This window comes from Capricornis sumatraensis, chromosome 19 (genome assembly GCF_032405125.1).
Source record: "Capricornis sumatraensis isolate serow.1 chromosome 19, serow.2, whole genome shotgun sequence".
Classification (NCBI taxonomy): Eukaryota; Metazoa; Chordata; class Mammalia; order Artiodactyla; family Bovidae; genus Capricornis; species Capricornis sumatraensis.
Genome location: NC_091087.1, coordinates 29,022,160 through 29,094,248, shown reverse-complemented (window position 1 = coordinate 29,094,248; position 72,089 = coordinate 29,022,160). Strand labels below are relative to the sequence as shown.

The following is a 72,089-nucleotide window of genomic DNA, read 5'->3' as shown; positions in this document are numbered from 1 at the left end:
TTTATTTTTCTGCAAATAGTTATTAACAGATTACCAGCCAGAATTTTAAAATATAATTTCTTTTATTTATCCCCTTTTCCTACTCGATTTTTGTATTTTACTGTGTTTATGCTTTGAGCCTTCATAAAGTACCTCAAATCCTTTGTGAATGTAGGTAGGGAATAAATTAAATATAATTAATAAACTTTCCCCTGGAATTAGTTGTATTACTTTATTGTGAATCAATCTAAAATCTTATATTGTGTCCACATTTTTGTTTGCTTTAGCAAGATTAACCCTTAACCAAGGTCACATCTATGGAAGAAAGAATCAAATTAAAGAGGATTAAAACTGGATGACATTTTTCTCTTGGAATAAGGGCTTTGTCTTCCATCTAGCCATAGAGAAGATTACCAGTAATAAAATTATCTCACCTCCACTTTTCTCAACCATGGCCAATTTTCTCGATATCTGATTCTTTGAAATCCAAACAAGAGGGTATAAGAGAGCAGGGTAAAAATAACTTCCCCTGCATCAGGCTCACTTACTGTCCTAAGCGTGCTCCAGGAACTTCAAGTGCTAGCTGTCTGACTCTTGAATCTTGAACATCTTAAACCCCCCAAACCAATCAAGCTTTACAAAATCATTTATGTTTAATTAACAGAAAACAGCTAAGAAGGAACTTATATGCAGAATACATCATGAGAAATGCCAGGCTGGATAAAGCACAGGTTGCAATCAAGATATTCAGGAGAAGGCAGATGACACCACCCTTATGGCAGAAAGTGAAGAACAACTAAAGAGCCTCTTGATAAAACTGAAAGAGCAGAGTGAAAAAGTTGGCTTAAAACTTAACAATCAGAAAACTAAGATCATGGCATCCGGTCCCATCACTTCATGGCAAATAGATGGGGAAACAATGCAAACAGTGACAGACTTTAATTTAGGGGACTCCAAAATCACTGAAGATGGTGACTGTGGCCATGAAATTAAAAGACGTTTGCTCCTTGGAAGAAAAGCTATGACCAACCTAGACAACATATTAAAAAGCAGAGACATCACTTTGCCAACAAAGGTACATCTAGTCAAAGCCATGGTTTTTCCAGTGGTCATGTATGTATGTGACAGTTGGACCATTAAGAAGGCTGAGTGCTGAAGAATTGATGCTTTTGAGCTGTGGTGCTGGAGAAGACTCTTGGGAGTCCCTTGGGCTGCAAAGAGATCCAACCAGTCAATCCTAAAGGAAATCAGTCCTAAATATTCATTGGAAGGACTGATGCTGAAGCTGAAACTCCAATACTTTGGCCACCTGATGCAAAGAACTGACTCATTGGAAAAGATCCTGATGCTGGGAAAGATTGAAGGTGGGAGGAGAAGGGGACGACAGAGGATGAGACGGTTGGATGGCATCACTGACTCAATGGACATGAGTTTGAGCAAGCTCTGGGAGTTGCTGATAGACAGTTGCCTGGTGTGCTGCAGTCCATGGGGTCGCAGAGAGTTGGACACGACTGAGAGACCAAACTGAACTGATGAAAAAAATAAGTGAAAACTAATAATGTGCCAAGAAGTATAAAGGAGGAAAATTTATTATTAAAAAATCCCATCATCAAGACCTTTACCTTTAATATTTTAGCATTTCCTCTTCCAGTGTTTCTGCCATGATTTATTTACAGATTTATTCATAGCCCATTCAGCTTTGTATTCAGTTTAATCTAAAATTATAACCACATTGCCATTTTATTAATAATTCCTTGGGAAAAAATTGCTTAATGACTTCATAATAATCCATTATAAATATATAATATCTGTCTTAGACTTTTGAATTTTCTTAAACTGTGGTAAAATACATATTATATAAAATTTACCATCCTAACCAATTTTAAGTATACAATGCAAGACTGTAAGTATGTTCACATTGTTGTACAAATACTGGGGTTCCCTGGTGGCTCAGATGGTAAAGAATCTGCCTGCAATGCAGAAGACCCAGGTTTGACCCCTGGGTGGGGAAGATCCCCTGGAGTAGGAAATGGCAACCCACGCTGGTATTTTTGCCTGGAGAATCCCATGGACAGAGGAGCCTGGCAGGCTACAGTCCATGGGATTGCAAAGAGTCAGGCTCGACTGAGCAACTAATACACACACACATACACAGACATTACCTTTTGTGGGCACCTGTGCTGTCTCTTCATTTTCTCTACTTTTAAAATTTACGTACAGTAAAAATTTTTGGGGGGTGCTCAATTCCATGAGATTTAATTAACAAGCCCATACAGTTGTGTAAGCACTACCACAATCAACATGTGGAACGGATCCATCATCCCATAAATGCCCTTCGGTTGTCCCTTGTATCCAACTTCTCTCCACCCTCAGCCCTTGGCAACCACTGACTTGTTTTCTGCGCCCGTTAATTTTGCCTTATCCTGTAAATGGAATCATACAGTACATAGTCTTTTGAGACTGACTCCTGTCACTCTAAATAATACATGTGAAATCCATTTATGTTGATGCATGTACCCGCAGTTCATTCCTTAATTGCTGACCAGTATTCCACTGTGTGTATCACACAGTTTATTTACCTATTCACCAGCTGGATGTTTGGGTTGTTTCCAGCTTTTAGCAATTATAAACAAAATGCCATAAACATTCACATATGGGTTTTGTGTGAACACAACTTTTCATTTCTCTTGGGTAAATACTCAGAAGAGGGATTTCTGAGTCTCCTTATTTTACATAATAATTTTTTGCTACACATCTTTCATTTTTGTTCAAATTTAGGATACATATCTAGAAATGGATAACAAATACCAGTCTTTTTATCTTACGACTTTTTCATGCGTGCATTTTTAACTCTTGGTTAGCTAAGCATTATTTGATTGGTTGTTTCTTCAAGAAGGGTAAATGTCTCCCACATTACTGACCTTTGTACTTCACAGAGGAAAGGCAAAACTGCAAGACACTTTACTTTTTTTCACGATCCTTTCCCCTCAAAACTGTAGACATGCATCACTGACCTTTCTGGAAATTTAAATTCACAGAAGAGAAGTCTGAGTTTTATACTTTTTAACATGTATTTTATATTTCTGCATGCAAACACATAGGGTTTTGCTTTGTTAGCACTTGAAGTAAAAACTGCAGTCAAGGTGTACCTGTTAATGGTTGTTTATTTTCATCTATTTTGACTAAAATGGTTGGCCTTTTTGACTGGATACTCAAGGTCTTTATTTTCAGCACTGTATATTATTCTCAGATTATAATTTTGATCACTGCTCTTGTTCCAAGAATATCTCTAATTCTTAAATTAGAGTTCCTTTTCTCTGCTACTATTATTTATTGATCTATAATCTTTTTCTAATTTATATCTCATTCATTTGACCTTCTCTCATACTTCCAAGAAATTTCCTACAGATATCCCTCCACATGACTGCTTTTCTTCATGGCAGTCCACTTCAATATTCTTGCCTGGACAATCCATGGACATAAGAGCCTGGTGGGCTACAGTCCATAGGGTCGCAAAGAGTCGGACACGACTGAAGCAACTTAGCAGCAGCAGTAGTGGTTATCTTGTATTTTATTATCTGATACTTTTTTTGGGGGGGGGGGGGCACACTGTGCAGCTTGAGGGATCTCAGTTCCCTGACCAGGAATTGAACCTGGGTCACAGGAGTGAACTTGAAAGCCTGGAATCCTAACCGCAAGGTCACCAGGGAACAACTTTGATACACTTTTTCTTTCTTTGTACTCCTTTATGAACTCACCCTTCTCCGTCTCCATCTCAAACTATCCTTACCTTACTTTTTGTTCCAATTGCAATTTATATCCTAGTCTCTTCATAACTATTTTCTGGGAGGTACAATCCCTAATGGGAGTTAGAAAATATAAGGAAGGAAAGACTTTTTAGAGTGAAATGAACAGCATTACGGCTGCCTCCAAAAGCATGACCTAAATGATAGTCACATCTCTTGACTGAAATACAGACTAGGTATCCAATTAGTTTCCTCTTTTTATTTTAAAAAAATTTCATTTAATTTATTATACTTGAATATATGTATAAGTATTTATATAAATAAAAATGTAAATATAAAATATATAAAACACATATACATATACAATATGAATATATAATATATAGTATATAAAATATAAATATATACAAATATTTATATCAAAAATTTATACATGCATTCATTCCCTTATACATTATGAAGATGAATGTTATAAAACTAAATCCATAACATTAGAGTTACAGACCTCATACTGGTTGAGAATCACCAATTTAAGGTCCAAATAGCAGAATTCAACAATGATAAGATTTAGTTGTCCTTGAGGTATATGGAGGCAACAAATTGAACTAGTTCAAATTAAACTAGCAACAAATTAAACTAGTGGGGCACTCCTGAGTATTAATGTCTGTTCCAATTTTTAAACAGTGAATTAGGGTATATTTTATTTTGAGTTATGCAATCATTCATTTAATCAAAACCATTTGAGTACAATATACGTATTAGGCACAGGGCTGAGTGCTAGTGATACAGAAATGAATGCAAATTAGTTTTAAGATACAAAGATAGAGCTCCAAATTGATGTGGCAAGTTTAATGATAAGCCTACATGAGAGCTATAGAAACAAGTATCCAGGTATACAGTTCTCTTGACTGTTCACTGAGAACATCTTTCTGTATTATCACAATAGGCTGACCCAGGCTTAGTATTTTCTAACACTGTATAGTTCCATCTTTGTGACTCATCAAAGGTATAAATTAAAATTTATTAAACTCCCAGCCAGGCTACATTAAATTTTAAACATTCCAGAAGCACCAAACTGGGAGTCTGGCAGGGGAAATTTATGAGGGTGGAGAACTCGCTCTCTTGGTCAAAACGATACGGCTCCATTCTCCTGGGAAACAACAGCCTTGCCAGTGGACAAGGTCATCTATTTACATGACTTATTTCACTGTGCTTATTATGTGTGGATAAAAGAAGAAAATAAATTACAGAAAAAGTGAAAGGGTAATTTGAAGTACTCTGTTTTTTTTTGGAAAGGCCCCAACTGACGAAAGCAACTAACAGATTAGGGAAGTGATGACCAAAATCTTCTTGTATCATGCTGACTTATAACCCTAAAATAAGCTTTTGATTCTAATTTCAAAAGGCAGGCAAATTACAAAAACATGGTTTAAGACTGTATTTGAGTTAATCTAAATACAGGAACACAAAAACTGTGGAAACTTAAAAAGAATGATATTTTTTTTAAGTGTGTTGAAAGTGAAAGTGAAGTCGCTCAGTCGTGTCCGACTCTTTGCGACCCCATGGATGGTAGCCTACCAGGCTCCGCGGGATTTTCCATGGAAGAATACTGGAGTGGGCTGCCATTTCCTTCTCCAGGGGATCTTCCCAAACCAGGGATCGAAACCAGGTCTCCTGCAGTGCAGACAGACGCTTTACCGTCTAAGCCACCAGGGAAGCCCCCCAAAAAAGTGTGCTAGAACTTCAGAAAAAATTTTTCAGATGCATTTTAAATAATCGTTTCATTTTAATGATTTAAATGAAAAACAAAACTAACATTGAAAAACTTAACACTAAAAAGAAAACATTGCTGACGGGCAGCTATGGTTATGTCTCATAACCACTGGTGGGGTCTATACCCCAATGCCATCTGCTATATCCTAACTGTGAGGCACTAACTTGCATCTTGAGTGTTGGGCCTGAAAATCTAAACCTAAAATGTAAATATATCTCTATTAAAAGTTCCACTACAACTGCAGCAAAGTGATATGAAAAAGAAGAGCATTTTATTTCATGAATTTTCAAAATATAAAGTACCATTTTGGACACATTCCTTCTCCAATGACTTTTTATGGTGAACCTATCATGTTCCCTGGTGGCTCAAATGGTAAAGCATCTGCCTGCAATGCAGGAGACCCGGTTCGATTCCTGGGTCGGGAAGATCCCCTGGAAAAGGAAATGGCATTCCACTCCAGCACTCTTGCCTGGAAAATCCCATGGACGAGGAGCCTGATGGGTTACAGTCCATGAGGTCGCAGAGTCAGACATGACTGAGCAACTTCACTTTCACTTTCACTTATCATGTACTACGATGTGGATATAAGGATACTCAGTTCCCTTAATAAGTCAGTAGTAAAGGTTTTTTAACCCAAGCACCTGGCAGACATTTTTCACGTCCTACTTCACTTTGTCCAACCTAACACACATTGAATCCACTGACTAGCCTCTACTGATGTGGCATGCTTTGTTTACTATTTAGCACAAAAATGAATGGCCACTTTACGAAGCATGCATGAAATGAAACACAAGTTATTTTAAAGCTAAGGACACTGAAGTCAATTCTCCAAGCAGGAACCTGCCAGCTGATTGTGGAAATAATTATTTTGGCTCAAAGCAGCTGAGCTGCAGAAATATGACTTACAAGTTTTTAATTTCATTCTAATTATTATTTGCAAGAGCTAATGATTATCAGTAGTATATGAAAATTCAAGAACATCATTTCATAATTATATATTTTCTATCTATTACAACATTCACAATACCCTGAAATTGAAGATTTTTGAAGCCATAAATTTTATAAATATATAAAAAACATATTGATTCCACATGAGAATACATTAGTAATTTTTCCCTAGAGTTTATAATTTATTGCATTCACTTGCTGATATATTGACTCAAATACTAGCGTCTTAAAAACAGAGAAGCATATATTTTGAAGAAAAGAAATATATTAATCTTTTAAAATAGTAGTTAACTTAAACCTGTCTCATGGCTGGCACTTGACTAGAATATCAAATTGCAAATTTCTGCAAGCGAAAGAGACTTTCTGGCTGGTGTATGGTCCACGGTGCAAAAGAACTGAGTGTGGATTTACATGCAATCAAATTCTGAAATAACTTTATCCACAAAGAAATACATGAGCAAAATAGCCATGCTCATGCCCTCTCCTAAATCATGAGTTTAAAGGCGCATACCGATAGAAAGAGAAGGCACTGAAAAGGTTTCTCAAGCTTTGGAATAGCTTTCGCCTTGGCTTTTATGTAACCCCCCTCCGCATACCTCTCCCAAGAAAAGCTGACCACAAAAGCTCAATACTTATGAAGATATAATAGGACTTCCCTGGTGGCTCAGACAGTGAAGCGTCTGCTTACAACAAGGGAGACCTGGGTTCGATCCCTGGGGGAGGAAGATCCTCTGGAGAAGGAAAGGGCAACCCACTCCAGTACTCTTGCCTGGAAAATCCCATGGATGGAGGAGCGTGGTAGGCTACAATCCATGGGGTTGCAAAGAGTCAGACACGACTAAGTGACTTCACTTTCTATAAGTCTCTAAGGCTGTTCAATTCGGGAGACCTGGGTTTGATTCCTGGGTTGGGCCTGCAGAATTGGATACAACTGAGCAACTTTCACTTTCAAGGCTGTTCAAGGATAAGGAGACCTGATAAACTTTCCAGGGAAAGTAGATTTCCTTCATAATAATCTCAGAGTACTTCCCAAGTTACAGTGAAACATCTCAATATGGGAGTGGGTAAGTAAAGCCTGGGCCTGCCTAAAAGATAGGGAGCAAGGATGAGAGAATTATTAATGATCTTGATGCCTTTCCTCTGAAGTAATCTAATTTTTGTTCAGAGAAAAAATGTTACTGCCCCCGTTTCTTATCAGAATCATGGAAAGAGAGGGTGTATCACAGGCCTGACCTTGTATCAGGAGCTAAGCTGAGAACATAGATCGTCTCCACCACACACTTGTTTTCCTGTAAATACCTCAGAACACACTACACTCTCATTTAATTTTTTTTCTTATATTTAGTATAGAATCTTCCCTACCTTCAAATATGCATTTGAATTAGACAAGCTCAGGGAGCAATAAAAAATTTGGAGATTCTTGGGCCCAAAAGTAAATTTTAAAATATAGGTTAAGATATGGACAAAACAGACTAAATAATACTGCATAAATACTTAAAAAAAAAAAAAAAGGTACTACTCCAGGAATGGTGACTCTAAATACAGTAGCAATATTTAGGACAGACCTGTTTTGGGGTCCCTACAATTACTTTACTGTGAAATATTTTAGATCCAAAAAAGGTCAGGAGGACAATGCAAACTCTTGTACACACCAGTAAACTTCATCATTTCTTAAACGTTTTCTTTGGATTTAAGAAATGTGTCATTACAAATATGGTGGAAGCTCCCTGCCAAACCTCCTCGATCCTATTCCCCTGCCTCCCTGCCCTTGATGAGAAGTAACAAGTAAACGGTATCACAGTTTGCCTAACCTTTCACAGCTTGATTTTTTTGTCTCAACACTATGTTTCTGAAAATATCCATGTTGATAGACGCAATTCTAACCCAATCACTCTTATGATTCCAGAGTAATCCAATTTATAAATATAGCCTGATTCATCAATTCTTTTTACTTTTTTATTGATCAATTTTTCTTAAAAGCCTATGAAGATTTATGTTGGTTCTGCAATGAGCAATCTTATACTGTCACCTACGGTACTACAATTCCAGGCTTCCTTGGAGGCTCAGTGTTAAAGAATCCATTTGTAATGCAGGAGACATGGTTCAATCTCTGGGTCAGGAAGATCCCCAAAGGAAATGGCAACCCACTCCAGCATTCTAGACTGGGAAATCCATGGACAGAGAAGCCTGGTAGGCCACAGTCCGTGGAGTTGCAAAGAGTCGGACTCAACTGAGTGACTGAACTATAACAAAGGGTACATTTGCACTCATTTTCTGGGATACGTACTCTAGTGAGACTGCTCTGTTGTGGACATCGAGAGCTTCACTAGTACCAGATAATGACAAACTGTCATTTTTAGGTGGAATACCAATTTTCATTCCCTTTAGTAGTGCAGAAAAATTCTTGTTTTTACACACCAAGGCCAATATTTGGCATTTTTAAACTAAAAAATGTCCCACTCTGAAGAATATGAAATATCTGTATTTTCTGCGTTTTTGTTAGTGAGGTTAATATTTTTATGTTTTAGACTATGCAGGTTCCCCTTCTGTGAATTTCCTGTTCATATCCTCCTCCCATTCTTCTATTAGCTCACTCTGCTTTTGTTCTATTGTATTTCAATATGTCACACACTGATTCCTTATTGGCTATATTTATTATTAAGATTTTCTCCCACGCTATGCTTTTCTTTCTTTCTTTCTTTCTTTCTTTTTTTTTTTTTTGCTGACACCACAGGGCATGCATACAGGATCCTAGTTCCCCCATGAGGGATCAAACTCCAACCCCTGCAGTGAAGCACAGTGCCTTAATCACTGGACTACCAGAGTACGTCCCCATAGTATACATTTGCGTGATAAGAAGGTATTTGCTTAACCTGCTTGAATTTACAAATATTTTCCTTTGTAACTTATGCCCTTTGTATCTTAAAGACACAAACATCACCCAGAGATCATACAGATATTCTATATATTCTTTTTCTAAATGCTTTAAGATTTACTTTTCATAAGTAGATTTTAATCCACCTGGAATTTATTCTTTAATGGATTGACATTTTCTAATATTTTCCCTTTGGATATTAATAATCATATTTGAACCCCATGTATTGAACGTTCATCCTTTCTCCACCAATTTTTAAATTGCGGTATGGCTGACATTCAATCAATACACAACACTTCTATCACAAAGATCCCTCGAGTTGCCTTTTACAGTCGTATCTCCTTTCCACCCACCTCACCTCTTCTTTACTATCAAGCAATTATGGATGGCTTCTACATGTCTATAATCTTTGCATTTCAAGAATATTACATACAGTTCCGGCAGGGAGCGCGGTGAGAAGCAGATGGCGGCCTTCACCCCGGCGCCCTCCAGGTCCTCTGGCCTCCGGTGGGCAGGTGTATTAGGGGCCCCCAGGCCGGGACCTCCTGTGGGTGGGTGAGCTGGGGGCCCCTGTGCCGGAACCCCCGGTGGGTAGGTGAACTTGAGGCGCACTCAGTCGGACAGGTTAGGCTGTGTCTTGCGGGGCCCCAGAGCTCTCACCACCGCCACCCACTGGAAGCCGCAGAAAACCTGACCCTCACCCTCACCTCTGCAGCCTAATGGCGGCGGCCGCCCAGAGCCCGGATCTCGCTGACCAACCACCCGGTTTCTTGGCCCAAGGCTGCAGGACTTAGGCCAAGCCTCCACCAGGCCCTCGCGAGTGGGTGTGGACGCCTTGGACCCGCGCAGATCCAGTACCTGAGGCTCACGCGTGGAGACTGATGAAGACCATAACGGCTCGGAAGGTGAGCGGAGCTGAGGTGGGCAACGGGTAGAAATTAACAGTTCGGCAGTTGGTGGTGGTTCTACCAAGACCTTGACGTCGAAAGACATTAATACAAATGGTGGAATAACTTAACTGCATGCAGCCAATAGGAACTGCCCGTCGCCCTTTGGGAAGACGTACTGTCCACTTATAGAAGGCCTATGTCTATAATATGAAAACGCTGCTCTGGACTTTGCACTCAATCTTGCAAAAGGAAACTCGTGCTATATCTAGGCCTTCTAGATACGAAGAGGTTGCTGAAGTATGATAAAGTCAAGTTAGAAAATCATATATCTTGTAAATGCCCATTTGGTTTTTTTTAGACCATGGAAAAGACATATCTTCTGGAAATAATTTTTCTAAATGGAGTTGTTTGACCACTGTAAAATAGTAAAAAAAAAAGTTATAGATTAAAAGTCACACAGACTTGATGCAACAAAGATTGTCCTAGATACATCAACCAAGGCAGAAATCCCAAAGGAAAAGAATGACAGATTTAATTACATTAAAATAGAAACACACATAGCATTTTCTATCTCACCTAGAGATACAGTGATAAGTGTGTGAATATCCAGGCTTCCCAGGTGGCGCTAGTGGTAAAGAACCTGCCTGCCAAGGCAGGAGACATAAGAGAGGCGGGTTCCATCCCTGGCTCAGGAACATCCCTTAATGGCTGCTCTCTCCAATAGTCTTGCCTGGGAAATCCCATGGACAGAGCCTGGCAGGCTATAGTCCATGCAGTTGCAAAGAGTCAGACATGACTTAGTGACTAAACAACACCAACAAATGTGAATATCCACACGAAAATGCAGTAGTAAAAGCACAAGCTTATGGGCTGGAAGAAAACCCACCAAAGTGCCTCTAAGGATGGAGGGAGCAGGACAAGGAGTGAAGGCTGTTAGGGAAACACGCAGAAGGAATACCAACGGAACATTTTATTCTCCTCCCACCCCTCCCATAAAAAAATCTGACACAGACATGATAAAACATTCAATTTGATGAAGTTAGGTGGTGATGAAGTCAGAATGGATGTTAGTTTTCTCCGAATTTCTATGGATTTTGAAATTTCTTTTTAAAAATTTGGGGATAAAAGGCAATAATTAGAGAAGAGTGTAAGTCTTACCACATTTAATACAGGTAAGTGTGTCCGTGCCTAGGAAGGTGCCGGGAGCCAGCAAGGGGAACCCCGCCCGTGGCAAAGGTCATGAGGGAGGGGCCTGACATGCAAAGGCGGGATCAGGCCTCGTGGGCCGCCCCCCCCCCCCCACCCGGCGGGAACTTCTCAAGCATCTACCCCAAAACCAGAATCTTGTCTGTCTTATCATTTTGTGCCTTTCACCAACTCTCCTGACATTAATAGAGGGCTATCCCCAACCAACTTTCTCTGGGAAGGGTTAACTTAGAGCTCCAGTTAATAGTCTCCTGCATATAAAAGGAGTGTCTCAGCTCAAACCCCTCTGATGGCTCTCTGACTGGCCTGACAGGTTTCCCCGGACTTTTGCAACTACGCAAGTGATTGTTTAGAGCCCCCCAACTGTGAGAGGCATGGGAAACCTAAAACATAGAGCCTTTCAAAGAGTTAAAAGCTATTAGAATAGTGCTGGTGTAAGATTTCACTGTTGAGCCAATGCTTGCTGCGAAGTTCCCATATCCCTTATCCACTGTGCACCTGGGAGTGCATTAGTTAACATAGTTGCAGTGTTAGAAAAACAAGTGTAGCCTTGAAACTAACCACATCAGACCTTTGAGCTAATTGGTTCTTTCTTTGTGACTTGCTGCACCTTTGCTTCATGAAAATGTAATTCTGTTTGATACTTTCTGAGGCTAACATAGATTAGAAATATAGAGAAAAAAACACTTCAAGGGAAAATAAGTTTTCTGGTTGAGCAGCCTTTATCGAAAGAGGGTCATAAAATGTTCTCAGGCTTCCAAGGCCAGAAGATAGTGTACACAACATCGTTTATGGAAAAGGTATACAGAAGAAAATCCTGGTTTCAATAAGGGCAAAACTGCTGGAATGTTTGGGCTGACTCTGTATGACCTTTACAAATTAAGGTCTAAAAGTCCCTTTCAAAAATAAAATAACGGACCTCGCTCACAGAAGAAGCTTGGTCACCCTGTGCTTTGTTTTGTTTTTTTCTCTCACTTACTCTTTTTTTCAGGCTGATCCCTTTGGGCATGAAGGCTCTCTGTGTTCACTTATCTGCCTGGGTTTCTAAGACCTGAATGGGAAGACGTTCTGTGTCTTCACTCCCTCGGGAGACCGGGAGGGCACCTGTGGCCTCCATGAACAGACCTCTCTCTCTCCTCTATTTTCTTCTCTACAACATTCTTTCCTTATCTCTCTAAATCAATCGCTGACTCTGTCCGCGCTTCGAATTACCCTGGATCCACCGGGGCTGGACTCTGGCAGGAGGGGAATCAGAGGTTAATTAAAATGTTAGCAGGCACTACCTCTAGGTGGAAGGATAGTGAGCAATTTTACTTCTTTTTTATTTGTGTCTCTGCATTTTGTAAAGTTCTTTTGTAAAGCTAACACTTTAATATTTGAATTGAAAGCAAGCAAGCAAACAAACAAAACCACATCCTGTTGACATACAGAAAAGCTGAAGTCAGACAGGATTTCATAGGTGAGTTCTACATTAGAGGCCAGGAGAGTTTATGCAGGAAATCCTGACATCTAATAAACTGAAGCAAGGGACTCCACTAGATATTACGCAGATTTCCTTAAGCCTTTAGGCCAAGTTACCTGATCCAACCAAAAAAATAAATAAAAAATTAAGAGCAGGATCTGCACAAAGGACCTTCAAATGTGAAATGAAGAAATAATGACTCCTAGCAAGGAGGAGGTTTTCCAATAATTTTTACCCACGTCTCACTGGTCAGTCGGTTTCCTGGCTTCTTACCAAGTCACCTATTTATAGCACAGTAAGCAGCCCTACTAGAGGCAATATTTCAGCAAAAGTCAAGTGAAAGGAAAGAATAAATATCTGGCAACTGACCAAGTCTGTCATCAGGGATAAGGGCTAATTAAACCCATATTATTTACTGTTCTAATTAGACCACTGTTCAGTTCGATTTTCTACATCAAATGTCACCAAACAGAACTGTGTCCTATCTACAACATAATATAAAATACAGTTTTAATTCATAAAAAATACAATAAGCAGTTTAATACATTCATCTAGGCTTTTAGGTTGGTGAGTTCAAATCATTTTAGGTAAACGTATAAAATATACACAGCTGAAACTGATTTTTCATTTTGTCGAGATATACTGATATGTTGAATGTGAAAAGTTGAAAACATCATCATATATTTTTTAAAATGAAAGTTGAGACCACATTGCAATATTGTTTTAATTTGTTTTTATTTCACTCTTCCGTCTATTCAGTTTATAGTTAGCGTCAGGTTCCTTTCCATAACTTCTCCACTGTTACTTAACTAAGAAAAGTATTTTGATTCTAAAATAACTAAAATAGGTAAATTGTATAGGCAGGTTTTTGATTTCTCTGATTGAATCAGTAAGATATTTTTTTCCCCCCTAAGAAAACAGAGAGAAGATGACATCTCAAGAGGGGTCCTCAAGTTTTTCTCCTCTCCTTGGCCGTGAAGATGGTTAGGTTTTGCTTTGAAATGGCACTCTACCAGCCGATCTTCCTGCCATCTCATCAATCTTCTTTTTCCAAAAAGTAGCAATGATATTCCTAATTTCCACCTGCTTTTCATCTCTTCCATGTGATGCCAACAGCATGATGATAATAACACAAACATTTAGGGAAAAAAAAAAAAAAACAAAAACCTCTCTTGGACCTGAACTGTCACAGAGTCTTTTCTGAACATTTATATTTGTGTGTTTTCTTCCTCATAGTGACAGAGAACCTGCTTCCCTGAAACTTTCAGCCTTCTAGAGCAGTGAACGGTGTCTCCATCCTCTGCTACAGAAGAACTCTTCTTGAGATTTCTCAAACCAGCTGGTACCTTCAAGAATGCAGACAAAGTCAAATGCTGAGAAGTATTAGGCTAAAGTGTTGCGAGTCAGCTATGCCTGGCACTGAGGAAGTCACTGGTATATTTGTGAGCCGTTTCATTGTCATGATGAAACAAACAAAAGTGAGAGCAGGCAGTCGGGGGGCCAAGAGGCAACTAAAGGAGAAGGGAGTGTAGTGCAGCCTGGACAGCGGGGTTTTCTTTTCGTTTTTGTAATCCAAGTGACTGACTTAAGCTTCGCTTGCTAAGGCATGCACTTCGAAGGTGGCCATCTTCAATAAACACACCGCCAGCCACACAACTAGATAAAAAAAGCCAGGCTCCACCTCCCCCTGCTCCGTCCCGGAATGAGACACCTTACTGCAAGCAAGTAATTTCTTGTGTTGACTATTTTTTTTAAAAAATGGAAGTTTATGTGGTGAAATTATTGAAAAGTCCTAGACTTGGGGATGAATTAAAAAGTCAAAGTGAAAGAAACAAATCTAATATGGAGTTAGATTTTATTGTTGTTGTACAGTTGCTCAGTCATGTCTGACTCTTGGCGACCCCATGGACTGCAGCATGCCAGGCTTCCCTGTCCATCACCATCTCCTGGAGCTTACTTAAACTCATGTCCATCGAGTCGGTGATGCCATCCAACCATCTCCTCCTCTGTCATCCCCTTCTCCTCCTGCCCTCAATCTTTCCCAGCATCAGGGTCTTTTCTAATGAATCAGCTCTTCACATCAGGTGGCCGTTATTGGCGATTCAGCTTCAGCATTAGCCCTTGCAATGAACACTCACGATTGATTTCTGTGACGGTTTCACACTGAGTAATTCTCACAAACACACAGGATAATGAGAGACAGTGCAGGGAGAGTCGCAGAAGAGCAACTCCCCGAGAAAACGTTGTATGTATGTGTGTTACTCAGTCGTGTTGAACTCTGTGACCCCACGGACTGTAGCCCGCCAGGCTCCTCTGTCTATGGGATTCTCCAGGCAAGAATACTGGAGTGGGTTGCCATTCCCTTCTTTGTGACCCCACGAACTGTAGCCCACCAGGCTCCTCTGTCCATGGGATTCTCCAGGCAAGAATACTGGAGTGGGTTGCCATTCCCTTCTCCAGGGGATCTTCTCAACCCAGGGATCGAACCTGAGTCTCCCTCATTGCAGGCAGATTCTTTACCATCTGAGCCAGCAAGGAAGCCCAAAATCCATGAAAGTGAAAGTTGCTCAGTTGTATCTGACTCTTTGCAACCCCATGGACTGTACAGTCCATGAAATTCTCCAGGCCAGAAAACTGGGGTGGGTAGCCTTTCCCTTCGTCAGGGGATCTTCCCAGCCCAGGGATCAAACCCAGGTCTCCCGCATTGCAGGTGGATTCTTTACCTGCTGAGCCACAAGTGCTGAGCACATATTTATTGGCAACTTATAATCTTGAAGAGTAGGAAAGCAAGACAGAGATCAGAACTCTGGGATTAAGAATCCTCCTGGAAGTCTGGAGGTAATCACATGAGAGTTGTGAAGAAAGGTCTTTGAGGATAAGAGAGTTTGTTCTGCATGCAGAACAGTATCTAGCTAATGCTGACATGTCAGAACTTCTAACTTACGGGCAGGGGAAAGAGCAAGCAAGGAGGAGACAATGAGTAAGATTAAATTCCAGGAGACATTCCTGAGAACGCAGCAAAACATGGTTCCCCTAGATTTCCTTTAAGATTGACTGGTTTGCTCTCCTTGCAGTCCAAGGGACTCTGGAGAGTCTTCTCCAACACCACAGTTCAAAAGCATCAATTCTTTGGCACTCAGTCTTCTTTATGGTCCAACTCTCACATCTGCGGGAAAAACCATAGCTTTGACTACACTGACCTTTGTTGGCAAACCAATGTCTCTGCTTTTTAATATGCTGTCTAGGTTTGTCATAGCTTTTTTTGCCAAGGAGTTAGATTTATTCTTCCCTATTACGTGAACATGGACAAGTTTCTTACCCTCTCCAAGTTACTTTCTTTATGTGTGTGTGTGCTAAGTCACTTCAGTCATGTCCGGCTCTGTGTGACTCTCTGGACTGTAGCCCACAAGGCCCCTCTGTCCATGAGATTCTTCAGACAAGAAAACTGGAGTGGGTTGCTATTTCCTTCTCCAGGGGAACTTTCTGACCTGGATCAAACTTGGATCTCTTAGGTCTCCTGCATTGGCAGGCAGGTTCTCTACCACTAGCACCACCTGGGAAGCCCACTTTCCTAATAGTTTGGTTTTTTTGGGGGGGCTGCACCTCATGGCATGTGGGATCTAGTTCCCTGACCAGGGATCAAACCTGCATCCCCTACACTGAAAGCACAGAGTCTTAACCACTGGACCACTAGAGAAGTTCCTTCTAGATGGAGGGGGGGGGGGGTGAGGGGGATTGTATAGATAAAAATCAAGCAAATGTGACAAAATGTTAGCAATTGGTGGAGATCTAGGTTATAAGCGTACAGTACTTAACTTCCATGCTTTGTATCGTTCTATCAATATTTCTGTAGGTTTGACTCTTTTCAAAACAGAAAAATAAAACTGGGAATAGTGGTAGTGGTAAAGAATGGTGAATAGTGGTAAAATAAAGCTAGTGGTAAAGGATCCGCCTGCCAGTGCAGGGGACTTGAGACACAGGTTCAATCCCTGGGTCAGGAAGATCCCCTGGAGGCGGGCATGGAAACCCACTCCAGTGTTCTTGCCTGGAGAATCCCATGGACAGAGGGGCCTTGTGGGCTACAGTCCATAGGGTCGCAAAGAGTCGCAGGCAACTGAAGTGACTTAGCACACACACGAGGGAGGGGCATGGTTGATTGTTGCAATGTCTTGGTGTAGGAGTCCTTTGTTCCCACAGCTGTCCAGGTAGATCATGTCACAGTATTCCTATAGATCTCCAACAGGACAGATGTTATTCTCTGCTCTGCAACTTTTTATCTCTATACAAAAGGAAAAGTGTTATACCCTTAAAGGTCAGAGCCTTTGGGCTCTGAGAATGGGCTATCCTGTGTATTTCAGGCTATGGCAACATTCTTAATGCATACAATAGAACACAAAGGCGAAACAAAAGGAAACAGATCTAGTATGGAGTGAGATTTATTCTTCCCAATTACATGGACACAGATAAGATTCTTACTGTCTCTAAGTTTCTTTCTTGATAGTTAAAAGTAACAAAGAAGAAGAAGCTATGGCTTCAGTTCAGTTCAGTTCAGTTCAGTCGCTCAGTCGTGTCCAACTCTTTGTGACCCCATGAATCGCAGCACACCAGACCTCCCTGTCCATCACCAACTCCCGGAGTTCACTCAGACTCACGTCCATCGAGTCAGTGATGCCATCCAGCCATCTCATCCTCTGTCGTCTCCTTCTCCTCCTGCCCCCAATCCCTCCCAGCATCAGAGACTTTTCCAATGAGTCAACTCTTCGCATGAGGTGGCCAAAGTACTGGAGTTTCAGCTTTAGCATCCGTCCTTCCAAAGAAATCCCAGGGCTGATCTCCTTTAGAATGGACTGGTTGGATCTCCTTGCAGTCCAAGGGACTCTCAAGAGTCTTCTCCAATACCACAGTTCAAAAGCATCAATTCTTTGGCGCTCAGCCTTCTTCACAGTCCAACTCTCACATCCATACATGACTACTGGAAAAACCATAGCCTTGACTAGACGGACCTTAGTCGGCAAAGTAATGTCTCTGCTTTTGAATATGCTATCTAGGTTGATCATAGCTTTCTTTCCAAGGAGTAAGCGTCTTTTAATTTCATGACTGCAGTCACCATCTGCAGTGATTTTGGAGCCCCCAAAAAATAAAGTCTGACACTGTTTCCACTGTTTCCCCATCTATTTCCCATGAAATGATGGGACCAGATGCCATGATCTTCGTCTTCTGAATGTTGAGCTTTAAGCCAACTTTTTCACTCTCCTCTTTCACTTTCATCAAGAGGCTTTTTAGTTCCTCTTCGCTTTCTGCCATAAGGGTGGTGTCACCTGCATATCTGAGGTTATTGATATTTCTCCCGGCAATCTTGATTCCAGCTTGTGTTTCTTCCAGTCCAGCGTTTCTCAGGATGTACTCTGCATGTAAGTTAAATAAGCTATGCCTTACATCCTCCCTAAATATTTTCTGAACACCAGTTATGGTAACAGATATAAAGTGCTTTGCAAACAGCAGAGCCCTTCCTGGCACAAGGGGTCACCCACGTGGTTATTTGGGCAGCACCAAGTGGTCCTAGATCACCTGGCCAAGCCTCTTGCCTTCGGCTGTCTCAACTCCAGCCAGTCTCTGCTGCCACAGCCACCTTAACGTGCATATGCATGAGTGGCTTCCTGGCTTCTCCGCTGCTCAGAGCATCACTGCAGACGCACAGACCTGCTCCTGAGAACTGGAGGGCAGAGCAACTCGCACAGCAGACTCCTGCGTGCCTGCTTCTCAGTGCCCGGCTCGCCCCTCCTCATCCCTGGCAGCCAGCCGGCTCCCATGAAACCACCGAAGGCATCCCAGCGTTTTAGAAGCATCCGGAGAAACGCCAACCAGCACAACTTCTTTCAGGAGACCCTGCTGCTCAGGTGAGCCATACTGCCCATCCACTGGGCAGTGAAGGCAGGTGTGTGAGGAGGGAAAGCCTGGGTCCCCCTTGTTTGCATCTCTCCAGAGGACCAAGTGCCCATCTTGCTGGGTTCTCCTTCAGAATAAGCTCAGAAACTCCTTTTTCCAGGTCCTTATCCATCAAGAGAGTCAACCTCAGCCATGTGCAAAGAGGGTGGTATCTCTACCTGCTTCTGATTGGCATCCAAAATCTTACACCCCAACCTGCCTGTATTGCTCAAGAGAGAGCAGACAATACATCTGTCATAAATATGAGGTTTCTGTTGGAATATAGAGTGGTTAGAACTGGGGGAGTGTTACTCGAATTTATTAAACATTTACAAAGGTATATTAAAACCTCTGTAAATTTAGAGAAAATGGAGAAAGTTCTCCTTGGAGTAAGTAAAACAATCTGAATTAGAAAAAACAAAGGAATTATTTCCCCTTACCTTTAAGTGCTTCCTTGAACAAAATAGCCATAGCACAATACTCTTTATCCACTCCTGAAAAGTTGTATTAGGGTGCATGTGTCCTTTTGAATTAAGCACTGGAATCTCAGCTCAGGTGCTCCATGTTGATCTAGATGGGTGGATGGGAGGTGGGGAGAGAGGAAGGTCCAAGGGGGAAGGGATATAGGTATCAATTCAGTTCAGTTCAGTTGCTCAGTCGTGTCCGACTCTTTGCCACCCCATGAATTGCAGCATGCCAGGCCTCCCTGTCCATCACCAACTCCCGGAGTTCACCCAAACTCTTGTCCATCGAGTCAGTGATGCCATCCAGCCATCTCATCCTCTGTCATCCCCTTCTCCTCCTGCCCCCAATCCCTCCCAGCATCAGTCTTTTCCAATGAGTCAACTCTTCACATGAGGTGGCCAAAGTACTGGAGTTTCAGCTTTAGCATCATTCCTTCCAAAGAAATCCCAGGGTTGATCTCCTTCAGAACGGACTGGTTGGATCTCCTTGCAGTCCAAGGGACTCTCAAGAGTCTTCTCCAACACCACACTTCAAAAGCATCAATTCTTCAGTGCTAAGCTTTCTTTATAGTCCACCTCTCACATCCATACATGACCACTGGAAAAACCATAGCCTTGACTAGATGGACTTTTGTTGGCAAAGTAATGTCTCTGCTTTTGAATATGCTATCTAGGTTGGTCATAACTTTCCTTCCAAGAAGTAAGCGTCTTTTAATTTCATGACTGCAATCACCATCTGCAGTGATTTTGGAGCCCCCAAAAATAAAGTCTGACACTGTTTCCACTGTTTCCCCATCTATTTCCCATGAAGTGATGGAACCAGATGCCATGATCTTAGCTTTCTGAATGTTGAGCTTTAAGCCAACTTTTTCACTCTCCTTTGGAGAATGATTATTTTGAACTTTGGTAAATAACAGAAGAGACTGAACCAATTCAGCCTCCATTTCCCACCACCAGTCTGCTGAAGCATAGAGGACAGGGGACAATATTCTCCTCCGCTGTAGGGACAGTCCTCAAAATCTCAGTCAAGGGAAATTCTCTCCGACAAATGGTTCAGTGTCTTCAGCAGTAAATTGCAAGGTAAATAAAGAAGTAGAAGCCGATGAATTGAATGTGATGTACTCAATGTTGACGGCTGGGTGCTCAGTGGAAAATGATTAAGGAGAGGTGAGGCCGTGATCACCACACAATCCAGATGGTCAGGGCGCACATGGCAGGGTCTTGGTCTCTGAAAAGCACTGGGGAGGCCTCAAGGGAGGTCAGCTCAGTCTATCTTCTTACCTGGCTGGGGTTGCCAGGGTGTTTAATATTTGTGTATCAGGGCTTCCCAGGTGGTGCTAGTGGTAAAGAACCTGCCTGCCAGTGCAGGATACTTGAGACATGAGTTCAGTCGCTGGGTTGGGAATATCCTCTGGGGAAGGGCATGGCAACTCACTCCATCCCATGAACAGAGGAGCGTGGTGGTCTATGATTCATGGGGTTGCAAGAGAGTCAGACACGACTGAAGTGACATGGCATATTTGGCTAAATTATTTGCCTTATGCTGTTGTTGTTTTGCTTGAGGGTTATTTTGACAATTAAAAAAAAATTTAAAGAAGTTTAGAAAGTTTTGAGGGTGAGCAGCCAGCCTGGTCCTAGGGGTGTAAATTTCTCCCCTTCCTGCGACAGTAGTCACTGTCTCTCATATTTTCTTAGAACTTTCATTGTAAATGTACTCATAAATATACTTGTGTATTTGGTTCTGGGCTTTCTAAAGGGTATATTGGAATTTGGGAGGGGGTGTGATTTTTATTCTGTTTTCTTTCCTGTAAGGAACTGTGTTAGGTCAGGTCCTCTGAGAAGCAGATCTAAGGCAGGATTAAATATGTGTGGACCTTGTTGAGGGAGCAGCCTGCAAGGAAACTGGGGAGGGAGAGTGTCAGATGGGAGGCAGGGGGTGGGAGGGGGCATCAGGTGCAGCCCAAGGCAGGCAGAGGTTGAGATGGTTGGATGGCATCACCGACTCAATGAACACGAGTCTGAGCAAAGTCTGGGAGATAGAGAAGGACAGGGGAGCCTGGCATGCTGCTGTCCATAGGGTTGCAAAGAGTTGGACACAACAGAGCAACTGAACAATAACAATAAGGAAGGCAGAGCTACCTGGAGGTGCCCACGCAGGGCCTGTAGGCATATAGCAATATGGACGGACCTAGAGATTATCATACTAAGTGAAGTAAATCAGACAGAATTTGACAAATACCATATGATATCACTTATATGTGAAATCTTTAATGTGATACAAATGAACCTATCTACAGTACAGAAATGGACCCAACAGACACGGAGAACACAGTTGTGGTTGCCAAGGAGGGTGGGGGGGAAGGACTGGGAGTTTGGGCTTAGCAGATGTAAACTATGATATTTAGGATGGATAAACAACAAGGTCCTACAGAATAGCCCAGGGAACTATAGTCAATATCCTGTGATAAACAGTAATGGAAAAGAATATGAAAAAATATGTGTAGACCTTAAATCACTTTACTGTGCAGCAGAAAGTAATACAATATTGTAAATCAAGTATATTTCAATATATATATAAGCAGAGGCCTTCAACATGTTTGCCTACAGCCCCCAACATAGGGGCGGTGAACACTCTCCTGGCCCCACACCTCCGGGCCTTTTCTGAGGACCTGGACATTGGATTGAAAAAAAAGTTTTAAAGCGTCCTGGGTAAAGACCTAGAGGGTGAAGAAAGGCCCAGAGCATATCCTCAGGGAAATACCAAGACTCTATTTGTTACACAAAAATAAGACGCAGTTCATGTATATAATAGGGGAAGAGTCAGATAACATTTATTGGGACAGGAAATATTACGTAGCCATTCAGTTCAGTTCAGTCACTCAGTCGTGTCCGACTCTTTGTGACCCCATGAATCGCAGCACGCCAGGTCTCCCTGTCCAGCACCAACTCCCGGAGTTCACTCAGATTCATGTCCATCGAGTCAGTGATGCCATCCAGCCATCTCATCCTCTGTCAACCCCTTCTCCTCCTGCCCCCAATCCCTCCCAGCATCAGGGTCTTTTCCAATGAGTCAGCTCTTCGCATGAGGTGGCCAAAGTACTGGAGTTTCAGCTTTAGCATCATTCCTTACAAAGAAATCCCAGAGTTGATCTCCTTCAGAATGGACTGGTTGGATCTCCTTGCAGTCCAAGGGACTCTCAAGAGTCTTCTCCAACACCACACTTCAAAAACATCAATTCTTCAGCATTCAGCCTTCTTCACAGTCCAACTCTCACATCCATACATGACCACTGGAAGAACCATAGCCTTGACTAGACGGACCTTTGTTGGCAAAGTAATGTCTCTGCTTTTGAATATGCTATCTAGGTTGGTCATAAATTTTCTTCCAAGGAGTAAGCGTCTTTTAATTTCATGGCTGCAATCACCATCTGCAGTGATTTTGGAGCCCCCAAAAATAAAGTCTGACACTGTTTCCACTGTTTCCCCATCTATTTCCCATGAAGTGATAGGACCAGATGCCACGATCTTAGTTTTCTGAATGTTGAGCTTTAAGCCAACTTTTTCATTCTCCTCCTTCACTTTCATCAAGAGGCTTTTTAGCTCCTCTTCACTTTCTGCCATCAGGGTGGTATCATCTGCATATCTGAGGTTATTGATATTTCTCCCAGCAATCTTGATTCCAGCTTGTGTTTCTTCCAGCCCAGCGTTTCTCATGATATACTCAGCATATAAGTTAAATAAGCAGGGTGACAATATACAGCCTTGACGTACTCCTTTTCCTATTTGGAACCAGTCTGTTGTTCCATGTCCAGTTCTAACTGTTGCTTCCTGACCTGCATATAGGTTTCTCAAGAGACAGGTCAGATGGTCTGGTATTCCCATCTCTTTCAGAATTTTCCACAGTTTCTTGTGATCCACACAGTCAAAGGCTTTGGCATAGTCAATAAAGCAGAAATAGATGTTTTTCTGGAACTCTCTTGCTTTTTCGATGATCCAGCAGATGTTGGCAATTTGATCTCTGGTTCCTCTGCCTTTTCTAAAACCAGCTTGAAGTTTGCGGTTCACGTATTGCAGAGGCCTGGCTTGGAGAATTTTGAGCATTACTTTAGGCAATACCTTTGTACATATGGGCTTCCCTGGTGGCTCAGCTGGTAAAGCATCCGTCTGCAATGTGGGAGACCTGGGTTTGATCCCTGGGTTGGGAAGATCCCCTGGAGAATGGAACACCTAACCACTCCAGTATTCTGGCCTGGAGAATTCCATGGGATCGCAAAGAGTCGGACATTACAGCGTGACTTTCACTTTCAGTTTGTACATATACACCATTGTTTATCTAGTGTATATTCCTGCTGCTGCTGCTAAGTCGCTTCAGTCATGTCCAACTCTGTGCGACCCCATAGATGGCAGCCCACCAGGCTCCCCCGTCCCTGGGATTCTCCAGGCGAGAATACTGGAGTGGGTGGCCATTTCCTTCTCCAGTGCATGAAAGTGAAAAGTGAAAGTGAAGTTGCTCAGTCGTGTCTGACTCTTAGTGACCCCATGGATTGCAGCCTACCAGGCTCCTCCATCCATAGGATTCTCCAGGCAAGAATACTGGAGTGGGGTGCCATTGCCTTCTCACTTATTATCAGGGATATGCAAGTCAGAACTACAGTGGGGTACCGTCTAACATTAGCCAGAGAGGCCATTGTTAGACAGTCTACAAATAATAAATTCTGGGGAGGGTGTGGTAAAAAGGGAACCCTCCTACACTGATGCTGGGAATGTCAATTGGTGCCGCCGCTAAGGAGAGCAGTATGGAGGTTCTTTAAAATACTACAACTAGAGCTACCATATGATCCAGGAACCCAAGGATACATGCACCCCGATGTTCAGTGCAGCATTATATACAATAGCCAAAACATAAAAACAACCTCATTGTCTATCCACAGATGAATGAATAAAGATGATGTGGTACATATATACTATGGAATATTACTCAGCCACAAAAATGAAAGAATGCCATTGGCAGCAAGGGATGTACCTAGAGATGAGCATATTAAGTGAAGTAAATAAATCAAAAACAAATATCATATAGTATCATCATATCTAAAAAAGATATAAATGAACTTATTTACAAAACAGAAACAGATTCACAGGCATAGAAAATCAACCATGGTTACCAAAGAGAAAGGCTGGGGAGAGGAATAAATAGGGACTTTGGTATTAACAAATACACACTACTATATATAAATTAGACAGTCAACAACGACCTGCGGTACAGCACAGGGAGCTATATTCAAAAAGGATCTGAAAAAGAATATGTATATGTATATATACACACACACATATATATATATGGGCTTCCCTGGTAGCTCAGATGGTAAAGCGTCTGCCCACAATTCAGGAGACCTGGGTTCGATCCCTGGGTCAGGAAGATCTCCTGGAGAAGGAAAGGGCAACCCACTCTGGTATTCATGCCTGGAAAATCCCATGGACCGAGGAGCCTGGTGGGCTAGAGTCCATGGGGTCGCAAAGAGTCGGACACGACTGAGCGACTTCACTTCACTTCATACATACATGTACACACATAGATGTATATAACTGAAGCACTTTGCTGTACACCAGAAACTAACACAGCATTGTACGTTAATTATATGCTAATCAAATCAAAGAGAGAACTCATGAATGAGCAGGGAGTTGGGGGGAAGTAGCAGGTGTCCTGTGAAGTCCCCAGGGTCCCCCTTTGCTCCTCCAGCTCTGGCGCCCTCCTGTCTCTTTGGCAGGGCGCGTGCTGGCCCTGACACCAGAGGCAGCTGAGGAGGGGTGTCCTGTCATTTGAATAGACACGAGCTACTTCTCCTGGATGTGCTCCTTGGGTTGGCTGTTTGGGGCAGGTTTTGACTCTCCTGACCCCCTTCCTAACTGCAGTGGCTGCCTCCTGGTGACGACGGCAGCGTGAGCCCTGCCATGGCCCACCTGAAGCATCAGAGTCCTGTGATCAGCCTACTGGGCCACAGGGCAAGAGAGGGCCTGGATCCCGAGAGTGAGGACCCGGAACTGCCCTGGAGCAGTACATGCCCACCAGCCCTGAGCTGGAAGCCCTGTGGCCCGAGTGTCTGTGTCTGCTGAGCAGGGTAGCCCCGACCAGAGCCCCACCAGGGACTCCAGCTCTGACTACGTGAACAACACCTCAGAGCGGAAGAACTATGACTCGGGGCTGCCCGAAGAGGAGGAGGGCATCACCTACTACATCCGCTACTGCCCCGAGGACGACAGCTACCTGCCGGGTACAGACTGCGAGGGGCAGGGCTGCCTGGCCCATGACACGCACCACCTGGAGATGGACGAGTGCCAGGAGGCGGTGGAGGAGTGGACGGAGCTGGGGCCCGACGACTCCCCAAGGCCTGCCCACCCGCCGAGGCCAGCCACGGCCCCAGCAGACACGAGTGCAGGCCCAAACACAAGGGCAGGCCCAAGTCTCTGAACCTCCCTCCAGAGGCCAAGCACCCTGCCAATGCCCAGAGGAGCTTCAAGACCAAGACCAGAACCTCAGAGGAGAGGCCCAAGTGGATTCTGGCTGGCCCTGGGGAAGCGGAGTGAGGGGCCGAGAGCAAAGGCATCTGTGCAGCCCCCAAGTCAGAATGCGAGTCAGTTCTCCATGTGTTCAGTCATGCATGGAAGTCCCAGCCACTCCTGTTCACCCATCAGATGCCATAGTAAATGCTGAGGAAATCTTGTTGAGGCTCACTGGCAGCCAGAGCTCCCAGCAGACCCCCAGCCCCTCAGCAGAGCTTGGGTCCTTCCCCTGCTTGCTCTGGATCTGCTGGTGTGGGGGGTGGGGGTGGTCCCTGAGACTGTCGCGCCTCCCCGGGGGGTTTCGGTCAGTTATAGGGATCTGGTACTGCTGGCAAGTGCAGACAGCTGCAGCCAGTGGTTGGGACAGCCCAGCAGCGAGGAGCAGTGACCCGAGTGCATTTCACAGGGGCGGTGGAATCTGGTGACACTTCTCTGAAAGACCCAGGGCCTTGGTATGATTGGCAAGTCACTGTAAATAACCATTTTGCAAATAATTATTTGAAAGTTTGGCAATCTTGGAGAAGAAATGCATGCTAATGAGGCTAGTAGATTTAAGCATAACTGTATTTTCTTTTACTTATAGCAAAGTAAGTGTGCATTCTAATAAACACTTTTGAAAAGTTGCCTTTCAAAAAGAAAAACTTACGTGTATATAGAAGGCAGATGCATGTGAAGGAACTTCTATTTGACTAATTCTATGGAAAGTGAGAATGAACTGCTTTCATATATTTTTTTGATTGGAGTATAGTTGCTTTAGAGTGTTGTGTTAGTTTCTGCATTTCCCTCTTCCTATGTTACTGTAAAGCCATTTCTAGACCTTATGTAATTTAATCCATAAATTGTTCAGTAGTATGTGTGTGTTTATTGCATTTTTTACATATTTATACAAAATCAGAATGGCTTCTAAGACAAAATTAATGGTAATCCTTTAATATCATGAAATATCTAGTAGATATTCAAATTTGTTCCTCTGTAGTTTTTATAGGGTCTTTCTTTGAATGAAAATCCCAATAATAGGCACATATTGCCTTTGCTTGTTATATCTCCTTTGAGCCTTTTTGTTGTCATTTAGTTGTGTGTGGGGAGCGGATGGTGTAAGCAGGGGTCTTTTTTTTCATGATATTATTTATCTGGGAAAGTCAAAATATCTCACAGATTATACTCATGGATTCCATATGACCTCAAGAAAATTAATCTCTGTGCATCAGACTCTACATCTTTAAAATAAGAGTAATTAGACATCAATCCAATCAGTAATCATTTATTGTATCCCCATAAGATTAATGACATTATTTAAATATTTTTTAAAATAAAGTTTTAAAGGCATTTTACTGTTATACAGAGCATACAAGTAAGCATACTGAAGATGGTCTTGAGATCAGGTACACATATGAACAACATGAAGTGATACACAAAGATTTGGCTGGGCCAGCTCAAGCTATCCAGTAGTCATGTACAGATGTGAGAACTGGACCATAAGGAAGGCTGAGCACTGAAGATTGACCACTATGCTTTCAAAGTGCAGTGCTGGAGAAGACTCTTGAGAGTTCCTTGGACAGCAGGGAGATCAAACCTATCAATCCTAAAAGAAATCAACCATGAATATTCATTGGAAGGACTGAGACTGAAGCTCCAATACTTTGTCCACCTGATGCAAAGAGCTGACTCATTGGAAAAGACCCCGATGCTAGGAAAGATTGAAAGCAGGAAGAGAAAGAGGAGACAGAGGATGAGATGGTTGGATGGCATCACTGACTCAATGGACATGAGTTTGAGCAAACTCCAGGAGATAGTGAAGTACAGGGAAGCCTGGCATGCTGCAGTCCATGGTGTTGAAAAGAGTTGGACACAAATGAGCGACTGAACAACAAGCTCACGTTATATTTTGTCATCAGCATTTGGGGAAATGTTTGCAGCCAAAGATGGAGAAGCTCTATACAGTCAACAAAAACAAGACCAGGAGCTGACTGTGGCTCAGATCATGAACTCCTTATTACCAAACTCAGACTCAAATTGAAGAAAGTAGGGAAAACCACTAGACCATTCAGATATGATCTAAATCAAATCCCTTATGATTATATAGTAGAAGTGAGAAATAGATTTAAGGGCCTAGATCTGTTAGACAAAATGCCTGATGAACTATGGAATGAGGTTCGTGACATTGTACAGGAGACAGGGATCAAGACCATCACCATGGGGAAAAAAAATGCAAAAAAGCAAAGTGGCTGTCTCAGGAGGCCTTACAAATAGCTGTGAAAAGAAGAGAAGTGAAAAGCAAAGGAGAAAAGGAAAGATATAAGCATCTGAATGCAGAATTCCAAAGAATAGCAAGAAGAGATAAGAAAGCCTTCTTCAGCGATCAATGCAAAGAAATAGAGGAAAACAACAGAATGGGAAAAAATAGAGATCTCTTCAAGAAAATTAGAGATACCAAGGGAACATTTCATGCAAAGATGGGCTTGATAAAGGACAGAAATGGTATGGACCTAACAGAAGCAGAAGATGTTAAGAAGAGGTGGCAAGAATACACAGAAGAACTGTACAAAAAAGATCTTCACGACCCAGATAATCACGATGGTGTGATCACTCATCTAGAGCTAGACATCCTGGAATGTGAAGTCAAGTGGGCCTTAGAAAGCATCACTACGAACAAAGCTAGTGGAGGTGATGGCATTCCAGTTGAGCTATTTCAAATCCTGAAAGATGATGCTGTGGAAGTGCTGCACTCAATATGCCAGCAAATTTGGAGAACTCAGCAGTAGCCACAGGACTGGAAAAGGTCAGTTTTCATTCCAGTCCCAAAGAAAGTGAAGTGAAGTGAAATCAAGTAAAGTCACTCAGTCATGTCTGACTCTTTGCGACCCCATGGGCTGTAGCCTTCCAGGCTCCTCTATCCATGGGATTTTCCAGGCAATATACTGGAGTGGATTGCCATTTCCTTCTCCAGGGGATCTTCCCAACCCAGGGATTGAACCCGGGTCTCTCACACTGTAGATAGACACTTCACATTCTGAGCAACCAGGGAAGTCCCAAAGAAAGGCAATGCCAAAGAATGCTCAAACTACTGCACAATTGCACTCATCTCACATGCTAGTAAAGTAATGCTCAAAATTCTCCAAGCCAGGCTTCAGCAATATGTCAACCGTGAAATTCCTGATGTTCAAGCTGGTTTTAGAAAAGGCAGAGGAACCAGAGATCAAATTGCCAACATCCGCTGGATCATGGAAAAAGCAAGAGAGTTCCAGAAAAACATCTATTTCTGCTTTATTGACTATGCCAAAGACTTTGACTGTGTGGATCACAAGAAACTGGAAAATTCTGAGAGAGATGGGAATACCAGACCACCTGACCTGCCTCTTGAGAAATCTGTATGCAGGTCAGGAAGCAACAGTTAGAACTGGACATGGAACAACAGACTGGTTCCAAATAGGAAAAGGAGTACGTCAAGGCTGTATATTGTCACCCTGCTTATTTAACTTCTATACAGAGTATATCATGAGAAACGCTGGACCGGAAGAAACACAAGCTGGAATCAAGATTGCCAGGAGAAATATCAATAACCTCAGATATGCAGATGACACCACCCTTATGGCAGAAAGTGAAGAGGAACTAAAAAGCCTCTTGATGAAAGTGAAGGAGGAGAGTGAAAAAGTCGGCTTAAAGCTCAACATTCACAAAACGAAGATCATGGCATCCGGTCCCATCACTTTATGGGAAATAGATGGGGAAACAGTGGAAACAGTGTCAGACTTTATTTTGGGGGGCTCCAAAATCACTGCAGGTGGTGACTGCAGCCATGAAATTAAAAGACGCTTACTCCTTGGAAGGAAAGTTATGACCAACCTAGATAGCATATTCAAAAGCAGAGACATTACTTTGCCAACAAAGGTCTGTCTAGTCAAGGCTATGGTTTTTCCAGTAGTCATGTGTGGATGTGAGAGTTGGACTGTGAAGAAGGCTGAACGCCGAAGAATTGATGCTTTTGAACTGTGGTGTTGGAGAAGACTCTTGAGCGTCCCTTGGACTGCAAGGAGATCCAACCAGTCCATTCTGAAGGAGATCAGCCCTGGGATTTCTTTGGAAGGAATGATGCTAAAGCTGAAACTCCAGTACTTTGGCCACCTCATGCAAAGAGTTGACTCATTGGAAAAGAGTCTGATGCTGGGAGGGATTGGGGGCAGCAGGAGAAGGGGACGACAGAGGATAAGATGGCTGGATGGCATCACTGACTCGATGGACATGAATCTGAGTGAACTCCGGGAGTTGGTGATGGACAGGGAGGCCTGGCGTGCTGCGATTCATGGGGTCACAAAGAGTCAACATGGCTGAGCGACTGAACTGAACTTGCTTTAAATATAGTTTTTTTTTTCTTATTTTAATTGGAATGTAATTGCTTCACAATGCTGTGTTAATCTCTGCTGTACAACAGTGTGAATCAGCTGTATGCATATGTATATCCCCTCCCTCTTGAGCCTCCCTCTCACCCTCCACACCCATCCCATCCCTCTAGATCATCACAGAGCACCGAGCTGAGTTCCTTGTGTTATACAGCAGCCTCGCACTGGCTATTTATTTTACACACGGTAGTGTATATATGTCAATGCTACTCTCCCAGTTCATCCCACCCTCCCCTCCCCCAACTGTGTCCACAAGCCCATTCTCTACATCTATGCCTCTGTTCCTGCCTTGTAAAGCTCTTAAAATATTCTTTGTATCATTGATGTTGCTAGGTTTCTCTATTACGTGTATTGGTATTGGTTTATCTTTATTCTGCTTCATTCTCAAGTGCACTTTTATTTATTTTTTTTTAAGTGCACTTTTAATTTGAGAACTCATCTCTCTCTTCAATTATGTAGAATTATCAGATATCTCTTCAAATATTTCTACTCTTACTCCAGCTGGTCTCTTTTTCTTTAGCTCAGGTTTGTTAGAATATATGAAGCTGTCTTCCATATCTCTTAGCTTCACTCTAGAATATTTACATCTGTCTCCACCTGTCCCTGCTATGTGCACGTGGCTTCAGATGCCAGGGGAGTGGTGTCCACAAACATGCACCAAACTCTTTTGTTCAACAGGCAACACTAGGGACGCATAATTTATCACCAAAGCATTGAGAAGAACCCACTTCCCATCTTATAGTCCAAATGTTTATTACTATGGGAAGGATTAGATCACCTTTAGTATTTCTATGAAATAATTATTTAGGATGCTATGTAATAGGTTAAAAATTGTTGACCTATATGTACTGACATGGAAAAATTGCTGCTGCTGCTGCTGCTGCTAAGTCACTTCAGTCATGTCCGACTCTGTGTGACCCCATAGATGGCAGCCCACCAGGCTCCCCTGTCCCTGGCATTCTCCAGGCAATAACACTGGAGTGGGTTGCCATTTCCTTCTCCAGTGCATGAAAGTGAAAAGTGAAAGTGAAGTTGCTCAGCAGTGTCCAACTCTTCCTGACCCCATGGACTGCAGCCTACAGGCTCCTCTGCCCATGGGATTTTCCAGGCAGAGTACTGGAGTGGGTTGCCATTGCCTTCTCTGGGAAAAACTGCCAAGACATTTTAAATAAAAAAGCAAATACAAGTAATGCATACAGTTGACATCATATGCACCTATACACACACACAAGGTATGTGTATATATACATATGTGGAGGAGGACATGGTAACCCACTCTAGTACTCTTGCCTGGAGAATCCCATGGACTGAGGAGCCTGGCAGGCTACAGCCCATAGGGTCATAAAGAGTTGGACACGAGTGAAGTGACTTAGCATGCATATGTGTGTGTGTGTGTGTGTGTGTATAAACTTTAATTGATATGCCTATTAGTCAGACTGCACAATTTAGAGCCAGCCATTGCTGGAGAATTGATGTTTTCAAATTGCGGTGTTGGAGAAGATTCTTGAGAGTCCATTGGACTGAAAGGAGATCAAACCAGTCAATCTTAAAGGAAATCAACCCTGAATATTCATTGAAAGGACTGATACTGAAACTGAAGTTCCAATATTTTAACCACTTGATGTCAAGAGCTGACTCGCTGAAAAAGACCCTGATGCTGGGAAAGATTAAAGGCAGGAGAAGAAGGGACAACAAAGGATTAAATGGTTAGATGGCATCATTGACTCAATGGACATGAGTTTGAGCAAACCCTGGGAGACAGTGAAGGACAGGGAAGTCTGGCATGTTGCAGTCCATAGGGTCACAAAGAGTTGGACACGACTGAGTGACTAAGCACAGAACAGCACAAACCCACCCTCATGCTAAGTAACTCCCTGGAAATGCTCACAGTTCCCTGATTGGGGAACTAAGATCCCACATGCCACACTGCATGGCCAAAATAAAAGTAATAACCAGACAGTTTGGCAGATGGGAGGTTTGGAAATCAGGGAAGCACTCGTATTTGTTGAGTATCTTCTATAAACTGTGCTAAGAGCTGCTTATCTGTTATCTCATTTTGATCTCTTGGCCATTTATATGGCAGGCCTCATCTCCCTCTTATAAATGAGGAACCCAAAGCTCTCAGGAGAAATAATTTGTGAGGAATCATCAATAGTGTTGCCACAAGAACATACTATGAAGTGGAGAAGACATCATTTAGGTCCTAAGGAGAAATGTTTACTAATGGAGAAAATTCTTAAGCATGTGGTTCTCACCTAGGAAAATTTAGCAACCTCCTTTTTGGTCTCTAGAAGTATTAAGCTTATTTTTGTGATGGTTAAAGAATGGTTCTGTCCGAAGGCAGAGGAGTTAGACACATGAGTTCGCAAAGTTTCTTCTAAGTCTTATGATACTATAATTTGGTGTTTTTATGATTTCAGATGTGTTCTCGTTTATTTCCTTTTCTTAGGGTGGATAATATAAATGCAGCTGTGATGGATTTGAAAGAAAAGATTTGTATTCTAAGTGAAGGGGCCAAAATAGGAGCACATAGAAAACCAGTGATCTTTCTCCATCCTATTGACTGTGGTGGAGTCCTTGCGGAATTGGAGCAAGCCTGATGAATAATTCACAAGAAACTGATCGCCCTGAAAAAGTCTTATCACAGTGTGCTTTGACACTGAGTCCTTCCCTGCTTCCGTCACTGAGAAGTCAGAACTAAATTATGGAAAGGGATATATATACTTTTTAATTATATGTGTATATATACATATATATACACCCAAAATATTTGCTGATTACTCTGGATTTTTTCCTGATTGGGAGAAAACTTTGATTACTGAATACTTATGGAATATTATTAAAATGGTATTCATAGAAACAAATCATTCCTGTTCTGAGATGGGGTGATGGAGTACAGTGTGTCTGCTGTGTGGCAGGGGGTGCACGATGGAGCCGCAGAGGACACCTGGCAGCTGCATGGCCACGCATCTGGGACAAGGGCTCCCTAAGGACGCCATGGAGAGTTTGCTCAGAGCAAACTATTTAAGGATAAGGAGTCTTTACCTCAGAGCTTTGGTTCTTCTGCAGCAGCGCATGTTCACAATTTCCTTATTTTGGGGGCTAGTGCTGGATTATGAACAGGAAGTTTTGTGGCAAACCTGGTGCCTAATCTAGTGGGTGCATAGATAGGTAGTTTTTTTAAGTCGGTAGCCATAGAAAATTGGAAATATCAAAGGAACATTTCATTTAGAGATGGGCATAATAAAGGACAGACAGAACTGGTAATGACCTAATAGAAGCAGAAGAGATCAAGAAGAGATGGAAAGAATACACTCAAGAACTGTACAAAAAAGATCTTAATGATCTGGATAACCACAATGGTGTAGTCTCTCATTCAGAGTCAGGCATCCTGGAGTGTGAAGTCAAGTGGGCCTTAGGAAACAATGCAGCCAATAAAGCTAGTGGAGGGAATGGAATTCCAGCAGAGTTATTTAAAATCCTAAAAGATGATGCTATTAAAGTGCTGCACTCAATATGTCAGCAAATGTCAGCAAATTTGGAAAACCTAGCAGAGGCCACAGGACTGGCAAAGGTCAATCCTCATCCCAATCCCCAAAAAGGGCAATACTAAGGAATTTTCAAACCACTGGACAATTGCACTCATCTCCCATGCTAGTAAGGTAATGCTCAAAATCCTCCAAGCTAGGCTTCAGCAGGACATGAACCAAGAACTTCCAGATATTCAAGCTGGGTTTAGAAAAGGCAGGGGAACCAGAACTCAAATTGCCAACATTTGCTGGATCATAGAGAAAGCAAGGGAATTCCAGAAAAACATCTACTTCTGTTTAATTGACTATGCTAGAGCTTTTGACTGTGTGGATCATAACAAACTGTGGAAAATTCTTAAAGAGATGAGAATACCAGACCACCTTACCTGTCTCCTGAGAAACCTGTATGCGGGTCAAGAAGCAACAGTTAGAACACTATATGGAACAACAGATTGGTTCAGGATTGAGAATGAGGTACCACACAGCTGTCTGCTGTCACCCTGTTTATTTAAACTATATGCTGAGCACATTGTGAAAAATGCCAGGCTGGATGAGTTAAAAGCTGGAATCAAGATTGCTGGGAGAAATATAAACAACCTCAGATATACAGATGATACCACTCTAATGGCAGAAAGCAAAGAGGAACTAAAGAGCCTCTTGATGAGAGTGAAGGAAGAAAGTAAAAAAGCCAGCTTAAAACTCAACATTAAAAAAAAAAACCCTAAGATCACAGTGATTGTAGCCATGAAATGAAAAGATGCTTGCTCCTTGAAAGAAAAGCTATGACAAACTTAGACAGCATATTAGAAAGCAGAGACATTACTTTGCCAACAAAGGTTCATATAGTCAAAGCTATGGTTTTTCCAGTAGTCATGTATGGATATGATAGTTGGATCATAATGAAGGCTGAGCGCCGAGGAATTGATGCTTTCAAACTGCGGTGCTGGAGAAGACTCTTGAGAGTCCCTTGGACTGCAAAGAGAACAAGCCAGTCAATCCTAAGAAAATCAACACTGAATATTCCTTGGAAGAACCGAAACTGAAGCTGAACCTCCAATACTTTGGTCATCTGATGCAGAGACCCAAGTCACTGGAAAAGACCCTGATGATGGGAAAAATAGAAGACAGGAGGAGAAGAGGATGACAGAGGATGAGATGGTTGGATGGCATCACTGACTCAATGGACATGAGTTTGAGCAAGCTCTGGGAGATGGTGAAGGACATGGAAGCCTGGTGTGCTATAGTCCATGGGGTCACAAAGTCGGACACGACTGAGCGACTGAACAACAAAGATCATGGCATCCAGTCCCATTACTTCATGGCAAATAGAAGGGGAAAGGTGAAAGCAGTGACAGATTTCCTCTTCTTGGGCTCTAAAATCACTCTGGATGGCGACTGCAGCCATAAAATTAGAAGACAATTGCTTCTTGGCAGGAAAGCTATTAAAAAACCTAGACAGTGTATTAAAAAGCAAAGATATCACTTTGCTGACGAAGGTCCATATAGTCAAGGCTATGATCTTTTCCATTCCAGGATGTTGATTCCAGACATCCTGGAATGTAAAGTCAAGTAAGCCTTAGGAAGCATCACTACAAACAAAGCTAGTGGAGGTGATGGCATTCCAGTTGAGCTATTTCAAATCCTAAAGATGATGCTGTGAAAGTGCTGCACTCAATACGCCAGCAAATTTGGAAAACTCAGCAGTGGCCACAGGACTGGAAAAGGTCAGTTTTCATTCCAATCCCAAAGAAAGGCAATGCCAAAGAATGCTCAAACTACTGCACAATTGCACTCATCTCACACGCTAGTAAAGTAATGCTTAAAATTCTCCAAGCCAGGCTTCAACAGTACTTGAACCGTGAACTTCCAGATGTTCAAGCTGGTTTTAGAAAAGGCAGAGGAACCAGAGATCAAATTGCCAACATCTGCTGGATCATGGAAAAAGCAAGAGAGTTCCAGAAAAACATCTATTTCTGCTTTATTGACTATGCCAAAGCCTTTGACTGTGTGGATCACAAGAAACTGTGGAAAATTCTGAAAGAGATGGGAATACCAGACCACCTGACCTGCCTCTTGAGAAATCTGTATGCAGGTCAGGAAGCAACAGTTAGAACTGGACATGGAACAACAGACTGTTTCCAAATAAGAAAAGGAGTACGTCAAGGCTGTATATTGTCACCTTGCTTATTTAACTTCTACGCAGAGTACATCATGAGAAACGCTGGGCTGGAAGAAGCACAGCTGGAATCAAGATTGCCGGGAGATATATCAATAACCTCAGATATGCAGATGACACCACCCTTATGGCAGAAAGTGAAGAGGAACTAAAAAGCCTCTTGATGAAAGGAGAGTGAAAAAGTTGGCTTAAAGCTCAACATTCAGAAAGCTAAGATCATAGCATCTGGTCCCAGCACTTCATGGGAAATAGATGGGGAAACAGTGGAAACAGTGTCAGACTTTATTTGGTGGGGGGGGGGGGGCTCCAAAATCACTGCAGATGGTGATTGCAGCCATGAAATTAGAAGACGCTTACTCCTTGAAAGGAAAGTTATGATCAACCTAGATAGCATATTCAAAAGCAGAGACATTACTTTGCCAACAAAGGTCCATCTAGTCAAGGCTGTGGTTTTTCCAGTGGTCATGTATGGATGTGAGAGTTGGACTGTGAAGAAAGCTGAGCACTGAAGAATTGATGCTTTTGAAGTGTGGTGTTGGAGAAGACTCTTGAGCGTCCCTTGGACTGCAAGGAGATCCAACCAGTCCATCCTAAAGGAGATCAGTCCTGGGTGTTCATTGGAAGGACTGATGTTGAAGCCGAAGCTCCAATACTTCGGCCACCTGATGCGAAGAGCTGACTCATTTGAAAAGACCCTGATGCTGGGAAAGATTGAGGACAGGAGGAGAAGGGGATGACAGAGGATAAGATGGTTAGATGGCATCACCGACTCGATGGACGTGGGTTTGGGTGGACTCCGGGAGTTGGTGATGGACAGGGAGGCCTGGCGTGCTGTGGTTCATGGGGTTGCAAAGAGTCAGACCTGACTGAGCGACTGAACTGAACTAATGATCTTTTCAGTAGTCATGTACAGATGTGAGAGCTGGATGGTAAAGAAGACAGAGCACCGAAGAATTAATATTTTCAAATTGTGGTGCTGGAGAAGACTCTTGAGAGTCCGTCGGACAGCAAGGATATCAAACCAGTTAATCCTAAAGGAAATCAACCCTGAATATTCACTGGAAGGACTGTTGCTGAAGCTGAAGCTCCATTACTTTGGCCACCTGATGTGAAGAGCTGACTCATAAAAAAGACCCTGATGCTGGGAAAAACTGAAGGGAAAAGGAGAAGGAGGCAGCAGTGGAAGAGATGGTTAGATAGCAGCACCGACTCAGTGGACACAAATCTGAGCAAACTCTGGGAGATAATGAAGGATAGAGATGCCTGGCGTGCTACAGTTCATGGGGTTGCAAAGAGTTGAACACATCTTAGCGACTGAACAACATCTTTGCTTATGGTACTCATAAGCAAAACTTTTAAGGTAACTGTTGCTGGGAATGGCCACAAGGCTGCTAGATTTTCTAATGCCCAACTATGGTTACTCTGGAAACAAAAGCTTTATGAGAGTTGTCATTCAGGGCTGTAATTTAATGTGGAATGTACCTGAACAAATATCCAGAAGCTTGTGTGTTCTTCCCTAGCTTTCTTTTTTAAATTAATCTTTATTCTATATTGTAGTAACAGTGATATACAATGTGTTGTGGGTGACAGGTGAACTGAATGTGTTTTCAGTTTTACATATATATATATATATGTATTCATATTTGCATTTTTCCCCATGGAATTCATTACAGTGTATTCACAGAAATCCTTTGTTATACCTAGGTCTTTGATGATTACTTTTTTATATGCAATGATTATATTTGCTTACTCTAACCTTCTATTTTATCCCTTTCCACCTGCTTTCTCCTTAACAATCAGAAGATTGTTTTCTAGGTCTCTGAGTCTTCATGTTTCTCAGTGAATAAATTGGTGGGTGTTTATCAATTCCAGCTGTAAATGATATCTAAAGATATATATCTTTTTCTGATTTTGAGTTTCTTCACATTGTTTGATCATCCCTAGTTTTATCAATGTTCCTGAAAATCACATTATGTCATTTTCTTCTGGCAGAGTTGTGTTCCATTGTGTACATAGGTCTCTTTTTCTTTATCCATTTATCTCCCCATAAACAATATGTTTATTTCCATTTTTTGGCTGTTGTAAAGTGCAGTCCAGTGCATGCTTGGTTGCACATGGATTTCAAAATGTTTTCTTCTCAAATATTCCTTGGAGTGGTTCTGCAAGATCTTCTAGTAGCTTTATTTTTATTTAGGTGTGTTAGATGCTCAGTCGTGTCTGACTCTTAGTGACCCCATTGTTTGTAGCCCGCCAGACTCCTCTGTCCATGGGATATTCCTGACCCAAGGGTCGAACCCACTTCTCCTGTCTCTCCTGCACTGGCAGGCGGATTCTTTATCACTAGCGCCATTAGGGAAGCTCTTTTTGTTTATGGACATAATGCAACTCAACTTAAACATCCACAGTGGAAACAAGTGCTGCCATCTGCTGCTTCACCAGTTTTTTGCAGTCTTGGGCTTTTCTCCACTGTTCTCAGCAGGTGAGAGAAAGAACTATTCTTGTTATTTCCTCTGATAGAGGGTAAGGTACGACACGCTATTATTTCCTGTTAAAAGAGCCGCCTGAGTGACTCCTTTGCACCAGGATCTGCACTGAGCACTTGACACACATTCTCCATTTTTTCTTTTTAATATAAATTTATTTAATTGGAGGCTAATTACTTTACAATATTGTACTGGTTTTGCCATACATTGATATGAATCCGCCACAGGTGTACATGTGTTCCCCATCCTGAACCCCTCTCCCACCTCCCTCCCAATACCCTCCCTCTGGGTCATCCCAATGCACCAGCCCCGAGCATCCTGTATCATGCATCAAGCCTGGACTGGCAATCTATTTCACATATGATAATATACATGTTTCAATGCCATTCTCCCAAATCATCCCACCCTCGCCCTCTCCCACAGAGTCCAAAAGACTGTTCTATACATCTGTATCTCTTTTGCTGTCTCACATACAGGGTTATTGTTACCATCTTAAATTCCATGTATATGTGTTATTATACTGTATTGGTGTTTTTCTTTCTGGCTTACTTCACTCTGTATAATAGGCTCCAGTTTCATCCACCTCATTAGAACTGATTCAAATGTATTCTTTTTAATGGCTCAGTAATACTCCATTGTGTATATGTACCACAGTTTTCTTATCCATTCATCTGCTGATGGATCTAGGTTGCTTCCATGTCCTGGCTATTATAAACAGTGCTATAATGAACATTGGGGTACACATGTCTCTTTCAATTCTGGTTTCCTCAGTGTATATGCCCAGCAGTGGGATTGCTGGGTCGGACAGCAGTTCTATTTGCAGTTTTTAAAGGAATCTCCACACTGTTCTCCATAGTGGCTGTACTAGTTTGCATTCCCACCAACAGTTGACACACATTCTCACTTGCTTCTCACAACATCATACGAGAAGAGTACTATTATAAGACCCATTTCACAGGCCAAGAAATTCATGTCTTAAAAGGTCAGTAAGTGGTGGGAAGTCGAATTTAAACCCAGGTCTATCTCCCAAGGCATAAAATTGGGAAAATATTTTGCTGGGTCCCAAAAGAACATGTCACCATTTTCAAACTTTACAATAAGACCCTGAAAGATACTTGGCCAGTCTGTATTTACTGCAAAAATGAGCATTTTCTATTTTTTTAAAAAGTGTAATTACTCCAGTATCTATCCAACAAATTGTGATAATTTATTTGAGTTATCATATGGTCCTTCTTTTAGGGCCACATAAGTAGTACTTTAATTTGCAAGAAAAAAACTTTACCTGGAAATAGACAACCTTCAGTTCAGTTCAGTTACTCAGTCGTGTCCGACTCTTTGCGACCCCATGAATCGCAGCATGCCAGGCCTCCCTGTCTATTACCAACTCCTGGAGTTCACTCAGACTCACATCCATTGAGTCAGTGATGCCATCCAGCCATCTCATCCTCTGTCATCCCCTTCTCCTCCTGCCCCCAATCCCTCCCAGCATCAGAGTCTTTTCCAATGAGTCAACTCTTCACATGATGTGGCCAAAGTACTGGAGTTTCAGCTTTAGCATCATTCCTTTCAAAGAAATCCCAGGGCTGATCTCCTTCAGAATGGACTGGTTGGATCTCCTTGCAGTCCAAGGGACTCTCAAGAGTCTTCTCCAACACCACACTTCAAAAGCATCAATTCTTCGGCTCTCAGCTTTCTTCACAGTCCAACTCTCACATCCATACATGACCACAGGAAAAACCATAGCCTTGACTAGACAGACCTTTGTTGGCAAAGTAATGTCTCTGCTTTTCAATATGCTATCTAGATTGGTCAAAACTTTTCTTCCAAGCAGTAAGCGTCTTTTAATTTCATGGCTGCAGTCATCAACCTTATAGTATATTAAAGAGCCAGATCTTCAAATGCAGTATGTTTTAGACAAATCTTTTCCCTTTCAAGTCCCATCTGCTCCAAACCATCTCCTTTTTGGTTCCCTGTTCCAGTCATCGAAATTCAAAACCTGAAAACTGTCCCTTGAGCTAGACAACGCATCATTCCTAAGACAGCATGGTGCTACAGTATCCCAGCTCCAAAAGCTACACGGCTCATTACTCTTGCCTAGTTTGTACACTTGAAAAATCCATTTTCCATCTTCTCCATTGGCAAAAGCTAAGACAACATCGAGTTTTTAAATTCAACTTTACTAAAACCTGAACGAAATTAAAGAGAAAATAGGAACAAGCATAAACATTAATAATGGGTTTTCTGCCATTTGGATCATAAACCACCTCCACTTTTTTTTTTTAATTATTTTAACCATTTGAAGTATCTCTTCATGGCTTCCCGGGAGGTACAGTGGTAAATAATCTGCCTACCAATACAGGAGACCCAAGAGTCGTGGGTTCAATTCCTGGGTGGGGAAGATCCCCTGGAAGATGAAAAGGTAACCCACTCCATATTTGCCTAGAAAACTGCCTGGACTGTGGAGCCTGGCGGGCTACAGTCCGTGGGTTCTCGGAAGAGTCGGACACAACTTAACGACGTGTTATGCAGTAGTTCTTCAGGTCTTTCCAGGAAGAAGGAGTCTTGCTCCCGCCAGCCGGAAGGCGTCGCTCTCGTGCCCGAGCGGAGGCTCAGGCCAACGGGGCCGCTCCGCGCTGCTGCGTGCGCACGCGCAGAGGGCTCTTCCGGCGCCTGGCCGGGATGCGGCTATTAGGCCACGGGTTGAGGCTGCTGGAAGCTGGGTCTGGTTCTCGGGCTGTCACCCGGCTCCCTTTGGGCGCCGACATGCCTAAGAAAGGTGGTGCGACGAACAAGGCCAGTGGCAATTCCCGTGGCCGCGGGAGGGTGGGCCGCAGGAATGCCGGTTGAGGAGCGCGGGAGAGAAGCGGGACACGCGGGTGGATAGAACCTCCGCTAACCGCTTGTTGTCTCCGAGTCCCAGGCCTCCTTCTCCCACCCCACTCGGCTGCGCCGCCGGCCACCCGGAGAGGTCGAGCACCTGGGCCGGCGTCGCGCGTGCCTCTCCCCGAACCGTGACTGCCGCCCCTCCGGCCTCGCTCGCGCACTCCCAGGCTCGCGCTTCGTGTTCCGGCAGCACGGTGTGGCCTGTACTTCCCTGGGAGGCTCTCGCCAGCGTTCAGTCCCCTTCCCATCCTCGACTGTCTTCCCACCCCTCCGCTGGGAACCCACCACTTCCTATTTCCCTCCCACTGTCTCTGCAGGGCCGATTCCGGTTGGTTCCTAAGCCTCGGCTCTAAATTTGCTTCCTGCTGGGCGTCTAAATTTGCTTTGCTTTCTCCGGCGTCCCGAGGCCGAACTGCCTCCTCCTTTGCTGCGCGGTGATGCCCCGTGGGTGTGTGGTCGGCGCTGCTAGCATAGTGTACCAGTCCACAGTCCGGGCTCCTTGAGGGCAAGGGCCATGTGTCCTTATTCATCTTTACTCATCCTTTGCCTCCACACCCCGCTGGTGCGCAGTTTATGTTTGTTGAGTGGAAAGTTCCTAGTACAGCTTCTGACACATAGTAGTTCTTTAAATCAGCTTCCCGGGTGGCTCAGCGGCGACGAGTTCCCCTGCCAGTGCAGGAGACATAGCTCCAATTCCTGGATCGGGAAGATCCCCTGGAGGAGGAAGTGGCAACCCACTCCAGTATTCTAGTCTGGGAAATCCTATTAACAGAGGAGCCTGGCAGGCTACGGTCCATGGGGTCGGAAAGAGTCAGACACAACTTCGCGGCTAAATAACAATAAGTCCTTTAAATACCAGTGTTGTTCCTTTTTTCTCCACCCTTCCCCCCATATAAACACTTCCAGCCGTGGTTGTTCACAAACGTTTAACTTGTGTTGCTTGAAATACAAAGATAAATAATGAATAGTCGCTGCCCCTGAGGAATGGGAAATGCAAAGGGACCGGCTCTAAGGTTTACCAAGGCAGGAACAAAGCAGTGGGGTTGATCGGAAGCCTTTGTGGAAGAATTGATTTGAGCCGTGAAAGATGTTGGAAGACCATTCTAGATGACCGGAAATCCCTGGACATGACTCATCAGCCTAATTTGCCTTGGTTAAGGGTGAAAAGGAATCCCGGAAGGATCAAATGCGTGGGAAAGTGTTTTGTAAACTGTGAAGCTGTAGTGTGGTTGTTCTTGTCGTTTTAGGGTAAAAACCAGAGCAAGGAACCAGAGAGACCACTCCCTCCCTTAGGTCCTGTGACAGTTGATCCTAAAGGCGGTGTCAGCATAGCCATCCATGCCAAACCTGGTTCCAAACAAAATGCTGTGACAGGTATACTGGACCCTGGGGTAGGGATCTTGTATGAAGGACTCAGTTGTCCCCTGCTCCATCCTTCTTTTGCCTTAGTTTGCTGAAAATTTATCCTGTATGGTCAAGTGTATTTTTCACGTCTGCAGTTAGAGGCTTCTCCATTTTTAAACTCTGAATTCTAATTTAAAGGTATAATCTAGTGCTTAAAACTGAATACGTATATCATATTTAAAGCATACCAAGTTAGATGAAAAACCACTGAACACTGTCCTTTTTTATATTTTTTAGCCAATATTGTGGTGATCAGTTCAAAATACAAATACTGAGTCATTATGTTGTACACCTGTTCTAGGTCAATCATACCTCAATTTTTAAAAAGGTAGTTTAGAAAGAACTTACACAGAAATGTTTGTAGCCTAGATGATTCTTAGTTTGTCCTATTCCAAAAGTAGAAATGTTCAGAGGAAGATGTTTTGGTTGTTTTTTAATCATCATTGGTCCAAGGAGGGAGAGAACCTGGTGATCGACACCTGTGTGAGCTTGTTTTCAGTCCAAGCTATACAAAATATTTCTGGGCCCAGTTCTTTCATCTGTCAGATGAGATCGTTGGCCTGTTAGAAGCTTTTAAGCTATTCCATGGACCCCAAAAATTGCCTCAGGGTTCTCTGTGGTGGGCACAGGTGAGGGAAGCAGAGAGGACTCCTGAGGAACTGCTGACATTTGCTTTAAATGTTGGAATTTCAGGGGAAATTGAGTGGAGGTGGGGGATTCTGATTGGGGGGAAAAGTTTGAAAAGCATTGATCTGAGTATTCTTGATGGTCTTTGTCACCCACTAAAGCTCTGTATTCTAATTTTTAAAATATTTTGAAAACAAGACCTCAGAATTGGGGTGCTGGGCCTGGTTTGTGCTTATGGCCATGTTAGTGTAGCTGTGTGTTCGCTATCCCCTCCTTAGCCAGCATTTTCTAAGTAGTTGCTGTGGACACTGTCTCTACATACTGCTGGAATACCATGTTTCATCAGATACAATTGGCCATCAACTGTAAGGTACACACGGTACTTTATGTACCAGTAAGACAGACAAAATCCACATCAACTAAACGTTTTCTTTCCCATCTGTTGTAAGATAACACCTGGATTTCAAAGATACTAAAATGTGAAAAACTGCATCATAAAATCAGTGATAGGATAGGAGAAGGGTTGTTCTACTGTCTCATTCCCGTGGACTGTGGCCACATTTACACGGGCGAGATGAATGAGTGTGGAAATGCCCGGGTAACCCCAAATGTTGGACTAGCTCAAGCTCATTTGCAAACTGCTTTGAATATATACTCCTCTCAGAAATGACATGGAGGACTGCAGGCAGGTTGCTCTTTATGAAGGCTGTATTGATGAGGAAGCCTGAAGCACTTCAGAAAGCAGTGTTCATTGTCCTGGATTTCAAAGCATGAATTCAAATTTATTTTTGAATCACAACATCACTTTCTAGCCATGTGACCTTGAACCCATTACTTCTCAATTCCAGTTTCCTCATTTGTAAAATGGAGATGATAAACTATAGCAATAAAGTTGTTATTTGTAAAGCCCTTAAAATATGTTTGTGTGCCCTTAAACTTGGTGTAAGTGCTATGTAGCTGTTAACTAAATAAATACATTTTAAAAACATCAGAGAGGCATTTCACTGAGGTGAACCTAATGCAGTGCTTCCACTTCCCTAATGAGGAAGCTCTGAACAGGCCTGTACAGTCCGTGAGCTAACTCATTCACTCACTTCTCAGTGACTGCTGGGCTAAAGCCCAGCTCCCCTGACTCCCTGCCTGGGGCTCTTCCTATCAGACCAGGCGCAGTTTCCAGCTCCTAATTCCAGATTATTGCCCAGGATTCTGTGGGCCCACCTTGGTCAGCAGGTAAAAACCAATTTTCTTCTCTGGGTTTCTATAATGGTAGTGGCATGTTTATGTTCCCTTAACTGTGATGAGCTTCATCATTCTTCATTCAGCAGTTATTCACTGAATCCCTGCTATATGCCAGACAAATGCAAATGCTTTTACAAAATATCCCCACTTCATGAAGAAAAGAAACTTTATGAGGATCTGTTCTCATTCCAGACGTGACAGCCGAGGCTGTGAGTGTAGCCATTGCAGCGCCTCCGACAGAGGGAGAGGCTAACGCGGAGCTGTGTCGCTATCTTTCCAAAGTCTTAGAACTCAGGAAGAGTGATGTGGTTTTGGATAAGGTAGGCCTCTCTCTCTCTCAACACCTTTGAGTACTACATCAGGCATTACTTTAAAACACCAATTTTTTTCTTTTCAAAATAATTGAAAAACCAGTTGTTTTTAACTCTTATATACATTTAATCACCAAAAATCTATAATTCTTCCTAGTCCCCTTCCTCCCAAATGCCTTAGTCCTTCTGAGTTCATGCCTGTACCTGCTCTGTCAGATTAAACTTGCTTGTCTCTTCCCTCAGCTCATCACCTTAGTAGAAATGTCTAAAATGGTTCTTGTTGTTTGTAATCTCCATTAGTGAGTCCATTAAGCACATCTGGTCCAGCATGTCCTCACTTACTGGGAGACACTCATTAAAGAGATGGCTCATATGAAGTCATTAATACTTCTGCACTAGAAGGGTCTGCACTAGAGGTGGTGGGAAAAATCACCTGGGAATGATTTCTAAAACACAGGTTCCTGGGCATTACCCCAGACTTACTCAAATAGAATCTGCAGGAGTAAGACCCGCCCAAGCTTTATTTCCTACAACTCTGCTTGTTTTCCAGTGCTATATTCTGTAGCTCCCCCCCAGGATCCAGTGGGCACTGAGTCATTGACTAGTAGGCTGCCCCTAAGCATCCATATGATCAGGCCACGCCCCTCCGCATCCGCCACAGCAGGTCGTTTCTGACTTTCTGCCAGTGCGCTTGCTCTGACATCTGCCTAAAAGCCCTCCCCATGCTTCCACCTGTGCAGCTCCTACCCATTTAGATAAATACCTGCTCAGAATTTACTTTCTTTAAAGGATGTTTCTAAACAAATCCTTATAGTTGTCTTAATCGGTTGTGAGATCATAGCTCTTGGATACGTGGTCACTTTTTGTTTGGAATTTTTCAGAAATGTGTAATGGTATAGAACATAGCAGTCCTATATTTAGAATTATTTTTAATCAAAGTTTATATTGCAATATTTGTTTTGGTAATTTAAACAAAAGTATTACTTGAAAACAGAATATTGTATGTCCAGATTCCATACTCATTTTGAAAATGCCTAATTTTTACTACAGAAATTGATGTATGAAGGTAAAACCTCTGGGGAATTGTAAAAAAAAAAGAAAGGAAAAAAGTACTGAATCGGAATCTGTTTTTGGATAGACCAGAAATGGCTAGGAAAAAGCAGCACTAAGCTACCAGGAAAACTAGCCCACCTGTGACAGCCCCACAAGGACACGGTGGCGTATCCTCAGCAACTGAAGTCTGCTGTCACTAATAGCATTAGAAAGTTTAGTGTGCTGTCCTGACACCAGTTTTTCCTTTTGGTCCAGGGTGGTAAATCTCGTGAAAAAGTGGTGAAGCTTTTGGCCTCCACACCTCCGGAAGAGATCTTTGAGAAATTGAAAAAGCAAGTTGAAAAGAAATAAAAGCAAGAAACGAAAAGTACGTCCTTGAGAAAATTTTTTTTACTGCTAATGATGGAGAGACTGTTAAAATACACTTAAATACATAGAATGTGTAAATATATTTAATAAGAACAGGACTCAAAAAAGAAGTATGAAGATTAAAAGTACTGGACATGGAACTTAGGTTCTCAAATTCCTGATCCCAAACAGCTCGGGACATGTTACTCTGTTTTCACAGAATTACAGAGTACAGAACTGGAAAGGATATTTAGGATGACCTGATTTAGCCCCTTTCATTTTGTGATGAGGCTTCTGACTTCAGAAGTTGAGAGTATTCAGGATCACTTGGTGTAAGCTGGCAACTAGAACTTAGATCCTTTGGCTTCTAGCTGAATGCAGTTTATCCTGGTTGTAAATTAAAATGGTAATATTTCCATAGCAATTACTGGAATTCTGGGGACTGCCTTCTAATCCAGTTTAAAAGTGACAGAGGAAACCTGTCACACTGCTTCATAGTGTCACTTTATATTTTAAAATGCTTATGTAAATGGCTTCCCTGGTATCTTAGCAGGTCAAGAATCCACCTACAATGCAGGAGACCCTGGTTCAATTCCTGGGTCAGGAAGATCCACTGGAGAAGGAATAGGCTACCCACTCCAGTACTCTTGGGCTTCCCTGGTGGCTCAGCTGGTAAAGAAGCCGCCTGCAATGCAGGAGACCTGGGTTCAATCCGTGGGTTGGGAAGATACCCTGGAGAAGGGAACAGCTACCCACTCCAGTACTCGTGCCTGGAAAATCCCATGGACGGAGGAGCCTGGTAGGCTGCAGTCCATGGGGTCACTAAGAGTCAGACACGACTGAGCGACTTCACTTTGACTTTTCCCTTTCATGCATTGGAGAAGGAAATGGCAACCCACTCCAGTGTTCTTGCCTGAAGAATCCCGGGGATGGGGGAGCCTGGTTGGCTGCTGTCTCTAGGATCGCACAGAGTCAGACACAACTGAAGCAACTTAGCAGTAGTAGCAGCAGCAGCAACCCACTTCAATATAACGGTCTAGAGAATTCCATGGACTGTGTAGTCCATGGGGTCACAAAGAGTCAAACACTTTTGAGCAACTTTCACTTTTATGTAAATGCAACATTTTTTTGTCTTTTTAAAATTCTGTTGAGCATTTTGTTAAAAAGTAAGAACAATCAAGACTTGCAATTTAGAGAGTTCCCTGGCAGTCCAGTGGTTAGGACTCAGCACTTTCACTGCCACGGCCCAGGCTCAATCCCTGGTCAGGAAACTCAGATCTCATGAACAGAACACAACCAAGCAAAAACAAACAAACAAAAAAAAGATTTGTAATTTCACGTTAATTTTCCTCTTGGATGGTAACTCCAGTCATCAAATCTGTTGTCCTTATGAATCTCCTAAGATCTTCAAAAGAAGACAGAAGATCTGGAAACTATTTTCAATACTTGTGAAAGCCTGTCCTGTCAGAAGTCATATCTATATTGAAGCTTCAAAAACTAATAATAAATATCTTGTTTTTAAATATTCAATACAAACTATAGTAATTAAGGTAATCTAGATAAGTACTAAATTTGCTGATGGAAGAGTTGATTTGCAATTGTCTGCTTTGTCTAAATCCACTAAAAGGACCAATAATAAAAATGATGGATGGTAAAAGAACTGGGAGCCACTCGTCCAGTACAACTTATTTTGTTGAGAGGAACCAAGGACAGTCAGTGCGGTGGCTCATCCGAAATCAGAGTAAAGGACAGAGCGCAGGTTGCACTCAGCTGCCTTCTCTTATGCCGTCTGCCCCCAGATGTACTCTGCTTTATGTGGTCTTGGCTTCAGAATCCTTTCTGTTCTTTTTCAACACTATTTTGGTGTGTGCACTACAGGCATATTTTTACTTGTGGTCTTTACATGAATCCTTGTTTGTTAGGGTGCTTTCCCTGATAAGTAACAGAAACCTAACTCATCTGGCTTAAGCAATTAAGGGATTTATTAGCTCATATACCTGAAAAGTCTTAGAGGCAGGGTTTACTTAGGGGTTGGTTTGACTCATCGGCAGTTCAGTGATGTCATAAAGGACCCACCTACTTTCCTTCCTGACTTACTTCAGCAGTGCCAGCTTTACCCTCAGGCCCACTTCCTTCTTGGAGGCAAAAAGGCAGCAGTTTCGAGCTTCTTATCCACCTATCACCCCCTCCAGTAGGAAAAGAAATACCAAAGCTCTTATGAGAGGCCCTTTTTCCTTGTATCTCAGCCCAGATCAGGTCACACAGTTTCTAAACCAGCCCCTATTGTCAGGGAATGCCAGGTTGTAACGCAAGGTACCTAAACCAGTGACTAATGAGGAGAGTTACTCTCACTGTTTTACACTAATCAAGGTCCATCCTAGAGCTGGAGATGGGCTCAGCCTAAACAGAAACAGAGGAGAAAGCAGAGAAGGGGAAGTACTTGAATACAAATTAGGAAAAGTTACAGAAATAGGAGTTTGGATAGGAGTAACAGGTATCCACCACAATCATCTATTTAAATAGCCATATTTTAACATAAGAACGTTTTTGCCTAGTCACTTTTTTTTTGAGAAACGCACAGTATCTTTTGAAAAAAGAACATCCAGTCATCAAAAGTGGTTGCGAGAGGTAGGAACTGGTTCAGGAGCTGTGTTTGGGGACATGATTTCCCTTTCTTCCTCAGCGAACAAGGTTGCCTTTAGCAGTCTGTGCTCTCCTGACCTGCACAGGGCTGTTCCCCATTAATAACAATCACAGCTAAGGCCTGGGCACCTTGATCTGATGTGAAAGTGTAGTTAATGCAGCTTTCTTCAGCTGGACCCTGTTCTTCCTCCAAGAACGTTAAGACAGGCCCAGTGACCTAGGACAAGGATACAAAACCCCCAACCCCTATAACGTGTCAGATAATATGATTATAGCTCTGCCTTCCCCCCATTAAATTTAAGTGACTGCTGTGTTTCTTGTCCTATCTGTTGTCCTGAGGGTCCAGCCTTTCAGGCAGCCCATGAACAAGGTCTGAAAGATACTTTTCCAACTCTGGTGATAATATCATGGTGGTGGTCCAGCAGTGCATATGTAATCTATCATCTGCACTTCAATACGTGATAATTACTCTTGCAAAAATGATTTAATTAAGAATAGTAAATTAATAACTTGGGTGCCTGCTGCTTGCCAGACACTGCTAGGTGCTTTGCCTACACTACACTGACCAAATTGGAGGCAGAAACAGGGAGCTTGAACTCCCGATGGCCGTGAGCTCCTCCTCACTAGTTTGCCACCTGGGGGATGGAGAGAACCAGAGCATGCGGGTGGCACCTTTACAGTGCTTAAAATTCCAAACAGCTAAAGACTCACTAAAGAGCCTCTTGAAAGTGAAAGAGGAGAGTGAAAAAGTTGGCTTAAAGCTCAACATTCAGAAAGCTAAGATCATGGCATCTGGTCCCATCACTTCATGGGAAATAGATGGGGAAACAGTGGCTAACTTTATTTTGGGGGGCTCCAAGATCACTGCAGATGGTGATTGCAGCCATGAAATTAAAAGATGATTACTCGTTGGAAGGAAAATGATGACCAACCTAGACAGCATATTAAAAAGCAGAGACATTACTTTGTCAACAAAGGTCTGTCTAGGCAAGGCTATGGTTTTTCCAGTGGTCATGTATGGATGTGAGAGTTGGACTGTAAAGAGGGCTGAGCGCCAAAGAATTGATGCTTTTGAACTGTGGTGTTGGAGAAGACTCTTGAGAGTCCCTTGGACTGCAAGGAGATCCAACCAGTCCATCCTAAGGGAAATCGGTCCTGGGTGTTCATTGGAAGGACTGATATTAAAGCTGAAACTCCAGTATTTTGGCCACCTGATGCGAAGAGCTGACTCATTTGAAAAGACCCTAATGTTGGGAAAGATTGAAGGCAGGAGGAGATGGGGATGACAAAGGATAAGATGGCTGGATGGCATCACTGACTCAATGGACGTGAGTTTGGGTAAACTTCAGGAGTTGGTGATGGACAGGGAGGCCTGGCGTGCTGTGGTTCATGGGGTCGCAAAGAGTTGGACATGACTGAGCAAATAAACTGAACTGAACTGAAAGACTCACTTTAGGAGGCAGTACTTTTCTGGGCTTCAGGCTGCCAGCATCCCCCTCTTACAGATTCTGGACATTCAGTTAGGTAGTTCCTTAACCATAAGGTAAAATCAAAATGTTAGAACCCATGGGCCCCCACTTCAGTCTGTCTTAATGCCTATGACTAGAGACAAAGTTTATAAGGCTAGATTTTCAGTTTACATCCAAGAGGTGGCACCATAACGCAACAGCAGAAACCTACACAGTTTAAAGAAAGGAATGGATTCTCAATTCCTTCTGAAATGAGTACTCTTAGGAATCCCTTTCTGTTGTGCCTGACTACCAATATCAGAATCTTTGGTCCTTCTTGTCTGGTCTCCTCAGAGACGTTCCTTAGACTTAATCCCCTCTCATTCTGGGTTTAGCACAGACCAGAGTGTGGCATTAACCAGGCCGACTGAGTACTTGAGAGTGTGGGTCAGCACTATGGTGGAGCCAGCAAGGTCCCAAGTGCCTCCCTTAACTTTGAAGCTTTCAGATATCCCATCTAGTCACTGTCTTTGAAAACAGAATTGGGCTGGACAACTGACAAGGAATTAAAAGGATGCCAGTTTATTAACTGGAATGAAGAACACACCTGCCAAATAGACTGTGTAGTGGGTTCCTCTAGTGAGTACCTTCTGTCCCTCTGCGAAATCTCTTCAGAGCCTTAGGTTTCCCCAGACATACCTGAGGAATTGAAGCACTGTGGAGAATAAGGGAGCAAGTCAAGTCCACAGAACCCCAAGCCTTTAATCCGATTCTAGAACTGTGGTGCCAGGACAGTTGCTGCTGGTCACGTGTGGGTCTTGAGCACCTGAAATGTGGCTAATCAAATCTAAAAAGCATCACAGAAATATAGGTCCTATTGGGAACAACACAACAGAAGAGGCTGAAAATATGACATGGAGTTTAGAGGGCAGGATAAAAGTGAGCAAAGAAAGGAAGATGACAGATCCAGAAGTCAGACACAGGAAAACCAACACATAGTAGGAGAAGGGAACCGAAGAAATGGAACAAAGGTTTGAAGATACAAGCAAAACATTGGAGAAATAAGATAATTTTACAGAACGAAGGTGTCCCAGGTGAAATACTGACAGTGATCAGCAATGAAACACAACCCAGTAAAGTTCTCTGAAGGTAAAAAAGCCTGTGGCCATCTAGATAAAAAGTTGAAGTCACAAGGAAGAAGAGAGAAAACATGCCTGCAAACTCACATGTTGCTGATGGGAATGTAAATTTCTACAGTTCTTTAGGAAATGCAGCATTTATTGAAATAATACAGGTTTTTTAACCCAATAGTTCTATTTTTGAGACCACCCCAACAGAACATATAAAAGCATCAGAGCATATATGGACAAAAGCAACATGGCATAGTTAGTAGAGGCAAAAAAGGAAACCGAAGTGTCTACCTATTGGAGAATGGTCATATAATCAATGGTATATCCATACCATACCATGTCATATTATTAAAATTAAGTCATTAATTTTTAATCTATGGCTACTTACCTGGAGTGATGGTTGTTATAATCTGTTGTATGAACAAAAAATAATACACACATGTGGATTAATATATATATATATAAAACCTCAGTTTAATAAAGGAAAAACATATACCAAATTTATTTATTTATTTATTTTTATATACCAAATTTATATGGGCCTGGTAAAAGAGACAGAAGCATTCAGAACAGGGCAGAATCACTGGTTAGGTGCAGATTATTCATTTGTCTAGTTTTACTTTTTACAGTATTATTTTGTATACATGCAAAACATATTAGTGAAGGAAACTTGATGAGATGGATGAAACTGGAGCCGATTATACAGAGTGAAGTAAGCCAGAAAGAAAAACACCAATACAGTATACTAACACATATATATGGAATTTAGAAAGATGGCAATGACGACCCTGTATGCAAGACAGGAAAAAAGACACAGCTGTGTATAACGGACTTTTGGACTCAGAGAGAGAGGGAGAGGGCGGGATGATTTGGGAGAATGGCATTCTATCATGTATACTATCATGTAAGAATTGAATCGCCAGTCTATGTCTGACGCAGGATACAGCATGCTTGGGGCTGGTGCATGGGGATCACCCACTGAGATGTTATGGGGAGGGAGGTGGGAGGGGGTTTCATGTTTGGGAACACATGTAAGAATTAAAGATTTTAAAATTTAATTAAAAAATTAAATAAATAAATAAATAAATAAATAAAATAAAAGACATGGGAATCAAAAAAAATAAAAAATAAAAAGAGAAACACAAACATGAAAAAAGCTGTGGACTTCAGCAATTAGAGCAGTTTTATTTACCTTTTTCAGACAAAGAGGCTGGAGATCCTTTAGTGAGTTAAAAGGACAGTATAGACCCACAGAGATGTTATGGGAAGGGAGGTGGGAGGGGGGTTCATGTTTGGGAACACATGTAAGAATTAAAGATTTTAAAATTAAAAAAAAAAAAAAAAAAAAAAAACCATGAGATCATCATCACATTGTCCCTTGAAGGCATCTCAGGAGAAGTCACTGAAACCCGGAGAAAACCTAACTGGTAATTAATACATGGGGTTCTCCATACCCGCTGGGGCCAGGAGTGGGAACAACTGAACTGGCCCATGAGTACACAGAGACTGGAGATCTGTGAGCTGCACTTTCTGTACTCACATCAGCCCAGAGTTGCCCACTCTACTTCCGGAGGCACAAACCTGATGCTGACTGGGCACTGAGTCTGTGCCCCACCCATTGATGTTTACTTTGCACAAATGCTTTCACTTAATCCTTCAAGGGGATGATCAAATCACTTAAGAGCAATTTTGATGAAGAACAGCTTGTCCTCATTAACCCCCTCCCATGCCATCCCATAAATCTTAAAATCTGAGGGGTGTTATCCACAGCTCATCCCATTTTCCAGTCTGACAGCACTGATAACGAACGACTCAAATAAGCTTGTGTCTCGCACATGCAGGCCTCAGCAGTGTTACCAGCTGCTGAGGTCACTTCCTCTTCAACCCTGGTATATTCTCTACAGACAGCAGTCCAACTGAGACCCATGCAGCCAGCATGGCCCTCCCCTGCCATCTCCATAGCTCATGGGATCTCTGCTACCATCCGTATTTTCCCTGTGAGCTGGTCCCAGTAAAGGTGTCAGACTAGAAGGCTACTTCACAGCTGAAAGGTGTAGTCTACCACTTGAATCTAGTTGCTGCTGCTGCTAAGTCGCTGCAGTCGTGTCCGACTCTGTGCGACCCCATAGACGGCAGCCCACCAGGCTCCCCTGTCCCTGGGGTTCTCCAGGCGAGAACAGGCCCCAAAATAATTTGATGTAGCAAGACCCAGGAAAATATGTTTAGCTATTACAGCATGTCAAACCGAATAGGTCTGAATTCTTAAGTATTAATCTGAAAATTAATATCATTAATTTCTACAGATGTCAAGAATATTTACCGCTGTTGGTCTTCATTCTAAGTTCAAAACTGGAAAATTTTTTAAAGCATATCTAAGTTTATAAATCTACACAGAGGAAACATTCTCTGAGTGACATATATAATTAGATTTTTCACACAGAATTAACCAAAGTCTAATGTATTTCAAAGTGCCCATTTATATGTATTATTTATCAAATATAATATGTATTTAATATGTATTTTATTGGGCTCCAAAATCACTGCAGATGTTGACTGCAGCCATGAAATTAAAAGATACTTGCTCCTTGGGAGAAAAGCTATGATAAACCTAGAGAGCGTTTTAAAAAGCAGACACATTACTTTGCAGACAAAGGTCTGTCTCGTCAAAGCTCTGGTTTTTCCAGGAGTCATGTATGGATGTGAGAGTTGGACCATAAAGAAAGCTGAGTGCTGAAGAATTTATGCTTTTGAACCATTGTGCTGTAGAAGACTCTTGACAGTCCCTTCTACTGCAAGGAGATCAAACCAGTCAATCCTAAAGGAAATCAGTCCTGAATATTCATTGGAAGGACTGATGCTGAAGCCCCAATACTTTGGCCACCTGATGCAAAGAACTGACTCCTTAGAAAAGACCCTGATGCTGAGAAAGATTAAAGGCAGGAGGAGAAGGGGACAATAGAGGATGAGATGGTTGGATGGCATCACCAAGCTGATGGACGAGTTGAGCAAGCTCCAGGAGTGGGTGATAGACAGGGAAGCCTGGCATGCAGCAGTCCATGGGGTTACGAAGAGTCAGACACGACTGAGCGACTAAACTGATATCAAATAAGCTTCTTTGGTTAAAACACAGGACAGTGAAAGAAAAAACCCAAAGAAAATTTTCAGTGAATTTATATATTTTTAAATGTATATTATATATAAATATATATAATACATCAATTTATCTAACATTACCAGTCAGTGCTTTAACACACAGCATTTCCAGCTAACTGAAGTTCTCTAACAAGCCACCTCAAACTGGGACTATTTATTTCCTAACAAGAACAAAAATTCCCTTTCACTACAAATGGTAGTGCTAATTAAAAGAAGTCAAAGATCCAGAGCATAGATTTCTGTACATAGTGAAATCTGTGTTTGAGTTGACTGAATCAAACAGAATACAAAGTCTAGGGAAATTTTTAAGGTGTTAAAAAACTATTGAGAAACAGTGTAGTGCTTTCAATAGAGTTCAAAATTAGTGATATCAGTAATCTTCAGGATAAAAGATCATTTCCTTCCTTTTTGGGATTCTAAACTTAAAACTGACATTTCATTACCCTTAACTGTCATAAAGTTTTATATTTCCTTTAGGGGGATAAAATTAAAAGGGAACATTACATCCTTGTCTGTTGAGCATTATGTTATAAGGAATGCAGCTTTGGAAACCAAAACTATGCTGGGAATCTTACTGGCTTCTTCGTATATGGTTTCAAGAACCTAAAAACTATTCTTAGAGCAGTAACCCACGGTTACTATACTCTGTGCTGTGCTTAGTTGCTCAGTCATGTCTGAGTCTTTGCAACCTCGTGGACTGTAGACTGCCAGGCTTCTCTGTCCATGGGATTTCCTAGGCAAGAATACTGGAATGGGTTGCCATTTCCTCCTCTAGGGCAGATCCTTCTAGCACTCAAGGAAAAAAAAAATTTTTTTTCCTGTCTTAAATCTCTAGTAAACTGATCTCAAAAGGATACTAATTTGATGTGTTCCATAATCAACATTGTCAAGCCAGTGTCAATTTCCAAACAGCAAATGCCAGTAATTTTGGTTCAACTTTGATATAAACTTGTCTTTCTTCTTTTTGGCCACACCATGGGATCTCAGTTCCCTAACCAGGGACTGCACCCAAGCCATTTACCTAGTCCTAACCACTGGATTGCCAGGGAATTCCTCTCTGTCTTCCCTATTTGAAGGGTTTATTTTCTGTTCTTTTGCTAATCTGTATAGTAGTACACCTAAGGAAACAATCACATATCTTTAGTTCTCAATCTGCCTACCTCATTTGGGATTCCCTCATAGTTTAGTTAGTAAAGAATCCACCTATAATGCAGGAGACCTGGGTTCAATTCCTGGGTGGGAAAGAACCCCTGGAGAAGGAAATGGCAACATACTCCAGTATTCTTGCCTGGAGAATCCCATGAACAGAGAAGCCTGGTGGGCTACAGTCCACAGGGTTGCAAGAGTTGGACACGACTGAGCGACGAAACCACTACCACATCCTTTGTATCAATACTATGCTTTCAGTTCAGTTCAGTTCAGTCGCTCAGGCGTGTCTGACTCTTTGTGACCCCATGAATCGCAGCATGCCAGGCCTCCCTGTCCATCACCAACTCCCAGAGTTCACTCAGACTCACGTCCATTGAGTCAGTGATGCCATCCAGCCATCTCATCCTCTGTCGTCTCCTTCTCCTCCTGCCCCCAATCCCTCCCAGCATCAGGGTCCTTTCCAGTGAGTCAACTCTTTGCATGATGTGGCCAAAGTACTGGAGCTTCAGCTTCAGCATCAGTCCTTCCAAAGAAATCCCAGGGCTGATCTCCTTTAGAATGGACTGGTTGGATCTCCTTGCAGTCCAAGGGACTCTCAAGAGTCTTCAACACCACAGTTCAAAAGCATCAATCCTTCGGCGCTCAGCCTTCTTCACAGTCCAGCTCACATCCATACATGACCACTGGAAAAACCATAGCCTTGCCTAGACAGACCTTTGTTGGCAAAGTAATGTCTCTGCTTTTTAATATGCTATCTAGGTTGGTCATAACTTTCAAGGAGTAAGCGTCTTTTAATTTCATGCTTTACAGTTTATCAAATCCTTTCCTCTCACTGATTTAATGCAGCACCAATTATATACAGCTGAGGTTTTAATGGTCACAGGCTTTCATTTCCATTCTCAAGCTCTTACATGTCTGGTCACTTGTTTTTATAACCCTGTGAGAGCGACAAGCGTATCACCTTGTTATCCCCATTTTTGCAAGTGAACAAATAAGCTCAAAGTTTAAGTGCTTACTTTTCTCAAGGTCAGATACCTTGTAAGACAAACGGAGCCAAGATTCCTTATGCTTAGTCTATATGCTATTACAAGAGACTACCTATTTGAGATGAATTTCACTTGACACATTTTTTTCTTCTCCACTTTTCAATGATCCTTAAGTTGCTTTGATGTTCTTTTCTGTCTCTCCCACATGAAGCAGAAACTATGTCTTTTTATTTTTTCCTGGTTTTAAATACACAGGGAGCAGTCTGATGTAACTGCTAATTACACACACACACACACACAAACCACCACCACATAAATTACCCATGCTGAATGCAGAAATAACCCATGTTAAAAGGAGTACTCATCATATTTCCAAGAAGAGTTGATACTCAGGCTATATATGCCCTATTGTATCAGTGTGAAAATATTTAAGTACTGTTGGAAAACACTTTTCTTCCAAGCTTTCTGAGGCACCCTCCGTGGTCCCTTGGATCCAGAGATCTAACTAGTGTCAATAGCTGGCACAGTAGACAGCCTCCAGGACCCTGCTCCAGAGGTGTGGCCCAACAGGTCAGCAGCTGTGCTTTATCAATTGACAGGTATTTTTAATAACCCATCTGCTTTTGGGGTTCCCTGGTGGCTCAGATGGTAAAGAATCTGCCTGCAATGTGGGAGACCCAGGTTTGATCCCTGGGTCAGGAAGATCCCCTGGAGAAGGGAATGGCTACCCACTCCAGGATTCTTGCCTGGAGAATTCCTTGGATGGAGGCAGCTGGCAGATTGTGACCCATGGGGTCACAAAGAGTTGGACACAACTGAGTGACTAACACGTCCACACTTCACTTTCATACCTGCTTTCAGAAAGGATCTTGGGCTATAGCCAAGCCATTCTTAACTCTCTGGGCCAAGTACTCTACTGTAGTAATAAAGACCTATCTTAGTATACCACCACTGGCTTGTTTCCTACTGATGTAATTAAGAGGGCTATGGGGAAAACCCTTATCTTATTGTTAACATTTTATTTATAGCTGAGTGTGAGTACTTGGTTTATCAAATCCTTTCTAATAAAACAGTTACCTGAAAGGATGGCTTTGCAGGAAGGGGGTGTAGCGGAGAGAGTTAGATCCAGAGCATATAGGAGAAGCAGTATCTGGAGATGTCAACCTCTAAGCAGAGTGCTAAGAAAGAAGGCAGCAGAAGGCAGATTCAGGAAGTTCCCTTTTAATATCTTTGACCTATCATGAAACTTGTGCTCTTAATATTACTCTTAAACCAAATGAACTTTTTTCAAGAGATATGAGGACAGAGCAGTAAAGCTCATCTCACTGTATTAATGAATGGACTAACTACCAAAATTTGAAGGAGAATACTTACAAGTATTTTATTTAAATAAAACCATTATAATGGCCATTAAAATGATGGGAAATATGGTGCTCATTCTGAAAGAAAGTTTCAGCATCACTGGATTTACAGAAGAGGAGGCAGCAAAAAAATCTCACCTCCAGCACATCTGGAGGTGAAATAACATTGTAAACTCAACCTACATTAAATACCATAAAAGTAAATAGCCAAAATACAGCATTATTTACATATAACTGAGAAGAAAGGGAACATTACAGAGTTAAACTTTTGCATAACATGTAATGTTTATGTTAGCAAAAGCCTTAGTGTTTGTGTAAAATGACTTGTGTGCCTTAATCCCACACACCACTACATTAAATAAGATACTGAAACTGAGACTGATTCCTTCCTGATTTTACAGCTTTATTCTTGATATCCCTCTAAAGAGAGACCAAAATGATTGTGAAAATGACTCATACCTGTAGAGTAATTACAAAGTTCCACATTCACATAACAACAAAAGCCAAATAAAATATACTAGGGAGAGGGTGGGATGATTTGGGAGAATGGAATTGTAACATGTATACTATCATGTAAGAATCGAATCACCAGTCTATGTCCGACGCAGGATACAGCATGCTTGGGGCTGGTGCATGGTGATGACCCAGAGAGATGTTATGGAGAGGGAGGTGGGAGGGGGGTTCATGTTTGGGAACGTCTTTAATTTAAATTAAAATTTAAAAAAAAGAAAAAAAAAAAGAAATATACCACAGTTGTTTTACCTTTCAATTACTACTGTGTACAATACATCATCAGTAGGCATAGCGGTGCATTTAGGAGCTGATGTACTCCCTGTGTAAAATTTTAGGAATGCGCACATCCGAGTGTAGGGATACTTCCTCATCTTACAAATTAAAAGCAAGCATTTTCTACATAAAATTTTTATTTCTGTGTAAAACAAAGACAACTCCTGAAGGTCTAACAAGGAAAATTATATACAACATTCAAAGCACTATTAAGTCATGAAACAAAGACGAATCTGAGGTAGAAGTCAAGCAATATAACCCACAACCTTTTTAGGGGAGTATTTATTTCCAGCAACCATCATGTCTCTCCAGTAAGATCTAATTTTTTTAAATTCCCAAGTTCCAAAAAATTAATAATCCATTTTCTACAATCAGATGTAAAACTATGACCAACAAAAGATACAATGTAAACTTTTGTCATGTTAACAGAGTAAATAATTTTACTAAAAGTTGCTGACACTTCTATCAGTAGTAGCCATAAGGAGGCCTTTGGTTGTAACCATAGTGTCCATATTGATGGGGGTAGTAAGGTTCTTGTCTGTGCTGCGGGTAATTGTTACCCCAGGATCGTCCATGCCATTGATTGGATCGATTGTCACTTGGCCACCCCCGTCTGCTATCCCTACCTCTAAACTGTCTGTTATCTTGCAACCTACAACAACAAAACAGAAATATTTTTATACTTTCCTTAAAAACACATGAGAAATCTAGCCTGGTGCATTTCATTTCTCAATCTAATACTCAGTAAACAAAATAGTAAAAACCAGTTTTCTTTAGAGTGTTACTGCACCAGGTATTCAAAACTTTCCTAAAATCCAGAGCCAGTATTATACTGGATAGACTTTCCAGAGAAGAGGTAAACTAAGGCTGCAAACTCAAAACAACAGGATGGTTCTGAAGCAAACTAAACCTATTCAGTTGTTCAAAAGCAGTACGGTAATATTCCTTTTATCTATTTTGAGGTATTAAATGGAAGTAATTTCCATTGTATAAACTTCTTTCTAAATGGAAACCAAAACAATACCTTCTTTATGGAATTTAATGTAAACGTTTTGTAGAAGACCCTAGGTTTTTAAAGCATATTTGCAAAGAAAATATTAGTCCAGAGAAAGAATATTAAAAAAAAAAAAAACCTTTAAAATACACATACACACAACTGCATAGCAAGGGGAAAAAAATATGGTGCTGACAAAATAATAAAGCAAATATTTATCAGGCACTTAAGCAGTTACTAGGCACTCAGTATAGCACACTGAACAAAAACACTGATGGCTGCCCTCACGGGCCTTGGGGGCTAGATGATTCGAGCTGTCCTCTCCCAGATCAGCCATCTGCATTTACTCTTCTGAAGTAATACATACCGATTGCCTCTATTTCTCAGGCCGCCACCAGCTCTGCTATTCCATTCCTCAACAATCGGAGGAGACTCAGGAGGGCGTTTTAAGTATTCTTGGTATTCTTTGTCATCTTCTGTGAATCTACTGGCAAACATCTCTTCAAAATTTGGAACAGCTTCAGAAGTGTCAGTCATTCTGAAATTCTGTACAGGTTTTTAATATGTTTCTATTAGAATTTTTTTTTTAAGTAACACTATCTTTACCAGATAGTGAGAAAATAGGAAGTAAACACTTTTAGGGAGAGTATGTGTAAAGCCCTTGTGTACCTTTAAACCTAAGACAGGCTAGATTCAATTCAGTGTTTCTTCATTACTATAATAGAGACACTATGCTAACTAGGAGCCTGGGATACAGAGATGAACAATATATCATGAACCTTGCCCACAAAGAGCTCTCAGTCTGGTAGAATAGACAGTTGTGGTATAAATATAAAGGGAAGAGCAGCAAATGTCAAGAAATTAAGCTCTAAAAGTGGGCAAGAGTCAAATAGTGAAATTCTTTATATTTAATGTGAACAACTCTGCTTTTTCTGAGGCAAAGGGGTGGTTTAAGTAGGGAAGTCTCAAGAACAAATTTACCATTTAGAAGGATCACTTTTCTATTAATAACACAGTAGAGAACAGATTAGTGAGTTTAAGGGCAGATTACTGCAATAATGCTGAGGACTTAATCTGAGGCGCAGACTGTGAAAATAGTTTTAAAAGAATTCCAAGAGGAATCAGTCACTGAGTAGATGTTATGAAGAGAGGGGATAAAGGATAACTCCTAGGTTTCTGGCCAAATAATTGGTCAGGTTATGGTATCACAGGAGCTAGAAAGTGAAGGTAGGTGAATATCCACACTGAGGTAAGTTAGTTATGATATGTATATCCACATGAAGAGTCAGTTCACAGCTCAAATATCTGGGACGGAGAACTGGGTGGACAATGAATGCAATGGGAGACATCAGTTTTGCTGGTGGATAATGCTGTGAGAAAGAATGAGACTCCTCAGGAAGGCTGTGGAAAAAGAAAGAGTAACAAAAAACAATCCTAGAGAACATCACCATATCAAGATGATAAAGAAGGGATAAGAGGAGAACCCCAAGAGATTATCATAGAAGGCAAGAGATTAAAGAGTGAAAGGTCATCAGTGTTGAATAGTAACTGGAAAGAACCAAGAAGAAAAAATTAATTCGATTTAGCCATTAGGAGCTGATTAGAGTAGCAGGGATTAAAGCAGGACTACAATTAATTAAGAAGTAATTGGAAAGTAAGGAAATAATCTGTACCGATTAGTTTATACTAAGCTTTCAAGAGGCCTGGCTGGAGACACACACAAAGGGCAGTAGCTAAGGGCTTACTGGAAGATTATCTCTTTTTTTTCCCCAGACTAAAACACCTGATGGCTGGTGACAGGAAAATAAAAGAGCCAACAAAGAAAGAAAAAGACTGAAAATACAGTGAAGTGAAGTTGCTCAGTCGTGTCCACTCTTTGCGACCCCATGGACCGTAGCCTGCCAGGCTCCTCGGTCCATGGGATTTTCCAGGCAAGAATACTGGAGTGGGTTGCCATTTCCTTCTCCAGGGAATCGAACCCGGGTCTCCCGCATTGTAGGCAGATGCTTTTACCCTCTGAGCCACCAGGGAAGTCTCTGGAAAGACAAAAAGGCCTTTAAACATACAGCTATTAAAGTTGAGGGTAATTACTATAGAATGGTATCTATTTTCTTTTTTTCTCTAATACATTCTTATTCTAGGTGTTCTGACACATGAAAAGAAGTACTATAAATATTATCTAACGGCTATGAAAACAGAAGTTTTTTTCAGCTGAGTTTTCCAGGGCAATTATGGATTCACATTTGAAGTAGTATTTAACTAAACTTTCAGAGAGCCCCCTACCTCTCAAAAGATTTGACTTAGGCTGCAGAAGGCCTAATCCTTGAGGAACCAAGGAAGAAAGAGTTCACTTCTTTTTATCTTCAACCAAGATCTGGAAGCCAGCCAGCCCTGGAAGTATTTTGGAGGTAGCCCCCGATGCCCTTGGGCTTCCCTGATAGCTCAGCTGGTAGAGTCCACCTGCAATGCAGGAGACCCTGGTTTGATTCCTGGGTCAGGAAGATCCCTTGGAGAAGGGAAAGGCTACCCATTCCCAATATTCTAGCCTGGAGAATTCCATGGACTGTATAGTCCATGGGGTTGCAAAGAGTCAGACAGGACTGAGCAACTTTCACTTTCACTTCACCCAATGTCCAGTCCTTCCTTGATGCAGTCCCATCCTCTACCTTTCCTAACCTAAACCCTATCTTTCTATTCTTTGCCTCAAGACGTTTTTATTGGGCATATGTGACACCATGTTAAAACTTTAAAACCAAATCTCTCTTATTTGACATCCTAGAATTATTTTTCTTCCTGTATCAATTCAGTTTATAATAAAAAGCTTTTGTCAAAGAGATGTGATATTAGAAGACAGCTTTTTCATTAGTTTGTCTTTCCTCCAAACTCCTCAAAACTCATGCGAATATTTATACTACTACTGTCATCCCAACAAAATTACACAAAGATTATTATTTGGATTAAAGAAACAGTATCTAGGTGTTTTAACTTCTTGTATGTCTTATTAAATACCAATGTGTCTGAGATTGGCAAACAGCTGTCAAATTCTCAAATCCAAGGTATAGTTGAAGATAAATTCAGCAAATTAAAACTGTGCCTCAATTTCTATAGGAATTACTGGGATCACCAGAAAGATGACCCATACCTAACCATAGGGATGATAAAAATCATAAGGCAAGGCAAATGTGCTACTGTATTTTTATGTTCTCCCAGGATCCCCCTCTCACAAATAAGCAAATGTTTATCATCTTTATCATTACTGGTGAGGATGAAACTTAAATAGGATTTTAATTGATCCATGCTTTACTCACCTCAGGGATTTGAGGCGACTGTTCTGTTTAATGTTTAGACTGTGTAGATCTGTGGGAAGAAAAACAATAAACTTGACTCCCTTGAAAGAAACTCTCAAATGGTGTGTGCCGCGGGGACGGGAACCGTAAGGGTCTTAATTAAGTGGTAGGATTAAAAGACTTCCGACGCTAATTTGAAAGAGGAAATTGCAACTGAAAGTGCTACCGAAGAGCTAGAAGATGCTACAAGACTTGTCCTCTGAGCCTTCAAAATCAATTCGAGCGTGAATAATAACTTAACAAAGGACGTTCTTTTCTGTTAAAAACAAACACAACAACAAACAAGGTAGGTGTGTACTCGAGGACGGCTAGTTTTGGGGCCCTAAATAAAACCACACGGAACTTTCGCTGGGTCACTAACCTCGGAAAGGACTACCCAGAACGGGCAGTCATGCCCTGAGAGATGAACCCAGAGAAATAACCGACGAAGACACCGACTGAGAACCGCTGCGTTTCTCAGTTCTCTCTCGGAGCTTTGACTGTTGGGCTCCTTGTAAAACACCTCGGCCCCAGGCGCGAGGGAAATTAGAGGCCGTGAGGGGGAAGCGGCTTCTGGTTTCTCCAAAAAGTCCGGTCCCAGAACTGCAGAGCCCGAGGACACCTCGCCGGCCACTCAGTTCGGCCTGCCCGCCCGACTCCCTCCTCCCTGCGGCCCGAACGGACTCCTGCGCCCAGGACTGTGTCTATCCCGCTCAGGGCTCCGGATGCGCAGGGAAACCTACCTCCGGTCCAGGGCGCTGGCACAGTACCTCTCTGTACACTCTTTCAGCTCTCCCAGGTAACAGGGCCACTTCGGCCAGAATCCGACCGCCTCCTGACTTCCGCTTCCGGCGCGCTGGTCCGAGGCTGGCCTGTGAAGTCTCGCGGGATCTCCAGCTCTCCGTGTGCATTTTCCCCAGTTTTCTCAATGCTGATGGCTCGCGCGGGGCTTTGCGAGAGTAGTTGCTGCTGCTGCTGCTGCTGCTGCTGCTGCTGCTAAGTCGCTTCAGTCGTGTCCGGCTCTGTGCGACCACATAGACGGTACCCCACTAGGCTCCCCCGTCCCTGGGATTCTCCGGGCAAGAACACTGGAGTGGGTTGCCATTTCCTTCTCCAATGCATGAAAGGGAAAAGTCAAAGTGAAGTCGCTCAGTCGTGTCCGACTCTTCGCGACCCCATGGACTGCAGCCTACCAGGCTCCTCCGCCCATGGGATTTTCCAGGCAAGAGTACTGGAGTGGGGTGCCATTGCCTTCTCCGGCGAGAGTAGTTAGGTCGGGCTAAAAGTGTTGATGGTTTCCGTGCGCTTCCAACCGGCCTAGTGACTGGCAGGAAGAGACGCATCGCTGTATTTTGAGCCCTCTTGATTTGGAGCCGGCGACGGCTAGGGACGAAAGTTCTGGAACTTCTCAGCTGAGAAGGGCGGGAAAAGCTGCTTTCGGCCGCCTGCGCCGAGTCTGCGTGAGGAACTTGAGGCAATTGCCCGCCGAGTAGGCGCGAGGGGATCCCTTCAACGATACTACACCCTTCACTCCTGCTCGGGCGAACCTCAGTAGTAAGATTTCTCTAGTCTGTTCTGTACCTGTTTTTGCCGAAACACTGCCCCGCTCTGCTCCAGCTTAAGTCGTCAGTACCCAGCTCCCTTCAGGAGGCTTGTCCGTTTCTTCTGGAATGTTCGTAGGTGTATAAACGCTGACTATTCCGCAGAGTATTTTGGCCTCCTTCCTCCCAAATTGCTTTCCAGAGTGGCTCCCTCATTTCGTTAATACTCTCATGAGTTTCCAGCTTGGAAACATAAGTGTTTCTATTTGATGCCGTTTCTGTTTTCCCCATTGAGACTGACCAGCGTTTTTGGCCTTTCTCAAACAATAGAAATTGACTAGTGACAAGAAATTCAGGGGAGGCTCTGTAGAGGCTCATGTCTATATCTTGGGATGTTGACATTCTATCCTTTAATTAAAGCTGAATGAAATAATAGCTCCATCTAGAAATAAGTTTTCCTTATACTGAATGTTCATTATGCTTTGGAAACCATTCTTAATCTGTTCATTCAGTACCAGTTTCTCAGTTGGAATTTCCATTTATGTACAAGTCTTTTCTCCCTACTAGACCATAATCATTCATTTCTGCATCCTGAGTGTGTAACGTAGTGCTTTGTATAAAATAAGCACTCAGTGTTTGTGGAATGAACGATGAACTGTGAATGTTCCAATCTACGTTTTAGAGACATTATCCTAGCTCAAGTGTGAAAGATAGTATGGATGAGAACATAGGGTAGTCTTGGTGTTGGGTAATAAAGGTGAGAGCAAAAAGACCAAGATTACAATAATTGATTGGTATAGTAGCCAAGTGGATGATGGGAGAAAAGGATCAGGAGGAATCAGAAAACACTCCAATTCTTTAAGTCTTGGAAATTGTAATTGAGAAGGGATGTGCATAGCATGTGTCGGTTTTAAAACAAAGATGAGCTCAGAGCTCAAAAAAGATTTTTAAAATTTGAGATAGTAGTGAAATATTAAGAAGAAAAATCTTAGGGGGTTTTTAGAAATACAGGACTAAAGCTGATGAAAGAGAAGTTGTACCTACATAGGTAAATGTGTGAGTCATCCATGAAGAAACAACAGTTGAAAACATCAGTGTATGTGATCTTTCTGAAGGAGAAAGTATTTATAGAGAAAAGCAGAAGGCCAAAAGGTACAGCTCAGGAAATAAGCCATATTTAGGAAGGGGAAATAGGAAACAATAAACTTGAAGGGGAAATTGGAATAAAGATGGGTAGCAATGTAACAGTTGAAAAACTCAGGCAAATGCTTGCTTGGTTGGTATCAGCAGTCAGAGACGATATTTGGGAAATCAGTTTTTGAGTCCAGCTTTCTGATTTCTTTGTGACTTTATTATAGTGTTATTTCTAGGTAATGAGAATTTACATATAAAAGAGTATATTTATTTTCTTTAAATTCCAAAACTGCACTTAGGAGCTCCTAGGCTTCAGAGAGTTTCTGTGAAAAACTGGGGATGCCAGCCAGTTTTCAAATGAAACTATCTATGCACATAATATTTTCTCATATTCTGATATCTTGTCAGTTACTATATTTCACTTTCTGGCATCACTGAGAAGTAATCTAGTGTGTGAAAGGGAATTTTCCAGTTAACTGACAGTCTTTAAGCACCAAAACTTGTTCACTGGAACCACTTTTCTAGAAATATATGTAAAATGTAGTACTTACTTCTGTACCATAACCAGAGTAAGTGGGCCATAATTTAATCTTTGCTTGGCAATTAAGGATAATTGTTACAGCATCAACTGCTTGCCCAGTGGCTCAGTGGTTAAAGAATCCACCTACCAGTGCAAGAGGTAAGAGTTCAGTCCCTGAGTCATGAAAGATCCTATGTAGAAGGAAATAGCAACCCATTCCAGTATTCTTGCCTAGAAAATCCCAGTGGTCAGAGGAGCCTGACTACAGTCCATGGGGTCACAGAGTCAGCCACGACTTAACGACTAAATAACAACAGTAATAACAATTCTATTCTGCTGGGTAATAATGTGTTTGGGGCCTGTTAATACCTATGGAAAAAATTACCTTTTATTAGTTGACTTTGCTGTTTCTGTTATTACTGTTGTAGCTTAGTGTTTTATCTTCTCATAGCTTTATAGATTGACCTAATTTGAAGCCTCACTTTGACCCAGAGATCTAGAGGCAAACACGCTAGCAGAAGTCCCAGGGGGAATTGTAGCAGCAAAGAGTTTTCTGAGGCTGTGAGTGAATTTAAGACAATAATCATTTTTAAAATGATTAAACTGGAGCTGAAGAGGCAATATAATTAATTCAAAGGAACAGCCAGTAAGTGGCAGAACAGGATTTGGAGCAAGTCTGTGATACTTAAGAAGGCCTTGCTTTTTCCTCAGTGAAACACTGTTTTCTCCTTTTCATTCCCTACTGTACAAGTCTTGAGCCACATTAAACAACTTTGCTGCTGCAGCACAACCCGAACTCTTCCTCTCCACAGTTGATGTAGAGCTCCAGAAAACAGGAACTCCTGCAACCTCCCCACCAAAAAGTGAACTCCACACGGTACCTGTTTCCTCACATTGCTTACCTTAAAAACAAAAAATCTCTTGAAGTTGTATTTCATAAGCAAAACCAAAGTCAAATGGCTTATCCCTGGCTTAAAGGAAGACTGGGCCCTTGAACTTCTAGTATCATCCTTGGAGAGATAGTGCTCATCAGGTAGTAAATTGTCTGAACAGAAAGATATTCAAAAGATGCTGGGCAGCCCAGAAATGTGACATTTATCCACTTTAGCTTAATCACACTTTGCCTTGTATTATGGTTCATTATATATATAAAATCACAATATTGAAGTGGTGAAAGGATCATCTGGTTGAATGCTTTTTTTTTTTTCCCCTCTACTAAAGACCCCCAAGAGATTAAATAACTTCTCCAAGGTCACAGAATTGATCAATGACAGAACTAGACCTTTAACCTACAGGCATTCTTCATTAGTTTGACATCTTTTTGAGTGTTAGATGCCAGGTACTGTTCTAGGCCCTGAAAATATCAATGAATAAGGATAAAAGCCCTGCCCTCATGGAGCTTCTATTTCTAGTGGGGGAGATAGACAAAAAAATGAATATGTACATGCGATGAAGAGTAATTAAGCAGAGTAAGAACACAGAGGGTCACAGGCTGCTGCTTTGGTTAGCATGGTCAGGGAGTGTGTGCGTGATAGTTTTCATCTCAGCCCATTTCCTTATATGGTGGAGTCCCTCTTTTCTCTCCTATCATGAAGGTAAAAATTGAATACTTTGTTTATTTTTAACATCCATACCATTCACAAGGGAGTAAAAAAATCTCTGTCTCATTTCTGGGACAAGGCAGATTTGCTGAGTTTGTAGTTTCATAGACTGTGCCCAGTGGCACAATTTAACTTCTGTTTCTATAGTTTGAGTTGGAATTACTGACTCCTAAATATTCTTTCGTCTTTATATTGTGTTATTCAAACCATTTCCCTCTTTCCACCCCACCCACTCTACTGCATCACAGACACACCAGAGCACAAGGGTTGAACTCAATAAATAAGTTCCCCAAAGAGAATTTAAAAATGATAATCTTCCACTCATTTTTTCTGACCTGCAAAAAATCTCATCATGTTTCCCTGCTCTGATTTTAGCTTCTGCAAAATGGGAATAATAATCCTTGTTGATTGTCTGCTTTGTAAGATTCTTGTAAGAATTAATCATTGTGTGTATAAAGCACTTTAGGTGCCAATGAAGAAAGATGCTATGTAAATTATAATGATAAAGTTATTATACGTTACATAACGGTTTAATCTCCAAGAGGGAAACATTTCAAGTTATAGGAGGCATTGGTTTAGAGCCACATTTGTACTCCTGTGGCTTTAATTACATGGAATGGTTTTGGTCAGAGATTATAGGATCTTAATCCAGTTCTCCATCTTAGGATCGGCTTCCCACATCCAGAGTCCTTTGTCTAGGGGCCTTTATTCAGGACACTGCAGAAAGCAAGCCAGTGTTTATTGCAAGTTTGTTTGCTGTCTGAGTATTTCTAATTACCCTAGAAGCCAGTTGATATTGTTAAAAGAAATCACAGAAGGAGAGAGAAGCAATCTTGGGGATGACAGAACTATGAATTGGCCTTAGGAGGTTGGACTTAAGTCTTTTCCAATTCTAAAGTGTGTGATTGTGATATGAAGGTGTTTTTTCCTCCTTTTCCCTAATGTTATATGAGTTAAGGACACAAGCTATGTTTTCCAAGTAGACATAATTTCTTCCCATTTCTATTCCATTTGACAGGCCTACCCACAGCTAAATGATGGCTCTAATCTTCGTTATCCTTCCTTTGTATTTTTGGTGACTGTTTTCTCTGTGTGCTCCACTGGCTAGCTCTAGTCATCAGTGCTTGGTCCTGTCCACCTCTTCCTCAGATGTGTGTTACCCTTAGAAAGGACCTTGGAAATGTGGAGAGGCCAAGAGGCTTGTCCACAGTTTACTCTCAGCCATTCCTTCCCCCATAACATCATACTCTCCCTCTAGGTACTTTTCTAGAATGTTTTCCAGTGAAGTGATGCTCACAGTTTGAGTGTTCCGTGCATTTTCCAAGCACTGGAAAGAGGCATGAGTAAGTCAGGATCTCTGTCCAAGGGTGAACTGCTGCTATCTTACCCATTAAAAAAAAATTTTTTTTAAACATTTATTTATTTGGCTGTGCCGGGTCTTCATTGCAGCACATGGGATCTTTAGTTGTGGCATACAGATTCTTTAATTGCAGCATATGGGATCTAGCTCCCTGACCTAGGACTGAACCCAGGCCCCCTGCATCGGGAGTGTGGAGTCCTAGCCACGGGACCACCAGGAAAGTCCCTTACTCATTTCAAGAGGGCAAATCTCTAGGTCCCATTCCTGGGTTTTGGCAGGCTCACTGTCCTTGGTGACAGGTGGCATAATCTTCCATTTTGTGAAGCCCGCCTTGCCTGGTCATCTTTCAAAAGAAAGATACAGAAAAGCCCCATTTTCAAACAGATGTTCAGGCAATGCAAATGTCTTCAAAACAAGTGAGTATATTCTAGGGAGTAGAAAGAGGACCGGGCAAGGAGTCAAGAAACTTGACTAAATCAAATTATTACTCGCTATGGATTATCATGCAGACCAAGGCCCTCTCTGGTCAATTCCCTTGATTTCCAAATCTCACAGGGAAAGACCTCTGGTGCAGGGTGCCCTCTTTCTGCCCCCTTTAACCTTTCGTCTTCCAGTCTCTTGCTGCTGCGTCTTTGATCAGTGTCCCCTCAGCTCTCTGAACATCACTCCTGTAGTTATTCCTTCTCTTCTCTGTTTTCAACTCTCCTTCTGGAGTGGCTCCTCCCACCCCACCACACCATGTAAACTTGCTCAAGTTTCTCCAGTCTCAAAACAAAACTGATACCCTGCCTCAATCCTGTGTCCTCCCATAAAGATCTCGGATCTCCTTTCCCCCTTATGGGGCGCATCTTACAAAGAGTGCCCACAGCCTCAGCATTCTACCCTCCCCTCTTTTCTGTCCACTGCAGTCAGGTTTCTGCCCACAGACACGCCACTGAAACCACACTGGCAAAGTTCCCCAGACAAAGTTGACCTAGGGCCAAGTTCAGCTGCTGTTGGTTTAAAATCTGCAGTTTATTTAATATCTGGGAAGCATTTGACACTTTTATCTCCTCCCTCCCTTAAATCTTCTTCTCACTCTGTCTTCATATTTCTCATGATTCTTCTCTGCCCTGGATTGCTGTTTCTTTCTCCTCGGCTAACCCCTCATTCCCCTACCCATGGCCCTGACTCTGCTCTCCTGGTGTTGCCCTTGGAGACTCAGACTCTGCTATGACTTCAGCTTCCTGCTCTGTGCTGATGACTCAACAATGGATATCCCCAGACATATCTGAGCTCTAGACTTGAAAGTATTGCTGCATGCTAGAAATTTCTGTCTGGATGTCCAGCAGACATCTCCAGCACGTATCTTAATGTGAATTCATCTTTCTTCCTGAACTTGTTCATCTGCCTCTATCTCTGTTTTCAGAGAACGATTCTTTCTTACCCACATCAGAAACCTGGAAGTCACCCAGGACTCCTCCTTCTCTCCCATCCTACCCGCCCAGGCCCTCCCCAAGTCCGGTGGACTTCAGCTCCTGACCACCTCTTCTATTTATTTACTCCTTTTTCTTCCATCATTCTCTTAGTTCTGACCCTCATCCCTTCTCATGCAGACCAGGTGATGGCCTCTAACTGGTCCCCACATATAGTCTGTGCATTTATCACAGTGTATTGTAATTTGTTTATGTGCACTTAAATGATAAGCTCCTTGAGAAGAAGGCTGTATCTTTCATGCCTTTAGCAATTAACATAGAGTCTGGCAGCCCATATATATGAACATTATATGAATAAAGTTCAATAAATGTTTATTGATCTTGCCCCTACCTTCTTCTCCATTGTATGTTAGACTAATCTTTTCCTACTTCCTCCCCTCTTAGTTGGAGAAGGCAGTGGCACCCCACTCCAGTACTCTTGCCTGGAAAATCCCATGGACGGAGGAGCCTGGTAGGCTGCAGTCCATGGGGTCTCTAAGAGTCGGACATGACTGAGCGACTTCACTTTGACTTTTCACTTTCATGCATTAGAGAAGGAAATGGAAACCCACTCCAGTATTCTTGCCTGGAGGATCTCAGGGATTGGGGAGCCTGGTGGGCTGCTGTCTATGGGGTTACACAGGGTTGGACATGACTGAAGCGACTTAGCAGCAGCAGCAGCAGCCCCTCTTAGTACATACTCTACCTAGGTAAAGACTCAGCTCACCTCCTGAGCATAGCGCGTGTTCCCCAGACACCCGTTTATCACGGCACCTGCATCACCTCATTGAGTCTGTTTCCATGTCCGTCTTCCCTGTGAGTGTCAGTGCCGGGAGTCTCTGCCTTGCCAACACCTAGCCCCGGGACTGACACGTAAGGCAGTGAAGAAGCGCTGCGACTATATGAAGGAAGGAGTTAGACTTGCTGAGCTTCAAGTTCTCCAACTCCAAATCTATACGGTTTGACACAAAAACTGACATAATCTCAAAGTTTTCTCCCAGCAGATGGTCAGAACAGTCGAAACACCAATTCAAACAGTTGGCAAATACAAAGGTAAACATTTAAGAAAGTGAGTCAGAATGAAGGTGAATCCTCCAAAAGGAGTGAGAACATTGGCAAACAGTGTCTCCATGTAGTCACAAGCACCCCCTCTGCATCTGATGGTGGGTTCCATATGTTCCTCTCCAGGCGTGTGACACATATGCCTTGAGAGCTTCTCAGCAGG

The 72,089-nt window shown here is 42.3% G+C and overlaps 2 protein-coding genes across 3 annotated transcripts; one reads left to right on the top strand and one right to left on the bottom strand.

Moving 5' to 3' along the window:
* The first annotated feature begins 41,090 nt into the window (after nucleotides 1–41,090).
* On the top strand, nucleotides 41,091–47,928 carry C19H15orf40 (chromosome 19 C15orf40 homolog). Of its 2 annotated transcripts, none has more exons than XM_068991048.1 (4): nucleotides 41,091–41,206; nucleotides 42,544–42,670; nucleotides 44,759–44,886; nucleotides 46,186–47,928. In XM_068991048.1, exons 1-4 carry the CDS (start codon nucleotides 41,093–41,095, stop codon nucleotides 46,279–46,281), a joined length of 465 nt encoding a protein of 154 aa, XP_068847149.1. In that variant the 5' UTR covers nucleotides 41,091–41,092; the 3' UTR covers nucleotides 46,282–47,928. The 2 variants fall into 2 exon arrangements, with proteins under 2 accessions (XP_068847149.1, XP_068847150.1); XM_068991049.1 differs by lacking the exon at nucleotides 41,091–41,206 and adding an exon at nucleotides 41,707–41,858.
* Nucleotides 47,929–59,017: 11,089 nt separating this feature from the next.
* RAMAC (RNA guanine-7 methyltransferase activating subunit) lies at nucleotides 59,018–64,091 on the bottom strand. Its single transcript, XM_068991050.1, has 4 exons — nucleotides 63,998–64,091; nucleotides 63,237–63,285; nucleotides 60,296–60,474; nucleotides 59,018–59,586 (listed from the first exon to the last, which is right to left on the bottom strand). Exons 3-4 carry the CDS (start codon nucleotides 60,463–60,465, stop codon nucleotides 59,400–59,402), a joined length of 357 nt encoding a protein of 118 aa, XP_068847151.1. The 5' UTR covers nucleotides 60,466–60,474; nucleotides 63,237–63,285; nucleotides 63,998–64,091; the 3' UTR covers nucleotides 59,018–59,399.
* Between the last annotated feature and the right edge of the window lie 7,998 nt (nucleotides 64,092–72,089).

Bases quoted from the DNA above. Each gene is read 5' to 3' on its own strand.
- C19H15orf40 (XM_068991048.1), top strand. From the start codon at position 41,093: ATGCGGCTATTAGGCCACGGGTTGAGGCTGCTGGAAGCTGGGTCTGGT. The intron at 41,207-42,543 runs GCCAGTGGCAAT...TTGTCGTTTTAG, and splicing joins AAGGTGGTGCGACGAACAAG to GGTAAAAACCAGAGCAAGGA. The intron at 42,671-44,758 runs GTATACTGGACC...TTCTCATTCCAG, and splicing joins CAAACAAAATGCTGTGACAG to ACGTGACAGCCGAGGCTGTG.
- RAMAC (XM_068991050.1), bottom strand. From the start codon at position 60,465: ATGACTGACACTTCTGAAGCTGTTCCAAATTTTGAAGAGATGTTTGCC. The intron at 59,587-60,295 runs GTATGTATTACT...TTGTTGTTGTAG, and splicing joins CTGAGAAATAGAGGCAATCG to GTTGCAAGATAACAGACAGT.